Source organism: Xyrauchen texanus, chromosome 37 (genome assembly GCF_025860055.1).
Source record: "Xyrauchen texanus isolate HMW12.3.18 chromosome 37, RBS_HiC_50CHRs, whole genome shotgun sequence".
NCBI classification, from domain to species: Eukaryota; Metazoa; Chordata; class Actinopteri; order Cypriniformes; family Catostomidae; genus Xyrauchen; species Xyrauchen texanus.
The window spans coordinates 81,887-134,197 of NC_068312.1; the positions used below are offsets into that span (position 1 = coordinate 81,887).

The 52,311-nt window shown below is 42.8% G+C and overlaps 1 pseudogene; it reads left to right on the forward strand.

The window, feature by feature from the left end:
• The first annotated feature begins 15,471 nt into the window (after positions 1-15,471).
• Positions 15,472-52,042, forward strand: LOC127631242 (nuclear receptor subfamily 2 group C member 2-like; annotated as a pseudogene).
• Positions 52,043-52,311: the final 269 nt, after the last annotated feature.

The following is a 52,311-nucleotide window of genomic DNA, read 5'->3' on the forward strand; positions in this document are numbered from 1 at the left end:
CCTTGGTTCCGCCTCCTGCTCCACCCAAGGCCTTACCACCTGAGTCTGCCACGGCTCAGCCTGCCTCTGCTCTGCCCTCAGAGTCTCCCACGGCTCTGCCTGCCTCTGCTCTGCCCCCAGGGTCTCCTGCGGCCTTGCCTACGCCTCCTTCGGCGCTGCCACCCAAGTCTTCGACTGCTCCGCCTCAGAAGTCATCCTTGGCTCCCCCAGTGGCCACTCCTCCTCCCAGGCCCCCTGAACCGGCCCTTGCCCTATGGCCACCTCCTAGGCCACCTAAACCTGTCCCTGCCTTGTGGCCACCTCCCTGGCCTCCTAAGCCTGTCCCTACCCGGTGGACGCCCCCCAGGCCACCTGACCCGGTCCCCGTCTCATAACCCCATGGACTGCCTATCGGCCCTCTCGGCCTCCCTGGTCTGCCTGTCCGTCCCTCATGCCTCCATGGACTGCCTAATTGCCCCTTGTGCCTCCTTGGTCTGTCTCTGTGTCCCTTGTGCCTCCTTGGTCTGTCTCTGTGTCCCTTGTGCCCCCTTTGATCTGTCTGTTCTCCCCCTCTTCTAGCCCCTCTCTCCTGGAACATTTTGTTTTTGTTATTTTTGTGTTTCCTAAGACCATCTGGAATCCGGTCCTTTTGCGGGGGGGGGCTATGTTATGTTCCCTTGTTGTCTGCCCCGTGTTTTCCGTTTCACTTGTCACTGATCACGTTCCATGTCACGTTTTCCTTGTTGTCCTCCCCGTGCTTCACTGTCCTTGTAAAAACTACATTTCCCATCATTCCCGGCCCTCACTGCCAGCACTGCGTTATTGTCCACACCTGATTGTTATTCTGTCATCATTGTGTGGTTATTTAAACCCTGCTGTTTCCCCCTTCCTTTGTCAATCGTTATCGTTTCATGTTCTCTGTTAATGTTCACCCTGATGTTCTTTTGCCCTTCGTGGATGTTTTTCAACCTGAGTTCTTCTGATATTATTGTTGTGTTTGAATTTGACTTTTTCCCATCGTGGACTTTTCGTTTGTTCCTGTGTTTGTTTATTTAGTTTGTTTAAACTTGTTAATAAAAACCCGCGTTTGGATCCAAACCTCCCGTCTGCCTTCTCCTGCATCCCACAATCATAACACCTGAACACATATTTGCAAGCACAAGCTTTGTTGATGATAATGAGGCAGCATAAACATTAGTTAAAATATAATTCATATTATTTTTATATCATATTTATATCATACAGCATACAATTTAAATACCTGCTTAAGCTGAAAGAGCATTTAAATGTAACTAAAACTAGCTTATTAGGACATATTTCAAATATCAATAATCTGAATCCTGGCTGGCAAGTCTGGAAACCGTCCCACTAGTAAAATAAGTACATGTTTATATAAAATAGCATGTCAACTAATGAAAACAAATGGACTTACTCGTCCGAAATTGTATCCTCGGCTTGATCAAGTCTCTCTTCAAAATACAAATGTTCATCGGAGTCCCGCTCTTCTTCTGAGGAAAATGTGAACTCTTCGTCACTATCCAGGAGTCTGCTCACTTGTGTATTGTGCTGGCTTCCAAATGCGCAGAAAAGTGAATGAACTTGATGCTTTTTAAGGCACCGTCGGGGGCGTTCACCATTTGCATTGATGTCTCAGCACATTAGCATATGAATGGCGCTCTCTGCCCGTGTGTGTGATCACATTAGAGATAATTCGCTGAGCAAGGAGAAATTGTACATCGCTTTGTTTCATACGGATTACATTGCAGGAGAATATTTGTTTTAAATTTGAATTGTTTTATTTAAAAGTAGACATTTTAAGCTTTCTTTAGACATATGTTTCATGTTTGTGTAATAAGTATTCGCGGAGTTTCAGTTCATTTTTGTGACGCGTTTCTGAAATATGCTTGTGAACACAGAGACTGCTGAAAGCTCACCCTTTTTATTTTCTTTATTTTACAAAAGCACAAGATTTTGTTGTTATTGTGAGTGTACACAAATAAAAGTAGACCCTTTATAGTCTCTAATGATGTCTTACACTTATCTGTATGCCCCAAAATGACTGAGAATTTTATGTTGTTTCCGCTGTAATGATGAAAATTCAGCAGGACGCGCCGGTGCGTCCGTCAACACCAGAGGGATAAGGGAAAGTAGGAGGCGAGAACCGGCTTAACCATATAAATAATATTTAATTAAATAAAAAGACACAAACACATACAGGGCAGCTGCCCGTAATTCTCTCTCTCAAACTGTCGTCACTGGCCGCCTTTATCCCTTGCGTGCCCCATCCGGCTGTTTGGTGACATGCATGTCTCATTCCAGCCTTGCTCCGCTCTACAGTTAGCAAGCATTACATTACATTTTCATTTAGCTGACACTTTTATTAAAAGCGACTTATAAATGTGGAACCCCCATAAATGTGGGGTTTGTTATACAAAGTCATAATAATGTAGGAACATTATTCCACAAATGCTGTCAACAAAACTTATATTAAAGCACTCATCGTTAGAATAAATATCTATGAATTATTGTAAAGTCTCAAAGCAGAGCTGGTTTTGATGGTTATGTCTGCTCTGACTGCTGTTCTCACTTCATTCTCAAAAGTTTGAAGAAAACACCCAAATGTTTTTGCAGATTTGCAAACTGGTGAGTCGTCTTCACACTTTTGTCCCATGATTGATATACAGAAAACTGCCCCAAAACTCTTTTGTTTTCATCTCCACTCATAATGTGATGTTAGTTTTGTAAGTAGATCTTGACCCCCCACCCCTCCTCCATTTTCATATTTTTCCATTATGGGGTTTTTTCGGTGGGCATATGCTACTACCCTTCTTAGTCATTCCATGCTCCCAAACCTCTCTTTAATACCTTAAAGGGGTCATGACATGGGTTTTTTTATTGTATTATTATGTTCCCTTAGGTGCAATTATAGTATTAATATATTTTTTTTTAAGAAAAACTTTTAAAATCTAGTGATTTATGACCTTTTCCCACCCTGTTTCTCATCCTCTGATTCAAACAGTCTGTTTTGGGGGCGTTTTCCATTTAAGACTTCAGTGTTAACGCCCACTGTTATGATTGGCTAACGTCAGTGCCTATGTATCAATTATTGACGCCCCAGCCAGAACAATATGCAAGTAAACTAAGTAAAAACACTGTGATTATTCATAATGAATGAAATTGCGCTTTAAAAAGTAGTTTAAAGTTTAAAATAGATTACTTACAGTTTGCGTCGTCGTTGTTCCCAGAATAGTCGGCACAGACTTATCTTTGAGCAACAGTTTTCTGGCAAAGCCAGCATCATATTGAGATTTGTTCTCAAAACAGTCATCCTTAAAATGTACAGAACAAACGCTTAAGTTAACACTGCCGTGACTGGAACGTCCGCAAAAAATAAACTGCATCAATTTTTCTCTGACGTCTGGATCTTTCGGCAGCTTATTCAGAGGTTTTGTTTGACCACAGCCAGGAACAGCACATCTGTGTGGCATCGTAATTTTCCTGTGCACAAGTAGTCTCTGTCAGAGCTCGCTGTCCATCGACTGAACACTTGTGAGGCGCACGGCGATACGAAATGAGCGTAGTAGTCTTGCGCTTAAAGCGTAGTTATCTTGTGCTGGAGGCGGTCATATGCAAACGCTGGTACGTCACTTCTAACCGTCACGTCACTTCTAACCATGAATCCAGAACGAGCTGTATTTTGAGCTTGATTAAATAAATGATTCGTTTAGAATGGGGAGGACGTCTTAAAATATTAAACTTGCAGGACGTTTTAATGATACAAAGACCTCTTATATACCAAAAGATCAAGGCAAATTTGGTTTCTCATGTCATGACCCCTTTAAAGAAGACAATGGACTCACTTAAGATATTAAGTTATAATGTAAATGGCCTCTTAAATCCTATTAAAAGAAAAGATTTTAAATCAAGTTAAACAACTTTAGTGTCAGATAGCATTTGTTCAGGAAACACATTTGTCAGATACAGAACATGAGAAATTTAAAAGGTCATGGGCAGATAAGACTTTTTACTCCTCCCATAAATCAGGAAAGAGAAGAGGAGTCTGTAATTTAGTTCATAGAAATTTGAACTTTACATCTACTGCAGTTTATAAAGATAACTAAGGTAGTTTTATCCTGGTAAATGGAGTTATTGATGGATTGGACATTTCATTTATGAATGTTTATGCTCCAAATGAAGATGATCCAAATTTTATAAAAACAGTTTTTGGTGTTATACTGCAATACAGTAAAGGGGCCCTTTTGCTGTGCAGAGATTTCAGTTGTGTTTTGTCACAGTATTTGTATAAGCAGCCGACTCCAAAATCCCCTCTTCCTAGAATGAGCGAGATGTTATCAGGACAACTTAAGGAAATAGGGTTAGTGTATCTATGGAGACAGAGATATGAGAGATTTTACCTTTTTATCTGCTAGGCATTCATCATATTCATGAATAGATTATTTATTTGCCCCCATATCAGAACTATACAGAGTAACAGATATCAAAATATTGCCAATAACACTTTCAGACCATGCTCCTATAATGCTGTCATGGGATCTAGGTCATAGACCAATATCGAGACAGTGGAGATTTAACACATCTTTGTCTAATGATAGCACATTTATTAGATTTATAAAAGATGAATTACAGATCTACCTGGAAACCAATGCTACTCCTGAGATATCACCATAAAAATTATGGGATTGTGCTAAATCTTTTCTGAAAGGGCGCATAATCGCATTTACAAGTGCGAAAAAAATAAAACAAGAATATAGACAGCAACATATAGAAAATACCATTATGAAACTAGAACAACAACATAAAAAGAGCCCAAATATAGCATTATTAAAGGAACTGACTGTGGTACATAGTGAGATAAATGCATTGCTTTCTAGTAAGATAGAAGGCAGGCTTGAATCAACAATACAAATACCAAAGCTCAAATCTAAGAATTCTTCTACTCCCCTTACAAAACCCAACAAGATTTCTGAAATGTTTGATGACCTTGAATAAAATACATCCCTGATACATGCACGAATAAAAACGATTCATAGAAAATATACAATTACCCCAATTAACTGATTTTATGAGAGCTGAACTAGATAAACCTATCACAGAAGAATAGATTTGGTAGGCAATTTCAAAACTTAAAAATAACAAAAGCCCAGGTCAGGATGGCTATTCAAATGAATTTTACAAAAATTCATTTGAATTTTGCCCCTTCGTGGAATGATGGAATGATGGAACAATAGTCATTATACATAAGGAAGGAAAGGACCTAAGATTATGCCAGTCCTATAGACCCATTTCTTTATTAAATGGGGATCTACGTATAGACAACCATCTTATCTCAACGATTAAATGAAATGATTACCAGTTTTATAAATCCAGATCAAACTGGACTTATAAAAGCGAGGTATTATGGTGATAATATATGTAAACTATTAAATATAGTTAATTACTCATCAGTCAGAAGGGAAGAGATAGACATTATCTCAATAGATGCCTATAAAGCATTTCATCGAGTGGCAGTTTCTTTTGCATACCATGAAAGGTTTTAATTTTGGACCTTACTTTCTAAAATGGATACAAACACTATATTCTAATCCACAAGCTTCAACTAGATTTAATGGATATAAATCAGGGTCTTTCAAATTAGAGCAAGGATGTAGCAGTCCCCTTTATTATTTGCTCTAAGCTTACAGCCTTTTGCTCAGCTCATAAGAGAAAGTGCTGTCATAAAAGGCATTGTTATAGGAGGAGAGGAGCATAAAATCTCGTTATACGCAGTTGATGTTCTACTTATCAAATCCTCAATTGACAATACCCAAACTTAAATAAATAATTTCTGATTTTGGACATTTCTCCGGTTATAGAGACAAACCTGAAGCACTGAATATTGGAGGTCAAATCTCTGAGAGGGTGATAAAACAGATTGGCTTCAAGTGGCCTAAAGAGAGGATCAAATACTTTGGGATCTATATACCCCCATTATTACAAAACATATATGAAGCCAATTACCCTAAATTAATCAAAAGTATCTATAATGATCTGCAGCGATGGTCAGCGGTGACTCTATCTCTTCTAGGATGGGTGGAAAGTATTTGAATGAATATATTACCTAGACTTCTTTACCCCTTTCAAATGTTGCCTGTAGAAATCTCCAAAAGTATATTCATAAAGTTAGAGAAACAGATTTCTACATTTATATGGGCAGGGCATAGGCCTAGAATTAAGATAAAAACCTTACAGCTCATGAAGGCTGACAGAGGAGTGAGTCTTCCAAGGGTAACGGTGGTGGGCCCACAAACCAGATTACATTTTGGATTTTAAATAGTTCCAAAAATAATTTCGGGCGCCAGACAGGTCAAGCCTGTCTACTGGTAGATTTTTACCCTTAAGGGATAGCTCACAAAAAACCACCAGTTACATACACAAAAAAAAAAAACACAAACAACTGAATGCAGTTCAATATGATATATTTTTACCCCCATCCATAACACAATCATAAACACAATGTTTAACAGAAACAGTTTTCTTTATAAAAAATAAAAAAACACTGTAGCTGAAAATGTCTATCGGTGATGCACCTGCATTTTTTTAAATCAAAATCAGCAGATTTCGAGTGTCCTTTTCACTCACAAGTATCAAAAAACAAAACAACGAGGAAAAAATAGAGGGTAATTAGATTGGCACGAAAAAAGTTATTGAATTTAAAGAAAATAAAAAACTACAAGCAACACTCACTCTGAGCGAATGTGGGGCTGTGAATGTATGCGGTTATGTGTGTGTGTGTGGCAGGGAGAACTATTCCCGGGGGCTTGAGGTTGCAGAGAAGCCAACACACGTCGATTACCTGAACTGGTTACTTGACAACATCCTTTACATAAGATGACAACACTCTGCAGCCAGCATTAGGAACTGCTTCACTCTGGCGTTAACACTGGCCAAACACAGAGCACGTCCCGCTCTAGCTTAGGAACCGATCTAATACACCCTCAGGTAATCCGTGCACCTCGCTTTCTACTCGATCCTCTCAACTTCCCCTGTCTCTTCTTCTTCTTTCGGAGTTTCATGGCGGTTGGCAAACCAGCTAAAAGGTGCATTTACTGCCACCGACTGGACAGGAGTGTGAAGCATTAACCGAGTGAAGCAAATTATAATTAAATAATCAAATAATTCTGAAAAAAAAAATAATAATTATATGAACCTATATTCTGTTAACCAATCCTGTTTCCCTTAGATACCTCATTAAAGCACTTTAAACCCTTTTCTCTCTCTGTGCGTTTTGAAATATGCTATTTACTGTCAATGTATCAATACCTATGTAGCTTAATGATTCTGCAAAATTGATTCTTTCTCTGTCGTATTCTGTGCAATGAATCAACACATGTTCAACTGTTTCTGACAAGCCACTTTTATCACAATTTACAGATTCTCTTTTCCCTATGATAAACATTGAGTAATTAAGGCATGTATGCCCTATTCGAAGCCTAGATATTATGGAATCTTCCTTTCTACTTTTGTATTTATTTCTCTCAACCCCAACTTTATTTTGAATTTTATACAGATGTCTTCCTTTTGTCTCCTTGTCCCATTTCTGTTGCCACATCTTGTTTAGAGCAGATTTTATTATTGCTTTAACTTCAGTTTTACTCAGTGATACATTAATGTCTATTGCATTTCGCTTCAAATATCTCTTTGCCAACTGATCAACCTCCTCATTACCCTCTACCCCCACATGTGCTGGAATCCATAAAAATGAAATGTTTACTCCTATTCTGTATATTCTGAACATATTTTGTAGTATTTCATACAAGATATCCTGCCTGGATGCTGACTTTCCACTATTTATACTCATTAAAGCTGAATAGGAGTCTGAGCAAATCACTATATCCATAGGATGAACATCTTCCACCCATTGAAGTGCCATTAAACTTCCAATCGTCTCTGCGGTATATACTGAAACATGATCTGTAATTCTCTTTTCAATACTATATTTAAAATGGGGAATGTAAACAGCTGCTGCTGTATGCCCAGAATCTGGATTCATAGATCCATCCGTGAATATTTGAATACTATTGTAATATTCTTGACTTAGGTGCTGCTTCACAACTATATCCTTTGTTATGCTTATTTCCTTTGTTTGCATCTTGTCGTGCAATGTTAGATCTACATCAGGTTTAGGGAAAAGCAATGGAGGTATTGATGGTATTACCACTGTGGGACTAATATTTATATTATTTATTTCTATGTTCTGGGCTTCTTTTTCTACATTCCATCCAAAACTATTTATTTCTCCTTTTCCATACTCCCAGCATTTTTCTAGGATCTTTTTCACTGGGTGATTCTCATCGTGTCCCTTTAGTGTACTCCAATATGACATTTTTAATTGTAACCTCCTAACATCCAGAGGCATTTCTGCCATTTCTACCTGCATTGCTGGATTCCACTGTCTCCATCTTTACCTTCCTTTTTATCATTTTCCTTAATTGTTTTTGTTCCATATATGGGCATGGATTGGGCGGATTTTTTCATGCACCGCCACTCAAGTTTTAAGTATTATTACTGGCCAGCTCAGCTAAAACCTGTCTAGACATGGTTGAAGGATAACACTGATACACGCTGGCTAAACATAGAGAAAAGTCTCTGTCAGCAGCCCTGACAGAGAAGTGCAGTCAGGGCTGCTGACATTGAGAAAAGTCTCTGTCAGCAGCCCTGACTGCACTTCTCTTTGCAGATACCCTTGGGGACAACATTGTAATAAACTTTGCTGATGTTTTTTCCTCTTTTGTAAGTCGCTTTGGATAAAAGCGTCTGCCAAATGAATAAATGTAAATGTAAATGTAATAGACAAATGGACTAGAATTACTTTAAAAATATGGAAGATGGTACAATCATCACTGAAACTTATTCATTCCATCTCCCCTTTATCCAGTATAATTACAATAAACAAATTTGTACCTTCAGAATTAGGCATGGTTTTAAAAAATGGGCATATCACAGACTAAATTTTGTACATCAACTCCTTACTTCCTTACAAAACATAAAGACTGGGGAAGAGATTGTTAATCCAAATGAAATAGAGAATTTACTGATGAATATACAAATGGGTAATACAGATAGGAAGTTAATTTCCAAATTATACCAGAGACTGCTGACACTACACTCAAGCAATTCCTTTGCATATATATGATATATGTTTCGAGGATCATAGGGTGACTAACTCTAACACGTGGAGAGAATTTAAATGTAAAATGATTGCAAGATATTTCCGCACCCCACAGATTATGGCAAAGATGGGAAGAAGGTTTTCTGGAAGATGTTGGAGGGAGTGTGGAGCCCAAGTTGGCAACCACACTCACATCTTCTGGTCCTGCCCAAAGCTAAAAACCATTTTGGGAAGATGTTTATAATGTACTCAGAGATGTATTTAAAGCTGATATTCCTGTTGACCCGGTTGTGGCTATTTTAGGGGCAATGCTTGAGGGTATGAAGGAAAAAAGACTGAATTACTTACTTCAGATGTTATTTCTGGCTCAAGCCAGAACCACCCACATATGAGGAGTGGATCCAAAGAGTCAGTGAAATATATGTAATGTAACAAATAACTTACTCCCTTAGACTTCAGTTGAATATCTTAGATGTAAGATGGAGCCCAATCTCAAAATTACTACATAACAATGAATAACAAACTTAGTAGGAAACGGTGCATGACAATCATATAAATATCTATAATTCTGGTGCATTAGTGGTTTGCTTCTAGTGCTTGATTTATGGACTTTTTTTAAGCAAATTTAAATACTTCTTTAAATTTTTACTTCAGCTCTCCATTCATTCCCAAAAATAGTTTTTTTTTAATTGCTTCAAGCTTTGTTTACAATTTCCTGTATTTGCCCTCCTGTTAACTATTCTTGATGTTTATCTGTTAAAATATATTGTTTTTAATAAAGAGTAAGTAAAAAGAAAGAAATTAAGGTAGAAATATTTAAACTTGGTATTGGAAGAGGGAGTGTGTGCTAGGATTAAAAAAAAAAGTCTGCATCTAGAGTTGCAAGGGTTCGCCTTATACAATTCAAGATTTTACATAAATTCTATTGGACCCCCTATAGATTGTGTAGGCTTTGCCTGAAAGACACATCCACCTGCTGGAGATACCAATAAGAAGATGGAGACACAACCCATGTCTTTTGGTGGTGTGTTAAGATCCAAGAATTCTGGTTGAAGTTTTTCTCTGGTTGAAGAGTTTTGTATGTGACGTGTTGTGCACTTGGGTTTCATTTTGCCCTAGACTCTGTATCTTGGGGCGGTTATCGATGTGGGGAATAAACACATCAAATATTGGGTTCTGACCAGTGTAATGATTGCCAGGCTGATTATTTTAAGGTGATGGAGGTCAGCTGGGTCGCCCCCATTTCAGGAGTGTGGTGCTTTTGAGGAAGTGTCATTTAGAAGACTGTTTGTTGGGAAATGGGGCAACTATTTGGAGTTTTTGGAGGGCTCTTGGGAAGGGACAGTGGAGAGAGAGGGATAGGTATAAATGTATGTGCTTATTATATATATATATATATATATATATATTATATAAATAAAAAATACATTTGGTTGTTTGTATGCTCATGTGTGACCACAGGGATGTTTGTTGGGGGTCAGGTGTTGTTCAGGGTGGGGTTGCTGATTGTGAGGGGGAGGGGTAATTGTAGGGTTTAAATGTTGATTCTGTGTATATATGTTTTGCTTTGTTTACTGTAGGAATCAATAAAAAAAAAATAATTACAAAAAAGAAAGGCACCAAAATAAAGATAATGTAAATAAGACACAATCATTTTGAATTAATGCATACAATTCAAAAAGTGGCTTTAGAGGTCAATATATTGTTTGTTTTATTCACATATCACCTAAAATAAGCCTAGTCCACAGCAATCTATTTTGCAATCGAGTTTGTCAATCTGTCATGTCCAGCTGTCAAGAACGCGTCCTGTGTAGAGGTCTGCACGGGCCTTAAAATGAAAACCGACCTGTAGCCAAAACCGTGTGGCCGGACACTAGCTCTAGATGTCTGCAACCCGACGGGACCCGAGAACCCGATGGGTTTCAAGCCGAGTTCGGGTCAGTTTTTCAAGTAGGACTTTGGGTTTGGAATTAATGGAAAACTAAACAGGCTTGTTTCGTGCACACACTCTCACACACAGACACGAACGTCGAGTTAGGGCCCGTTCACACCGAATGTGTTTTTGCGCATGTCTGTTCTGTTTTCCCATTGTTTATACATGCTGGACGAATGCCTTTGACATTTGCACTACGTCTTGCTTTTTCTTCAGTGTCTCACACAGGACCCCCACATTTTAAACACCATGTCAAGTTAAAAAGAACTTAACGTTTTCAAAAACGCATGTTGAAACACCTGCGCTCTGTTTCATTTAGCTTAGATTGTTTTTAGCGCAGTTGTCACAAAGATTCAACAATCTGAACAAGTTCAGGCTGCATAGAGGGGACTGTTGCAGTGTTTCATATTATTCCAGATTGTTCTGCACCAAGTGAAGTTTCATTAAATAAATGGTAAGGCAATGCTTCGTTACTTTATTCCCCCTTCTGCTCAAGTGTACTAAGGGGGTGCTGTGCCTTAAAACTGTGTATGTTTACTGTTTCAGTACTGTTAAGAATGTTGCCTATATGCTTACATAAAATACAACTATACTAGGAGAAGATACTAGGAGAGGAAATGAGATAGTAAGCAATTTTTGGTTCATGTCAAATTCAGGCTTAAAATCTGACTGTATCTTTCGGGCCGGGTAGGGTTGGGTTCAGGTTTAATTTTAAGGCCCGTGCAGACCTCTAGTCCTGTATGAACGGCTCACATTCTGTGACTGCACAGCTTGTGAGGTTTGTTGAGGCATTTGAGATTAAATCACTCATTCATAATGCACAGAACATATTTTAATGTTCCATAGCTAATATAAATGCATATACAAATCCTACTGAAAATGTTATTTGTTCATCAGTTTCAGTCAGCCCAGGGTGATCTAGGGACACTGGCTAACATATGGTTACATCACTAGCAAACTTGAACAACTCACTCAATAATGGAGACACTTCAGACAGCCCGCTGGAGGAAACGCCCAGTGAAATCACACGGTGTGACAGTGCAGATAGTACTGTACATGTGTGAATGAAAATATGGGTTTGAGTTTACATGTAAAGCTGTGGAAAAATTATTGCCACCCTTATTCAATTTGAGCAAAGAAGGCTGTGTCTTTATTGTTTATCCTTTTGTTCTTGCATTAAAAATATTCACAAAAATCTAACCTTTAGATTATTGGCACCAGTTCTTATTCTTATGAGTAAAATTATGTATATTCTCATTCATATTTTAAATTTTTTAGTGCACCTGGGTGACAAGGAACATGAAATTGTTCAGCCATGACTTTTTGTTTCACAGGGATAAATATGAAGTAAGACACAGGCCAAATTCCCTTAATCATCCATCACAGTTTGTTAAACTAAAGAATATGGTTATGATGTGCAGCAAAAGATTGTTGAGCTTCACAAAATGGGAAGTGGCTAAAAGAAATTTGCTAAAGCATTGAAAATACCCATTTCCACCATGAGGGCAATCATTAAGAAGTTCCAATCAACTGGAGATGTTAAGAATCGGCCTGTAAGAGGATGAATTGTCTCCACGCACAGTGAGGTGGATGGTTCAAGTGGCCAAAAATTCTACAAGGATCAGAGCTAGAAAATTGCTGAAATTGGTTGGGTCTTGAGGGCAGAAAGTCTCCAAAACTTTAGATGTTACCTACATCACCACAAGTTGTTAGGGAGGGTTTCAAGAAAAAAGCTTCTGCTCTCATCCAACAACAAACTCAAGCATCTTCAGTTTGCCAGATACTACTGGAACTTCAAATGTGACCGGTTCAATGGTCAGATTAAACAAAAGTAGAGCTTTTTTGCAGCAAACACCAGAGATGTGTTTGTCACACACAGAGAGGTAGCCATATGAAAAAGCACCTCATGGCCATGGTGGTGGATCTTTTTTTTTCAATTAACATTTTTTATTGAAGGCCTGGGTATCTCAGCGAGTATTGACGCTGACTATCACACCTGGAGTCACGAGTTCGAATCCAGGGTGTGCTGAGTGACTCCAGCCAGGTCTCCTAATCAACCAAATTGGCCCTGTGAATACCGTGAAGCCTCCACATGCGCTATGTCTCCGTGGTAATGCGCTCAACAAGCCACGTGATAAGATGCGTGGATTGACGGTCTCAGACGCGGAGGCAACTGAGATTCGTCCTCTGCCACCCAGATTGAGGCAAGTTACTACGCCACCACGAGGACTTAGAGTGCATTGGGAATTGGGCATTCCAAATTGGGAAAAATGTGCATTAATTTTATTTTTATTGATTCATAAATACACAACAAAGAAAAACACAACACATATACATCGAATCAACATTTAACCCTCACTGATATCCCTCCGCAATCACCAACCCCACCCTAACCCCCAACGAACACCCCTGTGGTCACATATAATAGTAATACACACACAAAAAATAAAACAAAAAATAAAATATAATAAACATACATAATTAAACAAAAATTCTCTCTCCACATCCCCTCCCCATGAGTCCCCCAAAAACGCGAAATAATTGCCCCATTTCCTATCAAACAAGTCCCAAAATCCCAGTTTTCTACTTGCCTATGGTGCTGGATCTTTAACATTGTGGGGCTGTTTTTTCTGCCAGAGGTCCTGGACATCTTGTTTGGATACATGGCATCATGGATTCAATCAAATACCAACAGATAAAAAATCAAAACCTGGATACCTCTGCCAGAAAGCTTACAATGGGCCCTGGTTGGATCTTTCAGCAGGTCAGTGATCCCAAACAAACATCAAAATCAACACAAAACATTTCACTGACCACAAAATCAAGGTTCTGCCATGGCCATCCCAGTCCCCTGACCTGAGCCTCATAGAACACCTGTGGAGTGAACTGAAGAGGAGAGACCACCAGCGTGGACCTCTGAATTTGAAGGATCTGGAGAGATTCTGTATGGAGGATTATTCTCAGATCACTTGCAAAAGCGAGATTGTATTGAATATTGAATAAAAGGGTGCCAATAATTGTGCCACACATACACTACTGTTCAAAAGTTTTGAATCACTTGACTGAAATGTTCCTCATGATCTTAAACATATTTGATCTGAAGGGCATATGCTTAAATGATTGAAATTTGTTTTGTAGACTGTGGCAGGGCGGAGGGCGGGGCTGGGTCGTGATCCTACACACTCGGTCCTGTATTAGGCTAATTATGTCTCCGTGAGCGTTAAAGGTCGACTGCAGAGGATCATGCGGGAGAGAGAGATCGTTTACGGACATGTCCGTCCTGTGTGTGTTTATGTTGTCTTTTAAGTTTACTATTAAAATATGATTTACATCGTCAAGCCGGTTCTCGCCTCCTCCTTTCCACTGAGTACTTTACACTGGTGCCGAAGCCCGCGAAGGAGGAGGGATATGCCGTAGTAGAGTTCTCGCCACTACCGTCCACCCACTCGCCACTACCGTCGCCACCCTCGTCCCCCGGCAGATCGTCGCTGCCAGGGGCGAGGAAGACCCCTTCTGTTCCCCGAGAACGTGGCGGGGCGTTCGGTCCGCCAGAGGCTGGAGGACTGCCTCTGATCCACCCGGAGAGGCGTGGCCGAGGAACAAGCTGCGGCATATCGTAGAACTGCCGAGTTTTTTTGTTTTTTTTTTCATCTCTCTCTCTCCTCTCTCCCTCTCACTGTCGCTCTGTGTTGGCCTTTTCCCTCTTTTAAATTTTACAGTGGTTTTGGGGGGGGGTACTACACTGTTACAGGAAGTACCCCCCCATTTTAATTATTTCTGTTTCCCTCCCCTTGTCCCCTCCCTCGTCAAGGTAGATGGGGCAGACTAGACGTAAAGCACACCCTCCCCCAGGGAAAGAGGAGGGGGTGTACATCAGGCCGGGGGCTCCCCAGCCTGAGAGAACGAGGGAGGAATGTGGCAGGGTGGAGGGCGGGGCCGGGTCGTGATCTTACACACCCGATCCCGTATTAGGCTAATTATGCCTCCGTGAGGGTTAAAGGTCGACTGCAGAGGATTGTGCGGGAGAGAGAGATCGTTTACGGATATGTCCGTCATGTGTGTGTTTATGTTGTCTTTTAAGTTTACTATTAAAATATGATTTACATCGTCAAGCCGGTTCTCGCCTCCTCCTTTCCATTGAATACTTTACATAGACAAAAATATAATTGTGCCACCATATTAATATATTTAATTACAAAATTAAAATTTTATTTAAAAAAAAGAAAGTTTTTTTAATTGATGACTTGGACCAAATAATAAAGAAAAGCAGCCAATAAGTGCCCAACATAGATGGGAACTCCTTCAATACTGTTTAAAAATCATCCCAGTGTGATACCTCAAAAGTACATGTCTGCAAATTCTAGACAAAGGGTGACTACTATGAATGCTAATGTATCAAATCACACCGCTCATAGAAGTGGAGGGACCTCTGCTCACAGGCATACGTCAACTTCAAGGTGTGTTCACCAAAACAACATTCTCACACACTTACAGAGGAATTAATATTGCACACGGCTGCTACAAAATGTTTAGATGTAGTGCGCTTGATAATTATTCAGTATTCATTATGTCCATCATTTAAACAAATACAATTCTGCCATCAGTTAACACCCTCATGTTGTTCCAAACTCGGATGACTTCAAGTGGCTCTTTTCCATACTTGTGACCAGAACAAGACTATATTCCTCAAGTTAGGGCTATGTCTTAAGCAAAGCACTATTTGATACTGTTCATCATATGTGACTTTGCCAGTGGGCATGGCCATGAAGACAAGTCTTAGGCATTAGTGGTTTGGCAAAATAGCGCACGCAAAAGCGCTAATGGGCTAGGCCAAATCCAGTTTTTATTGCAGCGTTTGCACCGTTATGTAGTCCATTCTAAGAGTTGAAGTCAGAAGTATACATAGATAAGTCATTAAAACAAATTTTTTAACCACTCCACAGATTTCATATTATCAAACTGTAGTTTTGGCAAGTTGTTTAGGACTTTGTGCATGACACGAGTAATCTTTCCAACAATTGTTTACAGACCGATTGTTTCACTTTTAATTGACTATATCACAATTCCAGTGGGTCAGAAGTTTACATACACTAAATAAACTGTGCCTTTAAGCAGCTTTGAAAATTCCAGAAAATAATGTCAAGCCTTTAGATAATTAGCCATTTATCTTCTGATAGGAGGTGTACTGAATTGGAGGTGTACCTGTGGATGTATTTTAAGGCCTACATTCAAACTCAGTGCCTCTTTGCTTGACATCATGGGAAAATCAAAAGAAACAGAGACCTCAGAAAATAAAACTGTGGACCTCCACAAGTCTGGTTCATCTTTGGGAGCAATTTCCAAACACCTGAAGGTATCACGTTCACCTGTACAATCAATAGTATGCCAGTATAAACACCATGAGTGGAGAGTTGAATTCTGACGTCACTGGACTTCCTGTTGCTGATGGCACACTGCACGTTTGTTTGTAGCTTAGCATTGTTATATTCATCGTTATATCCTTTGTCATTTTACCACGTTTCAGGTTTTTCCGCTTTTCTACTGTTTCATTGGTGTGTATTTTACTTGCTGCTGGCACCTAGCTAGAGTCTGTGTTTGTAGCCTGCTAGTTGTTTAGCATCGCTTATATATCTCTTTTCAGCCTTTAATCCTTAACATCTCCCATTTTTAAGCACGCATCAATGTTTTCCCTTGTATTATTCTCTTATCGCGATTCAACTGCGCGCATATTCCACCTGCATCCGCGTTCTATTTTATCGCGATTAAACTGCGTGCATTTTTTCACCCTGCACCCGTTTTTTCTCCTCTACGGTACACAGATTATTGCATCAGTCTCAAAGCACTGCTTATCAAGAACAACCAACAACAACAAAAAATTGCGTGAGGGATTCACATCAATCTCGAACCCTCATCGTTCAGGAACAACCAACAATAACAACAAACAATTTGCATTAAATTATGGCATCTGCTCATGTTATTTCTTCCTGCATTGCTTTTCATATGTTTACATTAGCCTCCTCCGTCAGCAGTGAGGGATTCACATGTGATAAATGTAAGGAATTAGTCAGGCTGACGGAGAAGGTTAATGAGTTAGAGACTTGCATCCGAACGCTAGTGGATGTCCGTGAGAAAGAGAAGCCGGTAGATACTGTTTCGGATGCGAGTAGAACAGAGAGCAACATACACACTTTGGTTCCGGCTGTAGAGCCCCTGCAGCAGGGCATTTGGGTGACGTCTCAGCGGCATAATTGCTCAGCAAAGAGACACCACTCTCCCATTCCTGTTAGAGTTTCCAATCGATTCTCCCCACTCAGTGATACACCCACTGAGAATCATATTGAAAGAGCCCTTGTTATTGGCGATTCTATTGTAAGGAACTTGGAAATAGAGTCTCCAGCCTCTATTGTTAATTGCATTTCAGGGGCCAGAGCATCTGACATCAAGTGCTGGCTAATGCTAAATGTAGATTTTCTAAAATTGTTATCCATGTTGACACTAACGATGTCCAGCTTCGCCAGTCGGAGATCACTAAAGATAATGTTAAAGAGGTGTGCGCATTTGCAAAAATGATGTCAGACACTGTAATATGCTCTGGTCCCCTCCCTGCTCATCGTGGTGACGAGGTTTATAGTAGATTAGTGTCACTGAATGGCTGGATGTCTGAGTGGTGTCTGAAGAAGAAAATAGGTTATGTAGACAATTGGAAGAGTTTTTGGGGTAGACTGGACCTGCTAAGAAGAGAGACGGACTCCATCCCTCAAGGGAAGGTGCCGCTCTCCTCTCTAGTAATTTGGCTCATAGTCTTAATAATGATAGTATTTGACTAACTGGGGCCCAGGTCAGGAAGCAGACAAACTGGTTCATCTGAACGTCTGCTAGCTGCCTTGAGACTTCACACAGGTCACATAAACTACAACACATAGAGACAGTATCTCCTAGATATCTCATAGAGACTGTGTCTGTTCCCCGAACTACCAAACACAATACCCTCACTAAATTATTTAGAAAAAATTTGATTAAGAGAATGGCGCGGTGGTAGATTCTACCTCATTGGGAGGGAGGAGTTGCTACTGACACGGCGACCAGGGGCTAGTGGGAATTGCCCAAGGGAGACGCGGGTCTGCTCGCAAGGGGACCATACCGTGGAAGATACACACAGGGGGGAAGTCCACATAGGATCCCGACCTGTGGAGCACCTATTCCAGTACAGGGTTGATTGAGTACCCGCATTGGATGTGGTCCACGAATTCCTCCGCTGACTTAGTGGACCAGAGGACTAGGGAGGAGTCATCCAGGGAGCCAAGTTAGAGGGATCTCCTGGGATAAGAGCGGAGCAGAGGGAAAAGGCGCTAGGTGCAAGCGATCCACCCGGTCAGTTTGGCAGTGTGTTGCCGAGTTCTACCGTCTTGGACCTGAGAAAACATGGGACGAAACTGACTCAACCCTGAGATTGTAAAATCTCGCAAAGGTATTGGGTGTTGCCCAAACCGCTGCTCTGCATATGTCTGGTAGGGAGGTGCCCCTGGCCAGTGCCCATGAGGATGCAACACTTCTTGTTGAGTGTGCTCAAACCCGCAAGGGGGGGCACGGCCTGGGTGTGATAGGCCAATGTAATGGCCCCCACTACCCAGAGGGAAAGCCTCTGTTTGGAGGCAGCATTCCCTTTCCGCTGTCCGCCAAAGCAGACAAAGAGCTGCTCAGAACGCCTAAAGCTCTGCATGCGGTCCAAGTAGATACGCAAAGCACGTACCGTACACAGCAACGAAGGAGCTGGGCCTGCCTCCTCCTGGGGCAGCGCTTGCAGGTTCACTACCTGGTCCCTGAAAGGAGTGGTAGGAACATTGGGCATATAGCTCGGTCGCAGTCTTAGGAGCACATGAGTGTCTGCTGCACCAAACTCCAGGCAAGTGTCGCTGACAGAGGATGCTTGCAGATCCCTGACCCTCTTGATTCAGCCCCTAACTGCGCACCTCTGTGGGTCTTCAGCCCGGGAAGAACACCAATTTGCGAACAAGCGCCACTTCAGGGTGTAAAATTGCCTGGAAGAAGGGGCTCAGGCTTGGTTGATCGTGTCTACGACAGCAGGTGGTAGATCAGCTAGATCTTCCGCATTCCGTCCAGGGGTCAGACGTGGATAAAGAAGGTCCTTCCTCAGGGGAATTCGGCAAGGAAGGGGCTGTCGTGAGGAGTATGAGATCCGAGAACCAAGTCCGAGTGGGCCAATAGGGGGCCACTAGAGTGACTTGTTCCTCGTCCTCTCTGACCTTGCACAAGAAGGCTCACTGGGGGAAATGTGTACTTGCGAAGCCCCTGGGCCAGCTGTGTGCCAGCGCGTCTGCCCCGAGGGGAGCCTCCATTTTGGCGTACCAGAGCGGGCAGTGGGAGGTCACTTGGGAGGCGAACAGGTCTACCTGTGCCTTGCCGAACCATTCCCAAATCAGCTTGACCAACTGGGGGTGAAGCCTCCACTCTCTGCTGGGCAAGAGTTGTCGTGATAGCGAAACCGCCACCACGTTGAGGTTGCCCGGGATGTGAGTGGCACGACTTGACTTGAGTCATTGCTGGCTCCAAAGGAGGAGACGACGGGCGAGTTGTGACATGTGGCAGGAGGGTACGCCGCCTTGGCGATTTATGTACGCTACCATGGTGGTGCTGTCTGATCGGATCAAGACGTGTTTGCCCTGAATTAGCGGGAAAAACCTACGCAGGGAAAAGGACAGCCAACAACTCTAATTAGATTAATCGTATTTTATCTGTAATTAGATAAAATACGATTGTTTATCGTGTTTAAAAATAAGTAATTACTTCCTGCTCAGCTACTGTTCAGACGCTCTTGCTCACTGCTCCGCGCTTTGCTCTATCGCTTTTATATTTTCATATTTTATCTCCTTTTATCAACTAATTTTAACTAATTTTAACTTAAATCGGCACAGTGCTCAAAAGCTTGGACTACTACAAAAAAAAGCAGAATTCTTTTATCCGACCAGCCTCCCACTGAAAGTTTTCATTCCAGGGAAGGGAAAACACAACTGCCTACATTCAAAAGGATAAGAGAAAATGCCTCTTCTGGAATCTACTTCTGCCACAGACTTTTACAAAGGATTGCAGTTCTTGAAACAAAGTTATTTACAGGACCACCAAACCAGACGGAACACACAACAGAGCTTCGTCATGGACGCCCTCAGCATACAGCCGGTGAGTCCCATGAATCTAGTGCTCCTCGACAGGCCATACTGAGTGTAGAGAAACAAGCCGATCGACTTACAAATCGATGGCAAAAACAGGGAGCGAGACCAAAAGGCACTCGAGACATCAGATTGTCTCATATTGCCGCAGTAGCATCCTCTACCCCAGATACGGCTCTGACAAGGATTGCAAACACTGGTTTCCTACCACCGCCTATACATATTGAGAACAGATTTGAAGTATTAATGAATGAGGAATTCCCAAACGTGATGAATGTGATCGAACACAGACTGAATCAGCCAGTAGCTAACACTGATGTCAACTGGCGCTCAAGGTCGAGCAGACAGCGGCATTCAGCTCAGAGTGCAGCCGGGCCTAGGACTCTGATAGTGGGTGACTCCATAATCAGAAACATTAGCAGCAGGGATACAACTACATGCTGCCTTCCACAAGCAACAACTTCAGATGTAAACAGGGAACTTCAGAACATTCTGATGAAACATAAGACTGCAAATCGACTCATCATTCATGTGGGGAAGAATGATATTCATAAAGAGCAGTCAGAACTCCTTAAGAAGGATTTCAATGAACTTTTTGAAACACTTAAAAGACTGAAAGGTCAAACATTCATCAGTGGACCACTTCCAGCAAGAGGAACAAACAGGTTTTCACGGTTGCTTGGGCTTAACACATGGCTGCAAAAAACCTACAATATAAAAGGAGTTAACTTCATTGACAATCTTTTCTGGAGTCAGAGGCAACTGTTTCGACAGGATGACCACCACCCAAACAAACTTGGTTCAAGAGTGCTAAAGGACAATATCTAATTCTCCCTCAATCATCCTTCTGCAGTGTGTGCCAATCCACTCAATCTGAATGGCACACACACACCTGGACACAGTATGAATGACCACAGGACTTCACTTCAGCACCTGAATGGACATGCAGTTGACAAATCACACAAGGACAATGATAACACCACTCAGCCACAACAATTTCTGCTCATGGACACAATCTCATCTGAGCCCTGCCCACAAAGTTCACCACAGACAGACTGTGACATATTAGAACTGCTCCAAGATTCAGCACCCAAGGACGACTTTCTGGAAAACACCCAGGGAAAACAGGACAGCATATTACAGCCTCCAATAACACCAGAGCAACAGCCCCTCTCACCAGACATGTTAACCCTCTCTCCAGCATCTCCACATCTGTGCTTCTCAGAGAAAATGGAAGAACTGGTGTATGCTGGAACCAAACTATCCCACTCTTTTGCTGCAAGCCCCCAGATATCAAGCAAAAAACGTCAGGCCCCTCAAGCACCTGCGGGCCCAGCTCGCCCTCCCCCTCCTCCTGTGAGAGCTCTTCGACCTCTGCCACAACGCCAGGGCTCACACCCTCCTCCATCTGCTCGAGGTGAACCAAAAACAACTGATACCAGCTCTCAGTGATATGTGTTGGGTCCCCGCTATGATAACAGTAACTTTCTCAAATGTTTACAAAACAAGCGGGAACCCAGTGTGCCTGTATCTTTCTCTATTGCTGTTCGATTACATGATAGAAAGTCTAAGGCCTTCAAAAGCCGTACAGCAAACCCATCTAATCTGGTGCCTATTACACGCCAAACTAAGATTGCTGTGGGGACAAAAACTGTTAAGTTGGCACTTTTAAACATCCGCTCACTTAAAAATAAATCACTTCTAGTCAACGACTTAATAAGCACATACAACCTGGATTTTATGTTTCTAAATGAAACTTGGCTAGAAGACAGCTGTAGTGCAACAGTCCTTAATGAAATATCCCCTCCTAACTTTACTTATTTGAGTGTCTGCAGAGAAGGTAGGAGAGGTGGGGGTTTAGCTGCTCTCTTTAAAGATGTCTATCAATGTAAGCAAATATCATTTGGGAATTACCCGTCTTTCGAATATCTGGGTAGTGTGTTAAAAGGTGCTCCACGCATTTTACTTATCATTATTTACAGGCCTCCAAAATACTCTCCAGTCTTTGCTGAGGACTTTACAGAACTGTTATCAACAATTATCTCAGAGTTTGACTCTTTTGCCATTGCTGGAGACTTTAACATTCACATAGATAATGCAGAAACCAATATGACAAATGAAATCAAAACTGTTTTAAAAACTTTTGATCTGACTCAGCATGTACATGGACCCACACACAATCATGGACACACTTTAGATTTACTTATCAGTAAGGGTCTAAACATTTCATCGATTGTTATTAAGGATGTAGCACTGTCTGATCATTTCTGTATTTTCTTCGATATATTGATCTCTCCTGCCATTGAAGCTAGATCTGTGTCTGTCAAGAAGAGATGCTTAAATGAGAACACTAGTGTACTGTTTATGAAGGCTATATCTTTAACACCAAGTATATCTACTGACTCTGTTGATTTTCTCCTTGATTCTTTTAACTCAAAAGTTAAAAGTGTAATTGATGATATTGCTCCTGTGAAAGTCAGGAAGAAGAGTGGCAGACAAAAAGCACCTTGGAGAAACTCAACAGCAGTGCAAAATATGAAAAGACAATGCAGAAAAGCAGAGCGCATGTGGCGGAAGACAAAACTTGTAGTCCATTATAACATCTACAAAGACAGCATCCATGCTTTTAATATGGAACTAGGCAAAGCTAGACATTCTTTCTTCTCGAATATTATAAACAGCAACTTAAACAACACACGCACTCTTTTTGCGACTGTAGAGAGACTGCAAACCCCCCAAGCCAGATTCCCAGTGAAATGCTCTCAGACAGCATGTGCAGTGAGTTTGCTTCTTTCTTCTCTGAAAAAATCTATAATATCAGAAAGGTGATCAGCACATCCTTGAGTTGTGCTGGGGTCAGACAAATCAAACCACAACCTGAGAAAGTAGTTACTATGTCTGATTTCAAAGAAATTGATGACAAAATGTTGGAAGAAACCGTACGGCACCTTAAAACATCAACCTGCGCCCTTGATGCACTTCCCACATCTTTTTTCAAAAGTGTGTTCAACTGTTTAGAAGCAGATCTCCTAGAAGTGATAAACTCCTCACTTCTCTCTGGGAGTTTTCCAAACTCCCTGAAAACTGCAGTTGTCAAGCCCCTCTTGAAAAAGAGCAATCTGGATAAGACCATATTAAGCAACTATAGACCGATCTCAAATCTTCCTTTCATAGGCAAGATCATTGAAAAAGTTGTCTTCAGTCAGCTGAACAAATTCTTGAACTCGAATGGATACTTTGACAATTTTCAATCTGGTTTCCGATCGCATCACAGCACAGAGACAGCGCTCATAAAGATAATAAACGATATTCAGCTTAAATACTGATACAGGCAAATTATCAGTACTGGTACTACTCGACCTCAGTGCTGCATTTGACACTGTCGATCACAACATACTTCTTGACAAGCTGGAAAACTGGGTGGGGCTTTCTGGGATGGTCCTAAAATGGTTCAAGTCATACTTAGAAGGGAGAGGTTATTATGTGAGTATAGGAGACCATAAGTCTGAGTGGACGTCCATGACATGCGGAGTCCCTCAAGGCTCAATTCTTGCGCCACTCCTGTTCAACCTGTATATGCTCCCAATGAGCCAAATAATGAGAAAGAACCAAATTGCTTACCACAGCTATGCAGACAACACACACATCTACTTAGCCCTATCACCTAACGGTTACAGCCCCATTGACTCCCTGTGCCAATGCACTGATGAAGTAAACAGTTGGATGTGCCAAAACTTTCTTCAGTTAAACAAAGACGAAACTGAAGTCATTGTGTTTGGAAACAAAGATGAAGTTCTCAAGGTGAATGCATACCTTGACGCTAGAGGTCAAACAACTAAAAATCAAGTCAGGAATCTTGGTGTGACTTGGTGAGTCAGACCTTAGTTTCAGTAGTCATGTCAAAGAAATAACTAAATCAGCATACTATCATCTGCAAAATATTGCAAGAATTAGATACTTTGTTTCCAGTCAAGACCTAGAGAAACTTGTGCATGCTTTCATCACCAGCAGGGTGGATTATTGTAATGGACTCCTCACTGGCCTTCCCAAAAAGACCATAAGACAGTTGCAGCTCATACAGAACGCTGCTGCCAGGATTCTGAGCAGAACCAGAAAATATGAACATATCACACCAGTCCTCAGGTCTTTACCCTGGCTCCCAGTTACATTTAGGATTGATTTTAAAGTATTATTACTGGTATATAAATCACTCAATGGGCTAGGACCTCAATATATTGCAGATATGCTCACTGAATATAAACCCAACAGATCACTCAGATCATTAGGATCAAATCAGCTAGAAATACCAAGGGTTCACTCTAAGCAAGGAGAGTCTGCTTTTAGCTATTATGCCAGCCGCAGCTGGAACCAGCTTCCAGAAGAGATCAGATGTGCTCCTACAGTAGTCACATTCAAATCCAGACTCAAAACACATCTGTTTAGCTGTGCATTTACTGAATGAGCACTGTGCCACTGTGTGTCCAACTGTTTGTACTAAATAATAATAATAATAATACATTTAATTTTTAGGCGCCTTTCAAACCACCCAATGTCACCTTACAACAAAAAAATTGAAATAAAAAAATAATATTAGCTATTAAAAGAACGAAAATTATAATAAAATAAATTAAAAAAGAAAACATCCAACAGGCTAATGCTGATGGAGGAACAGTGGAGGTTCTTAAAGTTTATAGGCTGACTTGAAAAGATGAGTTTTGAGAGTGGTTTTGAACTGTGAAATGGAGTCTATGGCACGGATATGATGGGGAAGAGAATTCCAGAGTTTTGGTGCTGCATGGGAGAAGGCCCTTGCTCCCATTGTGGACAGTCTGATGTCGGGGGTTACCAATAATCCTGCTGATTATGAACGGAGTGGGCGCTTGGGTATGTAAATCTGAAGTAGTTCTGTAATATACGAGGGGGCGAGGTTGTGCAGAGCCTTGAATGTCATTAACAAGACTTTAAAGTTGATTCGTTGTGATATGGGGAGCCAGTGCAGTTGAATCAACAGGGGTGTGACATGATCAATAGATTTGGTACGGGTAATAATGTGTGCAGCTGAGTTTTGGAGAAGTTGGAGCCGGTGAAGTAATTTATTGGGGATTCCTTGCAGGATCGCATTGCAATAGTCGATCCGAGAGGTCACCAAGGTATTGACAAGAACTTCAGTGGAGTGTTGCGAAAGTGAGGAACGCAGTCTGGAGATGTTTCTGAGGTGAAAATAAGCCGTCCGACAGACATTATTGATGTGGTTGGAAAATGAAAGGGTACTGTCCAAAATAACTCCAAGGCTCTTTACCTGTTTTGAAACTGGTATGACATCCTCCCCGATGGAAACTAATGAGAGGTTGGATTTTAAGAGTGTGGTTGGAGTGCCAATGAGCAATAGCTCAGTTTTTTATTATTAAGTTGTAGATTATTTGTAGTCATCCATGCCTGGATATCGTGAATACAGGTATTGAGGGTGTTTAGAGAAAGTGTGGCAGTGGGCTTAGTAGATACATAAAGCTGTGTGTACTGTATTTTATTGTATTCTATATTCTAAACTGTTTCAATTATTCTTATTTTTTATTTTTTATTCTTATTTTAATCTCTTCTATGTAAAGCACTTTGAATTACCATTGTGTATGAAATATGCTATATAAATAAACTTGCCTTGCCTTGCCTAATTAAATAGTAATTGTATTAATAACCCCTTAAAAAGCACGTTCAACGCCAGCTGTGTATTTGCTCTTTTAGAGGAAATAACTCTTTTAGAGAAATAAACTCTTTTAACTGTGCTGTCAAAGCGCCCAGGGGCAAAGATGCACTGCCGTGCAGAGAGGGGAGAAAGCCGCTGATATGCGCCGTAGATCCAACAACAATCGCACTCAGAGATGGGAGGAAACAGTGTGTGACACACAGCTCACTGCATACACAACCAGTCGGCTCCGAAGAAAATTTCTGAATGAAACAGACGCATTTCCCTCCCTTTATACCCGCATGTCCGGAGGCGGGACAAGCAAATTCTGTCTGCCAATTTCTCATTGGCCTTTTCTCATAGATCAGAGATGCAAAAGTTGCTCAAGAGAGATCCCTAGTGTCGCTTCTTCGACACAACATCGAAGTGAGTGGCAGATGAGGAACAAAAATATAAATGTAGTCTTCTTTAGCAGGCTTGATATTTGGCATTTGTGGAGTTCTATTAGCATGGTTTAGGTCATATTTAGCAGACCGCTACCACTTTGTCTATGTAAATGAGAAATTAGCAGAGTGATAAATGAAATAAAAGATTGGATGGCCAGAAATTTCTTATCTACTCAATTATGACAAAACTACTAAGGTAGGCTACTAATTATTGGACCAAAAACTCTAAAAATAAGCCACTACAATATAATTTGGCTCTTGATGGATGTACTGTTACATCATCTTCAACAGCGAAGAACTTAGGTGTTATATTTGATACCAATCTGTCCTTTGAAAATTATATTACAAATGTTTGTAGAACAGCATTCTTCCACCTAAGAAATATTGCTAAATTAAGGCACATGCTCTTTTATCATCGTTACATTGGCTACCTGTTAAATTCCGTATTCATTTTAAATTCTGTTAACTACATACAAAGCTTTGAATGGTCTAGCTCCGCAGTACTTAAGTGATCTTCTACCACGCTATATTCCATCACGTTCATAACGATCGCAAAATTCTGGCCTGTTAATAGTTCCTAGAATATCAAAATCCACAAAAGGAGGTAGATCCTTTTCATATTTGGCTCCTAAATAATGGAATAGTCTCCCAAACACTGTTTGAGGTGCAGACACACCCTCTCAGTTTAAGTCTAGACTAAAGACTCATCTATTTAGCCAGGCATACACCTAATTTATCATCCAACCCACAATTAGGCTGCTCTAGTTTAGTCTGCCCGAACCAGAAACCAGAAACTTTGATCATGATTTATAACTCTGCAATAAATTGAATGGCATCTATGCTTATATTACTTTGTTTCCCTGTCTCAACCTCGGGACTCCTATCCTGAGGTCACCAGAACCGGCTGGATCCAGCACCATTCCTGCTTCGTGTTGGACTCCACTGATACGTGTCGCTGAATGATAATGACTAAATGCAGCTGGTGCCAGCCAAACATCACTTCAGTCTATTATGATGGACTTCAGAGGATGAACTGATGCCAACTCCAACCATAAGACATGGGATACTTCATATGCCATTGTCTGAACCTTGGATTTAGGATGGACCACACCAAACCTCACCGAAATTACCGGCCAGGTTGAACTGCGTTTTACATCCCTGACCTCTATCTGCATCACCTCGGTCTATTGATGGACCATGATCTTGAAATGGAATGCATAGACTAACAATTGCCAACAAAAGCCTTCATCAGTCAATTAACCTGTTAACCGTTGCCAGAGCGCTGGCGCTCTGAAGCGTTTTTTTTTTTTTTTAATAGTTCAAAGTTACTATCAGATTTAATGTTATTACCTTGACAAACTATATACATCATTAAAAAGATATAAGACTCAAGGTTCAGTATTTGACCACTATTGTATTCTGAGAAACTTATAGTGACAGTTATGTCTTAATTTGTGTCTGGAGTTATGTAATCAAAAAATGAGTCGATACCTTTAATATGAATTATGAGCATCAGCCGCTCTCATTCATAAAAAAACTCCTGTGAGATCGTCATGACAGCGCTTGACAAAACAACGTCCCTCAGGGCTTTTAGCTCAAAAATGTGCAGATTTGGAGAAATATTGATAGATTCTCATAGGTTTACATCAGATTTATATAGACAGGAATCATATTTATTGAATATATACCCAAATGCATCGATGTAATCATTATGAGCGCTGGAGACTCTGATGTATTGTGTTATTAATCCATACTGGCAGCCTGAGGGCGCCGGCGCTCTGTGCACAGTATAATAGTCCATATATGGAACACACGAAGAAGTGCCATAATCATTTGACATTCCAGGAAGTCCCTGACACAACAAAGCTATCAGAGATCGCTGTAACTGCAGATAAAGATGTTTTGAAGACAATAAACATGATTGCAATGATATTTGATTTATCTGTGTTCTTAGAGCCATGTCAGGTATTTTCATAATAATAGATTATATTGATAATGTAATGCTAATCGATATAGACTTTATCATCGTGCAGAATACTATAAAATAATATATTTTCTGTCTGATTTTTTTATCTGAAGCCAAATCAGAGCACAAAAGGTTATTTAAAACACTCGACTTGTGCTATAAAGTACGTTTTAGAGCACAAACATGGTTTTAATCTCATAAATTGTTGTATATTGATGGTGTGCTAAGCTAATATGCTAGCTAGCTTGGTGCACCTGCTACCTAGCTGTTATTTTTATGAATATTCCTAAATAGGACTGCTTGCTGAAATGTTTCTTTTTTCAAGAAGGTCATTTTATATAGTTTAAAATGTAAGGTGAGAACTTTGAGAACTTTCCCGAAAAGAGATTAGGGATTGAAACAGTGTGAATAGCCAGTCGTTAGTAATTATAATGCAGACAAAAGAAAAGCATATTTAGAGCCATAACCAGGCTGGAGAGGTGTGAATGTGTGCAGGGGAGACTGAGACTGAATGGAGATCGTTTACACCACATAAATAAACAGAGACAATAGACTGAATAGATGCTTAGAACATGACAATAAACATCAGTTTGCATTTTAGAGTCTAATCAAAATAAAGTCGTATGACATGATCTTGAAAAACATTTAACTAAATACAGAGTTTTAGACTTGTCATCTTCAGGTTTTAAATATAACATGGTCAGACATGTGGCTTTAGCTGCAGTGCATTTCTAGATTGCTGCAATGCCAACTTCAATTTTATTTTCATGAAAATATTTCATAAAAATAAATTTCTAATAACTTGACAAAACTTTGAAGCTATTTATAAAAAAAAATTTTCATTATGACAATAATTAATTCTACATTTACAATAAACTGCCAGGTGTCAGCTTTCAAATGGGATCATACTTGTGCTTTTAGAACAAATGGTTTATGAACTGTATCTGTTTCAGTTTGGGTATGCCATTTCTGGGGATTTTTCAAAAGTGGGGTTGCAGCTTAACAGGTTAACAAGGACAATTGCATCTATGTGAACTTCTGCAGTTAATCCAAGATGGACTTCAAAGACTTTGGTCATTAATCTTCGATGTTTCAACAAAATTGATGTTTAAACACTGACCCTTAACACTTACTTAGTTTAATAATTTTAAAGCATGACTTTAACTATACATAAGTAATGTTTACATTATATTCATGATGTTAGCCAGAGGGGAACTGGCCCCCACAGTGAGTCTGGTTTCTCCCAAGGCTATATTCCTCCATTAATCAAAATCTTATAGAGTGTTGTGTTCCTTGCCACAGTCGCCTTCAGCTTGCTCACTGGGGTTATTAATTTTAATCTTTAATCTTATTTTTAAACATGATTAAAAATTCTATTTTATCTAATTACACAATGATGATTCATCGACATTATAGACATTACAGTTTTATCGTCTGTTAATGCCTGACCTTCTGTAAAGCTGCTTTGAAACTGTGGTATAATGTAAAAAGCATTTATGGTGTAATTGCATATTAACTCCGATAGAGGGTCACTGTGGTTTACGGCTGTGGTTACCGGGAGTGAGTGATATACATGCACAAGCTGTTCTCCAATAAACAAGTGGTTCTGAGATAAACCTATCCGTGTGAGTAGTTTGTCAAATACACTACACGAGGAGGAACACTACATGGTGTCAGAAGAGAGTCGTTTCATGAACTCGAACCTGCACTTCACAGCACTGAGACACGACCGAGTAAGTCGGCACATCGTGACTGAAGTGAGTCGACCATAGTAAAAAAAAAAAAATTACAAAAAAAACATGGATCAGTTCAGACTACCACCTCCAAGTCAAGTCAAGTCAAGTGGTTTTTATTGTCGTTTCAACCAAATACAGTTAGTACAGTACACAGCAAAACGAGACAACGTTCCTCCAGGACCATGGTGCTACATAAAAACAACAAAGGACCAACATAGGACCACATGAGACAACACAACGAAATAAAATACCTATATAAACTACCTATATATACCTATATAAAGTGCATGTGCAAACATGTGCAAAAAGTACAGGACAGTACAACAAATTACTGACAATGAACAGGACAATAGACAGTGCAGCGCCGACCAGTACACAGTAGTGCAAAAAGATGACAGTTTCTAAAAATGTAAACATAACATACTATGAGATAATGTTCTATGCACATAGCAGTTATTAAGGTAGCAGACGTGACAGTTATTAAAGTGCAACTCAGGACACGTGTGTGTCAAACCAGTCTCTGAGTATTGAGAAGTCTGATGGCTTGGGGGAAGAAGCTGTTACACAGTCTGGCCGTGAGGGCCCGAATGCTTTGGTACCTCTTGCCAGACGGGAGGAGGGTAAAGAGTTTGTGTGAGGGGTGTGTGGGGTCGTCCACAATGCTGGTTGCTTTGCGGATACAGTGTTTTTTGTAAATGTCTTTGATGGAGGGAAGAGAGACCCCAATGATCTTCTCAGCTGTCCTCACTATCCTCTGCAGGGCTTTGCGGTCCGAAACGGTGCAAGTCCCAAACCAGGCAGTGATGCAGCTGCTCAGGATGCTCTCAATAGTCCCTCTATAGAATGTAGTGAGGATAGAGGGACTCCATTAATCCTGTCTGGGAATGCAGGCGAAAACTGGAGGAGATGGATACAGCGGTTCAACATTGTAACACGCACAAGAAGAGATAGTCACAATGTCGGGTAAAACTGCTTTATTGGCAGAATGGCAAAAGTACAAAGGGGCAAATCCAGAGAAGCGGAGTCAAGGGGAGCGTAAGGTCCAAGCCGGGAGTTCAGAATATAACAAAGGGGCAAATCCAAAGAAGCGTAGTAAGAGGAAGCGTAAGGTCGAAGCCGGGAGTTCAGAATATAACAAAGGGGCAAATCCAAAGAAGCGTAGTAAGGGGAAGCGTAAGGTCGGGGAATCAGAATACACAGAGACAAAACAAGCGAGTAGTTTAAACAGGGGAAGCTAGCGAAACACTAGAGCTGGAAAAGCAAAGGGGAAACTAAACAATAACCAACAAGTGTGGGGAGAAAGGGCAGGGTATAAATAGAGGAATAGAACAGTGCAGGTGAAACTAATATTCCGGTGATTGGGAGCGAGTGTGAGAGCTAGAGGGGGCGGGGTGAACTTGGGGATTGGCGTTCGTTACAAACATTTACATGACTGCTACAGGATCAGACTCAAAAAGTGAGAAGGTAAAAATAGGAGAGGAGGCCTTAGAAGTGTACAACTCGCTGTCTGTTGAGCCAGAAGAGGAAGATGTAACAATGCAAGATATAATAACTGCACTGGAGAAGTATTGCTTACAGAGAAAGAATGTTGTTTTTGAAAGACACCAGTTCTGGGCTTACCCCATGCCTGATTCAATTACCATTGATAAGTACATCACAGAATTAAAACAAAAGAGTAAGGACTGTGAGTTCGGTTCAACGGAATCTGACATGATAAGAGACAAAATCGTGTTCAGTATCGGTGATCAGCGTTTAAAGGAGAGGCTCTTAAGAGAAATAAATCTGACCCTTGAAAAAACAGTGGACATTTGTAGAGCAGCAGAGGCAGCAAAAACACAGATTCAAGTAATGGGAGAGCAGAATAAAACTGTTCACGCAATTAAAAGGAAGACAAAAGATGCAAAGCAGATCAAGAGATACGAAAGAATGCCATCTCAACAGCAAAGGGCAAATGTGGAGTCATTCATCTGCAAAAAATGCACCCTCCACGACAATGTCCAGCCTTTGGAGCTACATGTCATGCCTGTGGAAAACGCAATCATTTTGCTTCAGTGTGCATGTCTAAAAAAAAAAAGACACTCAGCCTAAACACAATAGAAATGTCACTGTTGATACATTATTCATAGGGACAGTGGAACTAAAAGAGACCCCCAGCTCTGTACAAAAAGCATGGTACACAGATGTAGACATTGGAAATGTGACAGTAAAGTTCAAATTGGACTCCGGGGCTGAAGCCAATATTATACCCCTAGACATTTATCAATCTCTGCACGAAACAGCGTTCCTGCAACCGACTTCAACTGTGTTGGTGGCGTATGGTGGAACAAAATTAAAGGAAGAAGGAGTGGCCAAGCTGCAGTGCGTCACACCTAAAGTGCAAGTTTGCTTACCCTTTTACATTACCAGACACTCGTCCATTCCAGTACTTGGTAAGGAAGAATGTGAACGGATGCAACTGCTGAAAAGAGTTGAGACCATTGTAATCAAGTGTCCTACCTCCAAAGAGGAGCTGATAACACAACATTCTACAGTTTTTGAAGGACTTGGTCAGTTTCCAGGTGAACATCATATACATGTAGATCCGAAAATAGTCCCAGTCATACATGGCTGTAGAAAAATTCCCTTAGCAGTGCTGGGCAAATTGAAGGACACACTGGATCAGCTGTTGCAAGCAGATGTTATAGCACCAGTCACCCAGCCCACTCCATGGGTTAACAGCCTTGTTGTCACTGAAAAAAATAAATGGGTCAATACGAGTATGCCTTGGTCCTCGTGACCTAAATAAAGCCATTCTTCGCCAACACTTCTCTATCCCAACTACCGAAGATGTACTTTGTAGGCTTGCTGGAAAGAAAATTTTCTCCATCTTCGATGAAAAGGATGGTTATTGGCAAATCAAACTTGACACAGACTCCTCCTTGCTATGCACATTCAACACACCATGGGGTAGATATAGATTCAAACGTCTGCCATTTGGTGTCAAGTCTGCAAGTGAAGTCTTTCAGCAGTACAATAATGAAGTGTTCGGTGACATAGAAGGTCTACATATCGTAGTTGATGACATGATTGTCGCAGCTGCCACAGAACAAGAACATGATGTTATTGTTGCTAAAATTATGGAGAGAGCGGAAAAACACAATGTGAAATTCAACCCTGAAAAGATTCAGTACAAGGTGAACAAAGTACATTTTATGGGACATGTGATCACTCCACAGGGCGTGAGCGCAGATGGTGGCAAGATACAGGCAGTAGTATGCATGCCAACACCCACAGATAGACAATCACTACAGCATATTTTAGGCATGATCAGATATCTTGCTCCGTTTATCCCAGGTGAGGCATCACTTACAGCGCCTCTCAGACAGCTGCTGAGAAAAGACATTGCATTCCAGTGGCAACCTGAACATGACACGGCATTGTCTGCACTCAAAACGGCACTGACCAACACACCAGTTCTCAGGTACTATGACCCCAACACAGAACTTAACATACAAACAGATGCATCCAAAGATGGCTTAGGATCATGTCTGCTGCAGGAAGGGCAACCAATAGCATATGCATCCAGGGCTTTAACGGATACAGAAAAGAACTACGCCCAGATTGAGGAGCTACTGGTGATTGTCTTCTCAACCAAAAAGTTCCATCAGTATGTATACGGGCGCAGTGTGATTGTCCAGTCAGACCATAAGCCATTGGAGGCTATCTTCAAGAAGCCATTGAGCAAAGCACCAGCGAGACTCCAACGTATGCTCTTACAGATACAGAAATATGACCTCATTGTCCGATACACGCCTGGGAAGGACATGTTAATCGCTGATGCATTGTCACGCGCCATTGCTGAAGGTCAGGACACAAGTATAGATGACCTCAGTGATGAAAGAGTTGTGTATGCGCTGGAAGAAACACAGGCTCTCAGTGAAGACATGCTAAAGCAACTTACAGAAGCTACTGCAAGAGACAGTACTTTACAGTTGCTTGTGAAGATGCAAAAGACTGGATGGCCGATGCGTAGAAAGCAACTTGATCCCTTAATTCAACAGTACTGGCCTGTTAGACACATTGTAGATGTGCAAGATGGTGTATTGCTGGTATCTGACAGGATTCTGATTCCTGAGTCAATGAGATCAGAGATGCTTAAGAAACTGCACATCTCACATCAGGGGATGCAACGCACGAAAGCACACACACCAGAAAGTTTATATATTGGCCTGGTATGACAAAACATATAGAACAGATGGTTGAAACATGTTCAACGTGCCAACAGTTCGAACCCAGGAACCAAAAAGAGCCACTCATCTCTCATGAAGTCCCAGAGCTTCCCTGGTTAAAAGTTGCAGCTGACATCTTCGAAATCAGAGGTCAGTCATTTCTTCTGATTGTTGATTATCTGTCAAAGTTCTCTGAGGTGATGAATATCAAAGACAAGACTGCATCCACAGTCATTGAAAAGATGAAAGCAGTGTATGCCAGGCACGGCATTCCTAAAGAGCTAGTGTGTGATCATGTGCCATTCGCAAGCTTTGAAATGAAGAAATTTGCTGCTGAGTGGGGTATCAAGCTGACACACTCGAGTCCGGCTTACCCTCAGTCAAATGGGTTGGCGGAAAGAACTATCAAAACCGTAAAAAGTGTCCTGAAATAAGCAAAACTATCAGGGACGGACCAGCACCAGTATTCCTTATTGCTTTGCATTCAATAAGGAATACTCCTGTCACTGGTATATCTTATTCACCAGCGCAAGTTCTGATGGGAAGAGTTCTGAGGAGCAACTTACCAGCGTCCAGTGAAGTCCTGCGACCAACTACTCCCAAAGGTGTTCATCAGGCACTTAAAACCCTGCAGAAGAAGCAAGCGTGTCACTACAATGTGGGAGCAAAAACCTTGCCAGAACTACATGCAGGAAATACCGTACATATCGAAACAAACAGAGGATGGCAGCCAGGTCTCATTATTTCCAAACGAGATGAGCCAAGGTCGTACAATGTTGTCAATGTAGCAGGATGACAGTTTCTTCGCAACAGGCGCCATCTGAGGAAAACAATTCACAAGTACACAGAAACATTTGTGGATGACCCCCATGACGGTACACACTCTTACATCCCAGAGGCACATGAAGTGACAGATCGGTCTGCGCAGGGTGTGCCACATCAGTCCTTACATAAAAGCACAACCACCAGGAGTGGTCGGGTTGTGAAAATTCCTGTGAGGTTTCAAGACTACTGTATGAACTGACTACATATATTTTCCCTACTAATTAAGGTGAAACATGTTTAAGCTTTGAACTGCTTATTTGTTTGCTATAAATAAGAAAGAAAGTGTTCCTGTTATGTGGACATTAAGATCTATATTTAGTGTTCATATATTCTGTTTATAGCCAGTATTGTTTCCTGAGAAAAAGGGGGATGTGGTATAATGTTATAAGCATTTATGGTGTAATTGCATATTAACTCTGATAGAGGGTCACCGTGGTTTACGGCTGTGGTTACCGGGAGTGAGTGAGTGATATACATGCACAAGCTGGTTAGCAGCACGAGCTGCTAGTGTTCTCCAATAAACAAGTGGTTCTGAGATAAACCTATCCATGTGAGTAGTTTGTCAAATACACTACACGAGGAGGAACACTACAGAAAATATGTGTGTTGTGAAAGGCGCTATACAAATAACATTTTCTTGACTTGACCATGTGACCACACAGCCATCATAGCGCTCAGGAAGGAGACACATTCTGTCTCATAGAGATGAACGTAATTTGTTGCAAAAAGTACAAATCAATCCCAGAACAACAGCAAAGGAAGTTGTGAAGATGCTGGAGGAAACAGGTAGACAAGTATATATATATATCCACAGTAAAACAAGTCCTATATCGACATAACCTGAAAGGCTGCTCAGCAAGGAAGAAGCCACTGCTCCAAAACCACCATAAAAAAGCCAGACTACAGTTAATCCGATGGTAAATTTGTGGGCAGAACTGAAAAATCGTGTGTGAGCAAGGAGTCCTACAAACCTGACTCAGTTACACCAGTTCTGTCTGGAGGAATGGGCCAAAATTCCAGCAACATATTCTGAGAAGCTTGTGGAAGGATACCCAAAACGTTTGACCAAAGTTAAACAATTTAAAGGCAATGCAAATACTAACAAAGTGTATGTAAACTTCTGACCCACTGGGAATGTGATGAAAGAAATAAAAGTCGAAATAAATCATTCACTCTACTATTATTCTGACATTTCACATTCTTAAAATAAAGTAGTGATCCTAACTAACCTAAGAAAGGGAATATTTTCTATGATTAAATTTCAGGAATTGTGAAAATGTATTTGTATTTGGATTAGGTGTATGTAAATTTCTGACTTCAATAGTAAACTTCTGACTTCACATTCATAAAAATTTAGTAGTTTAAACGGATAGTAGATTAGAAACAGAAACACGGAGATATGTTCTTCTGCGCATTAACTGCATCATTATTGAATGTTAGGTATACTGTATCTCTATGACACGCTGCTTTTATACGCATGGAAAATGTGGTTCTCATCAGGAATAATTGTACGTACTCACTGTAAGTATAATAATAATATTGATCTACTGACACACAAATCATGGCTCATATTAACTGTGATCGAAAGCTCTTTGATGTCATCTGCTGGTGGAATCCCCAAACTGCAAATGCAGGAACTGGTTTTACACTTTGATTAAAGATGCATTTCTCAGAAGACTTTTGATTATTTTCTCTCTCTCTGGCTAGTTGATGATGCCGAGCCCAATGCTGGAATATCTGAACGTGCATTATATCTGTGAGTCTGCATCATGTCTTCTCTTCCTCTCCATGCAATGGGCCCATTCTATCCCAGCATTCCTCACTCTTGGGTGAGCATTCTTTGTGTACTAGGCAGTGTTGAGTAGTTTACTACAAGTAGCGATGCTACTAACTTCACTGAAATTTTCAGTAGCGTGACAATAGTTCAGCGTTTCACAATGATGGATCTTGTCCAACAACAAGCTTCATTTGTCACATTGTTTTGAGAACGCAGCACTGGAGTCAAGGGAGTTACCAAACATACTCACCTAAAGGCCAGCGTTCACGGTGCGAGTTCTGACACACGGGAGGTCATGAGCTCCAGCACATGTCAGTTAGTCAGTTTATCTGATAATTGTACAGATGCAGTGGGACACCACTTTACGACCTGCTGAGTTTCATGCTATTTGTCATTATAAAACATAAAGTCAGAAAAGGAGATTGCTTTAGTTCCTTGTGGCATTTATAGCTTAAGATTTAGAAATAAAAGAAGAAGGGTACGGCCAGGGGCAGCATTAAATGAAAACACTTCTTAATTTACAGATTTGTTTTAAACATTGATAATTATTACAAAGGATTTCGAGGGAAGGTTTTGTGATTTCATGACTGCATACATTAATCATTAAACTGGTGTGTTACTCCCAGTTACTACATAATAATAAAGTGCACAAAGAGTACAAGATAAAAAAAGTGCAAACATCATGTTTATAGCTGAATTATTTTGTGGAGTATTTGTGAAATTGTGCTTTTCATCAGGTCTTGTCCATGTAAATGCACTTTAAAGCTGTTAACAACAATTTTCTCCAAAGGTATAAAAGCTTCATGAATAATCAGTTTTCATTGATCATGTGAGTTGTAACACCTTCTCTTGATTGGGCAACTTCATGTAGATCACCAAATCAGCACATTTAACTGCACACACCTCACGAATTCAAGCCGACAGTGCCCACATTTTTTAGACATTTTAAAAAAATTTCAGGAGGTCGTGAACTGCTTGGCTCTGCTCGTAATTCCTCTCACATGATGCGAGCCATGAGCACCAACGATTTCCACACAATCTCTCCTGACGGGAACAAAATCTGTAGGGAGGCCTAAACCATACTCTCTCGCTCTCATGTAGCCCTGAGAAAAATGTATCAATCATTGAATCGGTTCTTTCACACAGTTAAAATAAATAATTCCTTCATATTTAAATCTGATTCATTTTAGTGAATGGATTCTTTCTGAAGGTTCATTTAAATGAACTAGTTCATATAAATGATTCACTGATTCACTTGAGCCCTGAGAGCCCTTCTTTTTTAAGCAAAATATTTACTGTATTGCTGTTTATCACTATATTTCCATTCAGTTATATAAAATAGAGTGTTGTTTAGTTTATCAGTGTACAGTATATTGAGGATACTTTTATGTTCAATTTTAACTTGTTACCCTACTTGTTTAACCCTTATGAGATTTAGCATGGTTTTACTGCAGTAATGTTGAAGTAGACTGTAGTAACCATAGTTCATTTTCATAAGGGAATGTCACCCTAAATAAATATACAACTATCAGCTGAAGTTATTGAATTGACAAAACTTATTGCAGAATTAAACAAGACAAACTTTGTTCAAATTTTAATGCCAGTTTGACAAAGCCTTGTCTGAAAATTGAAATAGTTTTAAAAGCTTGAATTTCGAAGGTTTTGCAGGTCCAACAGAAAATGTCAATTTATGTCTGTTGTATTTTTGGTCTGTTTGTAGTTAAGAAACAGAAAAGGAGAAAGTCTGGTCAGTTAGAAAAGACATAGCACACTAAGCCAGTCTGAAGGTCTTTACCAAATATTGTGGCTGTAGTTTGAAATATTTAGGAGGACTTAGTTTTAGGCATGTGTAATGCTGGGTAAGTGGAGTGGAAGAGAGAGGAGATACAGGAGTAGATACTTTTCAATCTTTTAATAGTAAACACAGGAGTGGAACAAACTATAAATCTAAACATCACAAAATAACAACACAACATAACCGTTTAAGGACTGATAAATGAATGAATGAAATTAGAGGGTGTATATATACACACACACACACACACACAAGGAGCTAAATGAGGGAATGGAATACAGGTGAGGATGATGAGGGCCAGATGGAAGTGATAATGGCAGTGAACTATGGGAGATGTAGTCCAGAGGAAAACTTCAAAATAAGATTCCTTGAAGAACATGAGGGAGACAGACTGTGACATTTCCCCCTCCTTTAAAGGGCGACTCCTGTCTCCCAAAGACGGATGAGGAGGTTAGGGTGATGCAGAAGGATTATCAAGAAGCCTGGGGGGGCGGCTTCGGGGCTGGGAATGTATCTGGAGGCCTGGGAGGCGACCAAAGGGCAGGAACTGGGTCAGGAGGAGGAACCACTGGAGGAGGAGACTCTGGGGAATCGGGCGAAGCCATTGAAGTGTCTGAGGATGGAGATAGGAGAGGCTCGACGAAGGTAGGTGGAGCCATGGAAGGCGGAGCCAGGGAACTTGGTTCCCGGAGAGTAGCCGACGGCTTTAAGGGCCAGGGTGGAGCTGAAGGTTTGGAGGACTGAGGTAGCACCGAAGGCTCGGAGGACTGAGGCAGAGGTGGGGGATCTGAGGGCAAAGGCGGAGCCGGTGTGACTGAGGTGAAGCTGTAGGGAAGGAGGCTCGGAGTGATGAAGCGTAGCAGGAGGATCAGAGAGCTGAGGTGGGGCCAGGTAACTGACTGACTAAGTCGGAGCTGGAGGAACCCTGAAGAAGCCGATTGGCTGAAGGACCATGGTGGAGCCAAAGGGACATAGAGCCGAGGTGGGACAGAGGAACCAAGGGCCAAGGCGGAGTCCAGGGCTTGTAGGGTCTAGGCAGAATCGGAGGGTTTGAGGTTCCCCTTGACTATGGTTTTGCAGGGAGCGAAGGTCGAGCCGGTGACGTGGGAGGAGCCGGCTGACCAGGAGGAGGAGGGGGAGGACCAGGGTACTGGAAGAAACTAGTGTGTCCATGATGTTGTGTAGAGCCAGCGGAGGAGGAGTACACTGAGTACAGGTCGGGAGCAAGTCCATGTCTATTAATTTGGCGAGTGTTGGCTCAGGGGAGGTCAAGGCAACAGGTATTGGCACTGGAATGTTCATGGCTACAGGCATTGGTATGGTTGAGGCTACAGGCATTGGGACTGGCACTGTCCAGGCTACAGGCACTGACACTGGGACAGTCGAGGTTACAGGCAATGGCACTGGGACGGTTGAGGTTACAGGCACTGGATCTGGGAAGTTGACCATGGCAGGCGTGGGCGCTGGCTCATTGACCATGGAGGCTGGAGGATGTGAGGGGAGAAAGCTGGGAGAGGAGTAACCTTGTACATGGAAGATAGAGGGGTGATGGATGATCAGTGTGGCTATGATATAATCCGCCTCCGGAAGCACTGTTGTTTGGTAGTATTAACCCCATACCGTAAATAGACTTGAGGTACATATCCGATATAGAGGTTGTTGCAGCGAGTTGGAAGAACATGATAGAATATTCCGAAAGGGAAAGATCCTGCCTGAACAGTTACATGACAACCCCTGTTAGCTCCATGCTCAGTGATCTTCAAGGTCTAGCTTTCTGGGATCGCTGAGGAGGATATTTGGAAGAGCAGGTAAGTGAATCAGTATTCGTTGTAGGTCAGTCCTTCTGTAATTCTGGGTATGTTGAGTGGAAGAGGAAGAGGAAAAGCAGATACTTTTCAATATTTTAAAAGTAAATGCAGGAGTGGAACAAACTATAAAGTCACAAAATAACAACACAACGTAACACTTCAAGGACTGACAAATGAATGAACTAAACTAGAGGGTATATATATATACACTGGGACTGTGACAGTTGGTCTTTGTTTAGGGATTTTGGAAAAACTAAAAACAAACTTGAATAACACATGCCAACATAATAATATCATCCAATTGTTAGAGATCTAAATATATTTTCTTTAAATAGCTTAAATGGAATTAGCTATTTTATTATTAGCTTATACTGCAGCATACTACTTTAATAAAAGAGTAACTTGACGTTAGTTTAATTTATTTAAGTTACGATTAGCTTGTGGCTTGAGAAGTTTCAAAGAAGCTTCACCAACACGATATTAGACACCATATTTATCAAACATAACATGGCATGAAAATTAGCTTCCCGAACGCTGGCACTAAGGCTGCATTTCATTGAATAAATAATACTACTGTGAATAAACTCACAGCTGCCACAAGTAATTAAACAGACAAAGTGTCAATTACATCATTCCATTTAGCTCCGCTCTCATCGTGTTAAAATGTTATCCCATCCAACAGGCATGTCCGTTGCTCGCTTTGTGCATAATATTTTTCACAATTTGAATAACACTTTGGTTTTATATGCTGCTAATTACAATATCATCAGAAAGTATTGACAGTTAGGGAGTAAAAAGATGGCGGACGAGCAGTAGATACATTTGACTTCCTTTCCCATGCCCTTTCATATACTTTCATCTCTAAAAATCCATATTCCCTTCTCCACCTGCAACAAGTTCATATAACTTGTGAACATCGCATGACCTTCACAGATATGGCTTCTAAGGCTGCAAAGCAAAATAAAAAAGATACCGCGCCAAAGGACGATGTAGCCACTAGCGATGTGACCATGGCTGCACTGACCAACTTGCTGGAGGGCCACAAAGCAGACCTTTCTGCTGAATTTAAGACGACCATCTCTGCCCTTGGGTCTAAAATTGACCTGGGTCAAGCGACTGTGTGTAATCACAGGCAACGTATTACTTCGCTGGAGTCCAGCGCCGATTCATTTGACGAAAGGCTGTAATCCTTTGAAGCTACGTGTGCAGAGCTAGCTGCTAGCAATGCCAAGCTGAAGGCCAAAGCAGCGGACCTGGAGGCCCGCAGCCGGCGTAATAAAATCCTCATAGTCGAACTCCCGGAGTCGATCGAGGGCCCTCAACTAACTGCCTTTTTCTCATACCACACTACTACCCCAGCTTCTGGGCGAGCATACACTGCCCTCCCACTGCCCATGGCACTTCTAGACCATGCACACAGGTCACTAACAGCCAAACCGAAGGAGGGTGAGAATCCGACGCCAGTAATCATCCGGTTCCACAGCTACCAGACCTAAGACAATGTCATCCGTGATGCGTGGAAGAGGAGAGCGGACCTACGCTATCAGGGTAAACCTATAGCCTTTTATGAGGACTGTACATCCGAAGTTATGGAACAACGGGCAGCCTATCAAGACATCATGGCCAGGCTATACCAGTGAGGACTCAGACCTGCCCTCCAGTACCCTGCCAGGCTAGTAATCTCGGCGGAGAACGGTGACAGAGTTCGGCTATCATCCGTAAAAGAAGCCGGTCCAGGCACGGACCAGCATGGTCTGATACGGTAACTCTTAATAGCCTGAATGCTAACTAGCTGTATTGCCAGCTCTGGCTAATGCTAACAGAATTAGAGCCTGGACTTTGGACTCCACTGCTGCATATTATTCTCATGTTGTTGTTTTGCCAACGTGTCAGCATGGTGTATAATGCCTCTAAGCTAGAGCTGGCTGCAGATGTTTTCATTTCAGTAGTTTCCTCTTTTTCTTTTTGCTTTATTTTCTGTTTTTCTATCTATAATGGTTACTATCAATACTGTTATTTACAGTGGCCTTGGATCTCAATGCAATCTTTAATTACCTCAGTTAATTGATGTTTACAATATTTGAATGCATATCCACCCTGTTTCTTTAGGGGAGCTGTTTTTGGAAAATGCACCTCCAAACTGCTACATCCTAGTGCTTCTTTTGAGATAGGTGTGGGCATTAAGAATGTTTCATTTAGTAAATTTGTGAATTCTGTTTTTCTCTTTTTCCATTTTTCCATTCTCTTATAAATTTGGAGATTATTCTGGAGATGGTAGTTTTTGAAGGGACAGAATTTTCTGCTACTTAGGAATGTATCCAGGGAGATACAAATGGCTAAGGTTCCCAGTAAACAATACCACTAAAGCCAATAAGGTAATTTCGCATTTACAGCAGCTTAAAGGAGACATTCTGTTTTTACAAGAGACCCACCTTCGCACTTCTGAAATCTCACATATTAAAAGGCCATGGATGGGCCACTTCTTTCATTCTAGATTTTATGAGAGGGCTAGAGGAGCGGCTATTATTATACACAGGGACATTGCTTTCGAACCCTCCACTGTTATTTCTGATCCCAATGGACGATATGTAATAGTATCAGGCAAGTTACAAAATACTCCGGTGGTCCTGGCCTCAATATATGCTTGGGATGACGAGAAATCTATAAATACTTTTTTCGCTGCTATTCCTAATCCCAATGATCATAATATCATTCTTGGTGGTGATTTCAACCAAGTGGTGAGTTCAGCACACTGAACTTGACAAATCTTCCACCACATGACTTGCTCTCTCAAAATCGACTGATTCATTAAAGTTCCATGTGGCACAATTGGGCCTAGCAGATCCTTGGAGGACCAAATTCCATGCCGGAAAATAGTTTTCGTTCTTCTCGCACGTCCATCGCACTTATTCATGAATCGACTATTTTTTACTTGACAAAAGGCTTCTGCATAACATAATTTCCTGTGACTACAACAGCATAGTGATACCTGACCACGCCCCTACTTCCATAGAAATCCATTTTCCTCACGGCAGCCAGCCTTCTAAATTCTGGAGATTCAACTCCCATTTGCTATGTGAGCCCAAATTCTCAGATTTTCTTTCTTCACAAATTCAGTTTTTCTTTTACCTTAATGACACGCCGGACATCAGTAACAACATACTGTGGGAGACCTTTAAGGCTTATATATGGGGACAAATTAGATCTTTTGTATCCTACCTTAAGAAGTCCGAGCAAGCGAAATTTAGCCAATCCCTCTGCTTTGGTTTATAAAAAGCATCTCCAGCTTCAATCTGAATATAATTTATTATCAACAGGTAAGGTCAAGAGGCAACTTTTGCAGATGAAGCAGCAATTTTTTGAGCAGGGGGACAAGGCTTTCAGCTTTCTGGTCTGCAGTATTTGGTACAATTAGCTCAGTCCTAGACAAACCTGTACACCTTGACCCCCTCTCTGCCCTCTTCGGAATCTCTCCCACACTCTTCACGTCCAAAACCGCAAAGCAGGTCATTGCATTTACCACACTCCTCGCTAGGAGGCTCATTCTTCTTAAATGGACTCACTCTTCCCCCCCACACATAACAAAATCCCTTAAGACTTTCCGCAAAATCTGGCATCCTTTTTAGCCCATGTCAACACATTAGATATCAATGAAGAAACTGACCAGTCTTAACTGAGCCTTGAGCTAATCCCCTCCTTCCCTTCTTGTATGTTATTTTTTGTATTTTTTTTTTTTTTGTCTATTCTGTCTCTTCTGTCCTGGTGTGTGAGTATGAGTGCTGAGTTTTTGTTTTCTATTTTGTGGGTGGGCTATAGGGACCTGAAGACAGGTGTGTGGAAGGTCCAGTAAATGGGTTTGAAGCTCCTTCTGTTATTACTTATCTGTACAACACTTTGTTTATGTGAATGTCACTAACTTGGAAAAAACAATACATTTATGATTTTTGTCATAATCATCTGTAAGTTTCCTGTGCATATGTGTGTGATCTCTGATTCGTGTGTGTGTGTGTGTGTGTGTGTGTGTGTGTGTGTGTGTGTGTGTGTGTGCGCGCGTGTAGGCAGGAGTGTCACACAGCTCTGGTCCGTGCGTGCTGGAATGAGTTGTTTACTCTGGGACTGGCAGAGTGTGCTCACATCATGAGTCTGTCCACCATCCTCGCAGCCATCATCAATCACCTGCAGTCCAGTATACAGGATGGTACGCCATGCCACATGACCTTAAGAGACTGTTTACTAACCACACACTGCTATCCCAACAATACAAACGTCTAGGTTACGTATGTAACCTCCGTTCCCGGATGGAGGGAACGAGACGTTGTGTCAGAGAAGCGACACTAGGGGTCTCTCTTGAGCGCCGATATTCACCTCTGAACTATGAAAAAAGGCCAATGAGAGTTGGCAACCAGTATTTGCATGTCCCGCCCCCGGACATACGGGTATTTAAGCGGCGCAAATACGGGAGTTCATTCAGGATTTTTCTGAGGAGCCGGAAATGGTCCGGCCACAACAGTGGCTCGGCTCAGCGATGTGGCAGGAGAGACACAACGTCTCGTTCCCTCCATCGGGGAACGGAGGTTACATACGTAACCTAGACGTTCCCCTTCTGTCGTTCTCTCCACGTTGTGTCAGAGAAGCGACACTAGGGGTCCACTTATAAAAGCGCCACGCGCTGAGCCGTGTACGTGAACTGCTGATACAGGAGCAAGCAGGTATTCTTATGTGCAGGATGACCAACTGTATCAGGCTGCACGTACCCTTCCCCAATGCCCCATTTAAGCCATCAGGATTCCTTATTGTTACCCCAGAGGGGGGAACAAGGTGCTGGCCGCCAACCTGGGAACGGGCCAAGCCTGGCCGGGCCTCTTTTCTCTCTATGTTTCTCGCATAGAGCAACTTAGGCCAGGGCCCTTACACGCATTGAGGGAAGGGGGTCTTAGCCCTTATTCAGGGTGGAGAAGACCCTGCGGAGGCCACGCCTACCCGAGAGGGGAGGCAAATTTAAGTGGCAAAACCATCAGAGGCCTGACTTAGGGCCTATGTGGAAAAGTCGGTGCGGTGGTGGATCCAGCCTCATAGAGGGGGGAACATACAGCACGGTAACCGAGGCAGCCGTGACTGCCTAAGGGAAGCACGGGAGTCCGCTCGCCAGAGGGGACAGAACCGTGGTGTTACACACAGGGGGAGTCCGAAGGAGGCCTTACCTGTGGAGCATCTATACCAGTGCAGGGTAGCTTGCGGTACCCGCAGTGGCTTGGGTTGGCGAGTTCCTCCGCTGAACTGCGACCCATGAGGGCTAGGGAGGAATCAACCAGTGTCCCAAACCTGAGATCTCCTGGGAATGAAGGCGCACTGTTTCCCCTGGTTAGGGGGAAGGGCGCTAGGTGCAAGCGATTCACCCGGTCAGATCGTGGGCGTGCCACCGAGTTCTACGGGCTCGGTACCTGAGAGAACACGGGACGATACTGACTCAACTCGGAGATTGTAGAATCTTGCGAAAGTGTTAGGTGTTGCCCAGCCCGCTGCTCTACAAATGTCTGCTAGGGCAGTGCCCCTAGCCAGTGCCCATGAGGAAGCAACACTCCTGGTGGAGTGGGCTCGGACCCGCAAAGGGGGGGCACGGCCTGGGTGTGATAAGCCAGGGAAATGGCGTCGACAACCCAGTGGGCGAGTCTCTGCTTGGAGACAGCATTCCCTTTCTGCTGTCCCCCACAGCAGACGAAGAGCTGCACAGAGCATCTAGTGCTCTGTGTGCAGTGAAAAGGGCTGGATCTGCCTCCTCCCGGGGCAGCGCTTGCAGGTTCACTACCTGATCCCTGAAGGGTGTGGTAGGAACCTTGGGCACATAACCCGGTCGCGGTCTTAGGATCACGAAAGTGTCTGCCGGACTGAACTCCAGGCAAGCGTCGCTAACAGAGAACGCATGCAGGTCCCCGACCCTCTTGATGGAAGCGAGTGCGATCAGCAGGGTGGTCTTGAGAGAGAGGGCCCTGAGTCCAACTGAGTCAAGCGGCTCGAAGGGGGGTCTCTGGAGTCCCGTAAGGACGACCGAGAGATCCCAGGAGGGGAACAGGTTAGGCCGGGAGGGAGCTATCCTCCGGGCACCTTTTAGGAACCTGACGATTAAATCGTGCTTACCAAGAGATACAGGAGCGAGCAGGTATTCTTATGTGCAGGACGACCAACTGTATCAGGCTGCATGTACCCTTCCCCAATGCCCCATTTAAGCCATCAGGATTCCTTATTGTTACCCCGGAGGGGGGAACAAGGTGCTGGCCGCCAACCTGGGAACAGGCCAAGCCTGACCGGGCCTCTTTTCTCTCTATGTTTCTCGCATAGAGCAACTTAGGCCAGGGCCCTTACACGCATTGAGGGAAGGGGGTCTTAGCCCTTATTCAGGGTGGAGAAGACCCTGCGGAGGCCACGCCTACCCGAGAGGGGAGGCAAGTTTAAGTGGCAAAACCATCAGAGGCCTGACTTAGGGCCTATGTGGAAAAGTCGGTGCGGTGGTGGATCCAGCCTCGTAGAGGGGGGAACATACAGCACGGTAACCGAGGCAGCCGTGACTGCCTAAGGGAAGCACGGGAGTCCGCTCGCCAGAGGGGACAGAACCGTGGTGTTACACACAGGGGGAGTCCGAAGGAGGCCTTACCTGTGGAGCATCTATACCAGTGCAGGGTAGCTTGCGGTACCCGCAGTGGCTTGGGTTGGCGAGTTCCTCCACTGAACTGCGACCCACGAGGGCTAGGGAGGAATCAACCAGTGTCCCAAACCTGAGATCTCCTGGGAATGAAGGCGCACTGTTTCCCCTGGTTAGGGGGAAGGGCGCTAGGTGCAAGCAATTCACCCGGTCAGATCGTGGGCGTGCCACCGAGTTCTACGGGCTCGGTACCTGAGAGAACACGGGACAATACTGACTCAACTCGGAGATTGTAGAATCTTGCGAAAGTGTTAGGTGTTGCCCAGCCCGCTGCTCTACAAATGTCTGCTAGGGCAGTGCCCCTAGCCAGTGCCCATGAGGAAGCAACACTCCTGGTGGAGTGGGCTCGGACCCGCAAAGGGGGGGGCACGGCCTGGGTGTGATAAGCCAGGGAAATGGCGTCGACAACCCAGTGGGCGAGTCTCTGCTTGGAGACAGCATTCCCTTTCTGCTGTCCCCCAAAGCAGACGAAGAGCTGCACAGAGCGTCTAGTGCTCTGTGTGCGGTGAAAAGGGCTGGATCTGCCTCCTCCCGGGGCAGCGCTTGCAGGTTCACTACCTGATCCCTGAAGGGTGTGGTAGGAACCTTGGGCACATAACCCGGTCGCGGTCTTAGGATCACGAAAGTGTCTGCCAGACCGAACTCCAGGCAAGCGTCACTAACAGAGAACGCATGCAGGTCCCCAACCCTCTTGATGGAAGCGAGCGCGATCAGCAGGGTGGTCTTGAGAGAGAGGGCCCTGAGTCCAACTGAGTCAAGTGGCTCGAAGGGGGGTCTCTGGAGTCCCGTAAGGACGACCGAGAGATCCCAGGAGGGAACAGGTTAGGCCGGGAGGGAGCTATCCTCCGGGCACCTTTTAGGAACCTGACGATTAAATCGTGCTTACCAAGAGACTTTCGGTCTACCGTGTCATGGTGGGCCGCGATAGTGGCGACATACACCTTGAGGGTGGAGGGGGACAGCCCTCGGCGAGCAGACGGGGCATGGGCCGTGGGGGCAGGGTTGCGGCGAGGCATGATGTGAGAGATGGCCTCCGTCTGCTTCTTTACCGTGGAGAACTGCTGGGAAAAGTCCTCGACGGTGTCGCCGAAGAGGCCGAACTGGAAGACAGGGGCGTTGAGGAAGCGAGTCTTGTCTGCTTCATGCATCTCGACCATGTTCAGCCACAGTTGACATTCCTGGACCACTAGCGTGGCCATCGCCTGCCCGAATGCTTGCGCTGTGACCTTCGTCGCTCTCAGAGTGAGGTCGGTCGCTGAGCGCAGTTCCTGCAACGTGTCGGGATCAGGGCCACCCCCGTGCATGTTGCGAAGTGCCTTGGCTTGGTGGACCTGCAGGAGAGCCATGACATGCAGGGCGGAAGCGGCGCGTCCGGTGGTCAGCGAGGAGGTTGCTCTACAGGTCCGGGAAGGGAGTACGTGGCGACTTCGCCAGGTGGTAGGGGTACCGGGGCATAGATGGATCGCAACCGCCCTATCCACCTGGGGAATCGCAGCGTACCCGTGTCGCGCTCCGCCGTCGAGGGTGGCGAGGGTGGACGAGCCTGTGGCAGTGTGACGAGTGGAGAGGGGTGCTCTCCACAAAGACGTCAGCTCGTCATGCACTTCCAGGAAAAACAGAACCGGGGGGGCGAGGCTGTGAGCGGCGCGCAGACCCCAGGAACCAGTCATCCAGCCGTGATGGCTGTGGGGAGGATGGAGGGTTCCAATCCAAGCCCACGCTGTTGGCTGCCCGGGAAAGCATGTCGGACATCTGTGCGTCAGCCTCAGCCTGGGCATGCAAGCCAGAAGGCGGCAGCCCAGGGGAGTCCTCCGCATCAGATGCCGCGCCCTCCGATGCCGCGGCGAGCTCATCGGCTTCCATTGCAAGAGGGTCGGCTGACTGGCTGTGAGGCGAGTCGCCGGCACCTCAAGCATGGACGGGAATCAACGAGCGTGCTGGGGTGCGGGTGGTCCGAGGGGGCGTACCCGGCGGAGCTGCACCCGCTGCCATCCCCAAATCGCCTCCATCGCCAGCCGCATCGTCCTCAATCCCGTGGGAAGAAGGAGCAACACGGGGGGCGGCTGGAGTGGCTTGCTCACGGTTGTAAGCAAGCCACGATCGCAACGTTGCCATGGTCATGTTCTCGCAGTGAGAACATGAACCATCCACAAACGCAGCCTCGGTGTGATCGCTACCCAGACACACGAGACAACGCCTGTGGCCGTCTGAAGCAGAGAGCACTCTACCGCATCCAGGAACAACACAGGGGCGGAAGGGCATCTTTACAAAGACGCGTCCTTAAAAGGACATTCAACGCCACTGTGTTTTGCTCTTTTAGTGAAATTTACTCTTTTAATAAAAGTCAGTCTTTTGTGAAAATTTTTTTTTTAATCTGCACTGTTGATGCGCCCAGGGGCAGGAATGCACAGCCGTGCAAACAGGAGAAAGCCGCTGTTGTGCGCCGTGGAATCCAACAGTATGCAGCAGAGGGATGACAGGAACTCGGTGTGTGATATGCAGCAGTTGCAGGCACGACCATCGGCTCCGAAGAAATTTTCTGAATAACTCCCGTATTTGCGCCACTTAAATACCCGTATGTCCGGGGGCAGGACATGCAAATACAGGTTGCCAACTCTCATTGGCCTTTTTTCATAGTTCAGAGGTGAATATCGGCGCTCAAGAGAGACCCCTAGTGTCGCTTCTCTGACACAACGTGGAGAGAGCGACAGAAGGGGAACACAATGTTTACAGACGGTTTTTTGTGCTGGACACTTGAGTCTGCATGTTACAGTGATTTTAATATGGTTTCGGGGAGTTTCTAGGCTGGACACAAAGTAGATAAAACGTAATGTGGTAAAATCACTGTTTCGCACAACGTTAAGTTTAAGGCCACTGTCCTGCAGTACACGTTTGAGTATTTAGAACAGGGGTGGGGAACCCTGCGCCTGGAGGGCCACTGTCCTGCAGAATTTAGCTCCAACCCTAATCAGACAAACCTGAGGAAACTAATCATGGTCTCGATTACTTGAAAAATGTAAGGGCAGGTGTGTTTGATTAGGGTTGGAGCTAAATTCTGCAGGACAGTGGCCCTCCAGGAGCAGGGTTCCCCACCCCTGTTCTAAATACTCAAATGTGTACTCATCATTCATTTTCTGATCATTAAGGGCAGCTGTGTCTCAAGTGGTTGAGTGGGTTGGTCACTAATCACAGAGTTGGTGGTTCTATTCCTGGCCCACACGGCTCCATGTGCCGAAGTGTCCTTGGGCAAGACACTGAACCCCAAGTTGCTCCCAATGGCAGGCTAGCGCCTTGCATGGCAGCTCTGCCATCATTGGTGTATGAATGTGTGTGTGAATGGGTGAATGAGTCACAGTGTAAAGCGCTTTGAATACCGTTAAGGTTAAAAAGGTGCTATATAAGTGCAGACCATTTAAAAAAACTTTTACCAAGACATAAATAGTACTTTTGAAAAATCATGAGCACTCACATGGGATTGACTTCAGTCAAATCTGTTTTTTTTCTACATGTCTTCAATGGCAATGGCTTCTGTTTTGAGACATTATAATGAGTCTTCAGGAGTAATTTAGACCTCAAAAAACAGCCCTATGGAAGCCCATTTCTGCCACATTGGGGGATTTAAAGTTTTTTATTTTAAGTAATAATTATGAGATACTAAGTCAGTTATGTTGGTTAACTAGTTAAGGGTTTTTCACTGCATGGAATAATAGTGGTCTAATGAATTGTGAACATAGGAGTATTTCAAACATGATTTTAATATGAAACAGGAATTGCATGAACAGTACTGAGCAAACTTGCTTTTGAAAAGATGTTTTGGCGAACAGAACAGATGTGTCTGAGGTGGCGTCTTTCATTCATCAATAAATTTAAACCTCTTTTTTATCTCTGTTTTGCTTTTAATCTCATAATTATGCTTGACCACGCCCCTACTGCCACACAGACGCACAGGTAGAATGAGTTCGTCCAGCTCATACATTGATTAAAACTGCACAATCATGTCCACTATGTCTATAATTCACACTCACAACAAGTGTCGTCTCAGTAGACAAGATATCGAGTGAACGCATCAAACTGGTCATGGAGAACATATGGAAGCTGCAAGAGTTCTGCAACAGCATGGCAAAGCTGGAAACAGATGGATACAAGTATGCATACTTGAAAGCCATCGTCCTCTTCAGTCCAGGTACACATACTACCTCATAGAAGACAAAATGTTCAATGTTTGGTTCATGTAATGACAAGTTCTTGATCCATTTCTTCACCAGATCATCCCGGTTTGAGCAGCTGTAGCCAGATAGAGAAGTTCCAGGAGAAAGCATAGATGGAGCTCCAGGACTATTTGCAGAAAACCTGTCCTGATGATACCTACAGGTGTGTTAAGGACTAAAGCAGTTTAATAGATGTAAATGAGAATTAGGTCATTATTTAAATCGCTCTCATGTCACAACAAGAGAATTTCTATATGCTACATTTCATAGTGACCATGTCTGTCAAACTGCAAAAAGGACAAATAAGCACCACAAAAGTATCATAAAAGCAGTCCAGTTACGTGTTTGTGTTTTTACAAACTGAAGGGACGAGTTGAAATGACTTTTTGTCGACAGAACTTACAATGTTTATAATTGCATTGTTTATTGGCTGATTTAATTTTTTGTATTTTAAGGTTGGTGCGGATCCTGTTGCGTTTGCCAGCACTGTGGTTAATGAGCTCCAGTATAACAGAGGAGCTGTTCTTCACCGGGCTAATCGGCAATGTACCAATCGACAGTATCATCCCCTATATACTCAGAATGGAGACTGGAGACTATAACAGCCAAATCACAGACCCTTCTGCGTGAGCGCTCCCTAAACCCCATCTCGTTTTCTCCATCAGATTCTAACCAACCCTCGTGCTGAGGGACTCCAAGATATCAGGTTAAACCAACAAGCTCTACCTCAAGAGGATCTGCCTCTTCCTATGTGAGCGTTACCCTAGAAACATTGTGTTGTGGTTCATTGAGAGAGATGCATTATGGGACTCTAAGTTCCTGTGGCAGGCCTTTAAACATTAAACAACCATTGGCCTTCCTTTTTTAACCTTAATTTGAAAACACTTAATAACCCAACG